The sequence below is a fragment of the Brassica napus genome, chromosome C7 (assembly GCF_020379485.1).
Source record: "Brassica napus cultivar Da-Ae chromosome C7, Da-Ae, whole genome shotgun sequence".
NCBI classification, from domain to species: Eukaryota; Viridiplantae; Streptophyta; class Magnoliopsida; order Brassicales; family Brassicaceae; genus Brassica; species Brassica napus.
In genome coordinates, this window is record NC_063450.1 from 40,299,334 (window position 1) to 40,359,819 (window position 60,486).

The window sequence follows — 60,486 nt, forward strand, 5'->3', positions numbered from 1 at the left end:
AAAGAATTTAGTTAAAAAAATATCTAAGATTATAATTTTAAATATATGCATATCTGTTTTAAAATATAATTTAAAATCAACAAAATTGTTTATTTTATCTTAATTTTATGTTCAATTAAATCAAAATTTATATTAAATATTGGAAAAAAATTATAAAATCTTAAAATAATAAAATTTATTTTTAGATATAATTTAAATTTAAAAAATTTATTAATGCACATGGTACATGAAAACACCTAGTTTACATATATTTTTTCAGCAACTCATAGTTCGGACATGAACAAGCCATTTTCCGTACCACAGATGGTACTAGGTTTAAAACTTGTCTAAAAGAGATATCTTAATATTCTTGGGTTGTGTTTGTCTCTCTTGGATTCCTATGTATATATAATCATATGATGTAAGAATCCGATTGTCATCTAAGGGCATCTCTAACCCTACTTTATTTTATATTCTAAACATCATTTGAAATAAAATATGCTTGAACCCTACTCTATTTTCAACTTCAAAATGAAGTAATGGCTAGGGATACTCTATTTATGGAGTAATCCTACATATTAAATGATGTTGAATTTTATTTATTTATAGAATGGTCCTTTAAATTTTGGAAGTTTTTATTTTGTACTTAAAAAAGATTTAAAAATAATTATAATATTTCATAAGAGATTATTTAATAATTTTACATAAAATTGGCATAAACTAATAAAAATACCAAACTTAAACATAAAAATATAAAATAAATATAACATAAATATAACATAGAATAAGTGATTTAATAATGGGGAATTTGTCAAATATGACTCAAAACTTGACTTTGATTGCAAAAGTATACTCAAACTTGAATCAAATGCAAAAGTAACTCAAAAGCCTTGTGAAATTACAGTCATCCCCTTGTGACGAAAGAAAAAAACATAACTCATTTTTACGAATATAGCCCCAGAAAGTCTTCTGAATCTTCTGAGATATTGTACGTCGTCTAGACGACATACATTGAAGTCTTCAGGTATAGTTGAACTTAAAAATAATTTTTAAATTTTTTTAAAAATATTTTGACAAGTGAAAATTTAAAATTATGTAATTATAAACAATTTTAAGTGATATAAATTAAGATATAATAAAATTGAATAGATTTCAACATAGATGAGTGGAAGTAGTTAATCATGATATTCTTTGGCTTAGGATTTGACAACTTATGTTGTAGTATTGTATGTATTCTTAGGGTTAGATTTTGGAAAGCTTAAATGTTTTTTTGAAAAATTAAAATTTTACCTATATGTGTTTATTTCTGTGTATAGCAAACACTTTTTAAGTTTAATTTGATTTTATGAAGTGTTTAGTTAGTTAATTTAATTTAGGTGTTATGTTTAGGGCTAGACGACTAACATGTAAGTCGTCTGGTGATTAGAAGACTTCTCTGAAAGTCTTCTAATTCCAGACAAAAATATTTTAGTTTCCCGCTAAAAATATTGAAGTCTTCTAGGCGACTTACAAGTAAGTCGTCTAGGAATTCTTCTATTAGAAGACTTACTTGAAAGTATTTTGAATCGAAAATATTTAACTTTATTAGAATTTTTGTCTCTGTATATAAAGAAAAATTTACACATTCTCTCACCTCCTCTCAAATGGCTGCAACAAAAATGTTATGTTCCTTGTTCTAAAACTCTCCAACCTCTTTCTAATCTTTTTGAACTTATAAACACCAAACTTTCTATCAATTTATTGTTTTTGTCTCATGTCTTTCTCACTAGTTTATCTTGTTTCGCAGGTTTTTCATCACATGGTTCTCATCTTTCACTCATTTAAAGGTAGATGTATTAATTTTAGATATATATTTTTGTGTGTTCTATAAAGGTAGATCTATCTAATCTATCCACTCTTTTTTTTGTTTTTAAGCCATTTGAACGTTTTTTGATATGCAGGTTTTTCAGATCTGGGTTTGATATACTTGTTTTTCAGATCTGGAGCAGACTTTGGAAGACTTATGGGAAGTCTTCTAGGAAGTCTTCTAAAATATAATGCGCTAGAAGACTTTCGTGTAAGTCGTCTAGAAAAAAATATTTTTTTATGTTTTATTTTTCAATTGGAAAACTAACCTGAGACGACTTACGTGGAAGTCGTCTAAATATAATAAAATATTGATTTTTTAATTTTTTATTGGACGTCCAGGAAAAGTCAAATTTCTGACACAATCCGGTCAAATGCAAAACTAACCCGTGTAAGTCGTCTCGGATTTTTTTTAACAAACAAAGGCGGACGACTTCCATGTAAGTCTTCTATAAAAACACATTTAAAAGTCAATTTCAAAACTAACTTCTGCATTGACCATAAGACTTCCATGTAAGTCGTCTACATCTATAAGACTTACCCAGAAGTCGTCTGGGCGAACAGATCTGGAAAAAAAATTGATTTCATAGTTTCAACCAGTGAGATAACTTGTTTAGCACACATAAGTCTTTTCCAAGCACCCAGAATCTCAAACAAAAGTGACCCACCAAGAATCGTAAGCTTCAATGGCTCTATGAACCATAAAAAAATTTAGAATAAAAATCTTGGGTTTTTTTGGATGAATATGGAGAGAAAGTGAAAGAGATGTTGTTTTTAGTTCATAAGAATTGAGAAAGAAGAAGTGTAAATCGATTTGAGGTCTATTAAGAGCTTCAAATTGGTTGTTCATGGTGGTTGGTGTATTGATAGCAATGACAATCTTGTAGATACTTGAAGATGATGAGGTTGAGAGAGTAAAAATATCATTTTCGAAAAAAAAATTAATGGTATTTTCGTGAATAATCTAAACTTGTGGGGTGAATATGGCAAAGGAAATGTCCAAAAAAAACATATGTTAGTTTTGTGGTTGACTTTGAGTTTTGGGTCAATTTTGCAAAAAGCCCTTTAATAATCTGGTAAATCATTTTTGGAATTGCCATGAATGGTGAAGTATTGCCCAAATGGTGAAAATATTCGATTTAAATATTTCTTTCCCAATTTGAAAAAATCATGGATAAAAAACTCATTATTCATTCTGAGATGCATTAGTTGAACATTTGTGAGAAAAATATATTTTAATACTCACTATTGAACCAAAATATTTTATCTTATATATATTATGATTTATTGTACTTTTAATAATAAATGTTTAATTTAAATAAATTATATTTTGTGGATGTTTTATAAACATATAAGATATTTGGAGTTAATTGATAAGTTTTTGTAAGTAGAAGGTGTTAATAACAATTTTTAATTAAATAAAAATAGATTTTTTTGAATATTTATTTTGGAGTAAAAATAGAGTAATATATTGGAGTAAAACTCTACTTTATTTTAGTGTTGCACGATTTTAGCATAAAATATAGAGTAATACATTGGAGATGATCTAAGCCTTAGATAATACACATTAGATGATATACTTATAAAAGAAATAATAATATATGTTATTGTCCAATTTGAAAATCTTTCCCTTAAAGAAAGTTGGATATCAATGTTTTTAGTCCTCCACTACAGGTCACTTTATCAGACAAACAATGATGTACACTTTAGACTCTTTTTGGCGTTTACTGGTATACTAGTTTTTATGGACACTACTTTTAATTGAATTACATATATTAAATAACTTTCTAATGAAATTGAAAGGAACCATGGAATTTCCTTCTCTTTTCAGTCTTTGTTTAGTTATTTTCTTCATTTTTCCAACAAAAATTGTAAATAATTAGTCGTTAGGTAGTTTCCAAGTGTGATCAAAATTGATAGAGACTTCTCAAGTAAAATTTTGTTATAAATGTCATAAGCTCTTGTATCCCAGAACCACTATCTTCTTCCCCAACATTAACCTTCCTTTCTGATCAAAATCTCAGCTTAATCTCATCTCAGAAACCTTCCTTCTAGTTCAAGAAATCATGAGTCAAACCAGTGTGAGAAAAGATCAGAAGCTTCTTCTTCTTCAGACAAAGAAAAGCAAAAGAAACCTAATTGAAATCTTGATGGGATCGATCGTGAAGCCAATGTTTGGAGATAACATAACAACTATTGGATCAAACATTGCTGGTCTGCTCTTCATCATTGAAACTCTTCGGAGATACTTCCCTGTACATCTCAAGATCACGATCCAAGAGCTTCTCGTCAACGCAATCCAGCGGTTACCCTTTTTCAAGAAGTGTTCTGACAAGACTCTTGCCTTCTTCTCGCCTTACACTCGGATAAGGTTCATAGAAATCGAGGAGAATAAATATAACTACGCTTACTCAGCCATCAAGACCTACCTTGGTGCACAAGTTAACCCTCAAGTGAAGAATCTCAAGGGTAGCCAGGGGAGGGGGAGAGAGTCTTTGGATTTTAAACGCGATGATGATAAATTTGAGGATGAGTATGATGGTGTGAAGATGTGGTGGGAGGTTCTAAAATCCACAGACGGTGTTAAAATGTGTAGGCTTACTTTCCATAGAAGTAACTGGGAGGTAGTGACTGGTTCTTACTTGAGGTACGTTGGGGAAGAAGGCAAGTCCATTGAAGAAAAGAAGAAGAAGGTTAAGCTCTTTATGAACAATCCAAGTTCTAACTGGAAGATGCAGATGAAAAATCTATGGAGTAGCATTGACTTCGAGCATCCAGCAACATTTGACACAATGGCTATGGATCCAAAGAAGAAAGATGAGATTATGAGAGACCTTTTAGCGTTTAGAGACAGCGAAGAGTATTATAAAAAGATTGGGAAAGCTTGGAAGAGGGGCTACTTGTTGCATGGACCTCCAGGGACAGGCAAGTCCACGACGATTGCAGCTATGGCGAATCTAATGAGTTATAGTATCTTTGATCTTGAGCTAACTTCGATAGAAAACAACTGGGAACTCAAGAAGCTGGTGCTAGCTACGACTAGTAAGTCCATCATTGTGATTGAGGATATAGACTGTTCCTTGGACCTCACGGGAGAGAGGGGAGTTAAAGAAGATCAGAGCAATGCAGAAATTAAGAAAGTGAAGAAGAAGAATGCAGTTACACTCTCTGGCTTGTTGAACTTTATAGATGGGATTTGGTCGGCTTGTGGACAAGAGAGGATACTTGTGTTTACAACGAACCACTTGGGGAAACTTGACCAGGCTTTGATCAGAAGAGGTCGGATGGATATGCATATAGAGTTGTCTTATTGCAGATTTGAAGCGTTCAAGATTCTTGCCAAGAACTATCTGAATCTTGATTCGCATCTCTTGTTTGGTGAGATTGAGACGTTGCTTGAAGAAACGAATATGACACCGGCTGATGTTGCGGAGAATTTGATGGTGAAAGATGGTGAATCGTCTGGTGGTGATGGATCACTCAAGGGTTTGATCCGAGCTTTGGAACAGATGAAGTTGAACCAACATTCAGATGAACAACAGAAGGAGATTAACAAATAAATAATGTTAGCTGTTTTATCATCTGCTTTGGTATCATCAGTGTTTCATTATGTTTTTAGCACCAATTGTAGCTAGTAAAATCGAATTTAATAGCCGTTTTGAAACTAGTGTTTATTATTATTAGTACTTCACATCTTACATTTTACAGATCATATATAGAGATCGATTGCAAAAAAATTAACACAGAAAAAACACAATGTTTTGACGTGTAAAGAAAGTAATGTCTCAAGTGAATTTGTGAGTTCCATGTGTTCTTGTCTCTGTTTTCAATTTTCATTCTTTGTTGTGTGTTTAGTAAAGATTATCTTTGAGCTTTCGTCAGGAGTTGAGACAAAAAAACTTTAAGCAAATGTAATCTCATAAGTATAAACACAGCCTCCAAAATCTCATTCCCAAGCGGAGAAACCCTATTTCAAATTAATACCGAAGTCCAAGTTTCAATATATTTAGCACTAGGCCCAGCCAATAATGAGAGTCAAATCGATCTGCCCTTACGAGTTTGGTATTTTTAGATTTTCAGAAAGAAACTGCATCTAAGAGGAAACGTCCAAGCACAGACGGTCTCGTTCTTGGTTCAGTTGAGGAGTGGTAATAAGTATCTAACCACTCCTTACTTTTATCTGTCCGTACTTATAATAACAATAGCTGTCTTCCTACCATAAAAAAGACTCCTTCCACGAAACTTACACACACAAGATGACATGAATCACCAGAAATCAGCAAATTTGTACATTTTTAGGGTTTTGTTGTTTTGTTTCTCTTGCCAAAGTTCATTAGATAGAATCTCCCGCGATTCTACAATAATATATATATATTCCGAGTACTGGTTGGAGACGTGACTAGGCGCTATCGAATTACATTCCGATACTGGTTAAGAAAAATATATACCTTACTATATCCAATTTGAAAACCTTTTCTTTTAAGATAGTTGGATAACAATGTGTATACACTACAGACTCTTTTTGGCATCTACTTGTACACTAATCTACTTGTAAAATAGTTATGGACCTGTGGTACATGTTACTATATGAGTTGAGCAATATTGATGTACACTTCAGATTCTTTTTAGCATCTACTGGTACACTAGTTATGTTGTCTATTTTTTATGGACCCTTTTAATTAAAATATATATACTTGAGACTGATGGTGGAAGCGTGCAATTGCCTTCTCTTTTCAGTTTTTGTTTGGTTATGATCTTTTTCCACAAATGTTTTTTTGTTATTAAAATAGTGGTTAGGTAGTGGCCAAGTGATCTCATATTCTCATATGCGCAGACATAATATAATATTGATACACGCTTTTCAAGTAAATTTTATTTTATAATAGAGTATTGTTCGCGCGGAATATTGTTTTATTGTTGTTAAATATGAATTTTTGAATGATGTACTTATGTGTTTGTGTTTATTTGTTAAGAGCATTATTTGCTATTTTATTGTGCTATGTATTAGATAGGTGATATGTTAATATATTATGTGTTTGTTTTTTCAATAATGTTTTGTTGTGTGTATAGTAGCTTGTTAGTGGTGAAGTGAATATCTGATGTAAAACATATTGAATTTCAATGAGTTTGCATTTATGAATTTTTTTTATCTAAGATTAAAGGTTTTAACATGAATTTGTATTTTATTTTTCATATTTTGGAACATTATTCTTATAAGATGTTTTGTGCCATCTCCTCATAGTTTGACCTTGAGTCATCACCATCTATGTTTTCGTTTACCTTTCTGGTTTAAATGGTGTGCAGTGTTCTCACTATCACCGGAAAAAGACTCACATTCGTGCTTTTGTTCTTCCTCGTTTTTTTCTCACGTGAGATTATCTGAAATTTGTTGTAAATCGGGTTTATGAGTTCCCACTTGTGCAGCTGTTTCTCACGGTGTTGTACGTTGTTCCGGTCAACATTGGTGCTCCTCTTCTTCCTTAAATTTTGGCTTATGTTAAGAGCTGCATCCCCTTAGGTTGGGTCAGAGTTTAGTCGTCTTTGATGTTGTCTTCCTCGTCGTTGGTCTGCCGTCGATAGTCCCTACTCGTCTTGGTTTTCAAGATCAGGTTTTTGGTGATCTCACTTCTATGCTCTCTTTCATAGCTCGGGGACGATTCCATGGTTTGCTGATTTTGTTTCATCTCCCTCTTCCCTCTCCGTTTTCTCATCTCGTTGCAGCTTTCATCAGTGCTCACATCTCTGGTGGCTCTTTCTTTCGCCATGTTTGCCAGTCTTAGGTTTGGATAGTGATTTCCTCTGTGTATGCTTTGTGGGCTTAGAAGGTTGTTTCTGGTCTCAATCTTAGGCTTTGGTTTCTCGGTTCTTGCCTCCCCTTCTCCCTCTCCTCAGGTTGTTTCTCTTCTTCATCTCCTTCCCTTGGTATAGGTGTGCGGATCAGAGTTAATCTTTTGGAGTTTTGGTCCCTTCTATCCAGAGCTTTGTGGTTCTTTGATGGCATGCGCAACTTGTCTATGTTTGTTTAGTTTGTGAGGTGTTTCTTACCTCTTAGCTGGCGGTTGTGCTTTCGGTAACTTAGGCATGTGTCTTGCTGCTTCATGGTGACTTTGATATTCCAGTGATTATTCTTCTTCTGACTTTTTTCTTGGTTCTTTCGTTGGTGCTTGATCGCGATGTTTTGTGTTTGGAGATTGTTTTGTCTCAGATTTTATCTTTCTACCACTTTTTAACCTCTGTTTGTTGTGGTCAAGATACTCTATTGTCATGTGAAGTAATTTAGTTTTCGTTCTTGATCTCATTTTAGCTCTAGACCTTTATTAAATTAGTGTTACTATGACATTTTAGTTTTCTTTGTGACTGTAGAGGTTTTAGGTTTAAATTATGTGTTTTGCTCTACTTTCTTCTTCTTAGTTTGGTTATTTTATAATTTTTAATAATAAAATAAATATATAATTTGTAAATAAAATATTATTAAATAGTAAAAAAGAATATATTAATGAAAGTTTATGTTATAGTTTTGATTAAATTGCAGTAATCTAAAAGAAGAAAAACTTAAAATGTAAAAAAAAATACATTTTACTTATTTTTATTCATCTTGAATTTTAGTGATTAATAAAATAGATTATTAGATTTTATGTGATGATGGTTAGTGTAAGAAGGTTTAGATAATTCACAATTAAAAAATGACAGACTAAATTGCAGTAATCTAAACGAAGGACTTAAAATGTAAAAAACAAATATGAGGACACATGTCATCAAAACCCCTTTCCATGTGTTAAAAAGAAAAAAATCTTCTATATATAGATAGATGTCATAAGCTCTTGTGTCAGAACCACTATAACATTCCTCTCTGATCAAAAGCTCATCTCATAAAACCTTACTTTTTTTTTTTTTTGTAACTTGTCATAAAACCTTACTTATAACTCAAAAAACCTAAATAAACCTATTCCAAATGGCGACGATGGGTCAACTATGGGCTAACACAGGCTCTACTTTAGCAACCTTGATGTTTACATACACAATCTTTAGACGATGGTTCCCTCACGTGGGAGACCACTTGGAACCATTCTTTCAAAGACTCTTCAGCCGTTTCTACCCTTACATCCAAATCAAGTTCCACGAATACAGCGGAGAGCATTTCAAACGAAGCGAGGTCTACTCAGGAATCCAAAGCTACCTCAGCAAAGACTCCTCTCTTCGAGCCAAGAAGCTCAAAGCCAACACAACCAAAGGAAGCAAGTCTCTCGTCCTTAGCATGGACGATAGAGAAGAGATAACCGACGAGTTCGAGAGCGTCACGGTTTGGTGGCAGTCCAAGAAAGTGAGGAACACTAGACAATCCTTCTCTTTCTACCCTGCAGCCGATGAGAAGAGGTATTACACGTTGAAGTTCCATAGACGTGACAGAGAAGTAATCATAGAGAGGTATCTTGAGCATGTTGTGAAGGAAGGGAAGAGGATAAAGATGAAGAACAGAGAGAGGAAGCTTTACTCGAACACTCCGGGACAGAACCATAGGAACCAGACGAAGTGGAGTCATGTAACGTTTGAGCATCCTGCGAGTTTTGATACTTTGGCTATGGAGGAGGAGAAGAAGGAAGAGATCAAGAACGATCTTGTTAAGTTCAGTAAGAGCAAAGATTATTACAAGAAGATAGGGAAGGCGTGGAAGAGAGGGTATCTTTTGTTTGGTCCACCAGGGACTGGGAAGTCTACCATGATAGCTGCCATGGCGAACTTCTTGGAGTATGATGTATATGATCTTGAGTTAACAACGGTTATGGATAACACACAGCTGAGGAGTTTGTTGATAGAGACTTCGACTAAGTCCATTATTGTGATTGAAGATATTGATTGTTCTCTCAACCTAACGGGACAGAGAAAGAAGAAGGAGGAGGAGGACGATGGAGATGAGAAGAAGATGATGACAAGTGAAGGTGAGAAGAAAGAAAGCAAGGTTACATTGTCAGGGCTATTGAACTTCATTGATGGGTTATGGTCAGCTTGTGGTGGAGAGAGGATCATTGTTTTTACTACAAACTTTGTGGACAAGCTAGATCCTGCTTTGATTAGGAAAGGAAGAATGGATAAGCATATAGAGATGTCTTATTGCGGGTTTGAAGCTTTCAAGGTGTTGGCCAAGAACTACTTGGATGTGGAGGAGAGTGAGATATTTGATGAGATAAAGAGATTGCTTGAGGTTGAAGAAATCAAGATGACACCAGCGGATGTTGGGGAGAATCTGTTGCCGAAGTCAGAAGGGAAGGAAGGGGAGACATGTTTGAAGCGTTTGGTGGAAGCGTTGAAAGAGGCAAAAGAGGAAGCAAAGAAGAAGGTTGAGGAAGAGGAGAAGCGAAAGAAGGAAGAAGAGGAAGAGAAGAAGAGAATAAAGGAAAAGAAAGCAGAGATGAAGGGAAAGAAGGATGAGAAGAAGAAAAAGATTGAAGAAAATGGCGAAGAAGAGGACTGAATTTTGAAGGAAATCTATATATGTTGCTTTTATATAGAAGAGAATCTACTGTAATGTATAATCACTCTTATAAAGCATTTTAGTCTCTTCCATCTTAAGCATATTCAGAACTTTGTTCAGCCATGTCTATCCAAGACTAATCTATTACAGGGTTGGGGACAACGATGGGAATGTAGATATGAGAGAGCGAAGGAGGAGCTTTTCTGTTTCAAGGGAATGGGACCAGAAGAGCTGAAACAGAAGCTTGAAGAAGAGACGGCTCTGAATTATATATCAATCTGTTCCAAGAACCCTTTAAACGGCATCCTTCGGTTGCATCTCCCTCCCAATAACACAAAGATGAACGTTGTCTTGTTCCCTTCGTCTTCTTCAAAAGGTTAGTTTTCTTTTCCTGATTTTATATTTTCTAACTATCCAAAACCGCACACAATGAAGAACCAGGACATAAATTAGACGCTGATGTCAACGACAAAAAGAAGCATTTTACGTGACTACAGTGATGTTCGTTTGGTCGACGCAGTTTTCGGCGTCAGCGTCGGCGTCGGCGTCGGCGTCGGCGTCGGCGTCAATGAAAATAGTTGTTGTTCGTTTCGTAGACGCTGACGCCGACGCCGACGCCGACGCTGACACCAACTATTGTTCGTTTAGAAGACGCAGGAAATTGACGCCGACGCCGACGCCGACGCAGGAAACAGATTTTTGGGTTGTTCGTTTGATAGACGCTGCGGTTATTTTTATTTCTTCATATTTTATTTTAAAAAATTTGTAAAATTGTATTTTAAATAAACAAATGTAATTTAAATATATTTACATCCATTAAAATATTATGTTTACTTGGTATATAAATTTTTGGTCAAATATACGAGTATAAAAATATTTTTTGATCATAAATTATAAGCTAAGTTAAAACAAAAATAATACTTCAAAATATTTATCACTAAACAAAAGCTAAATAATACATTAAGTTGATTATAAAAGAAAAAACATTAAGTCTTAAATAAATATCACATATAAATGATCATCAAAGTTATAAGCAAAAAAAAAACATTTAAAACGGTAAACGACCTCTACCATATTCATTTGTGATGTTATCACGCAAAGCTTCCATCGCTTTATCACCGGTTGGCTCATATACAATATGTCCACCACCACCACCATCATCATCATCATCTTCTTCTTCTTCTTCTTCTTCTTCTTCTTCATCACCGTCACTATCAGCTTCTTCTCCTTCTCCACCATCGCCACTTTGCCACTGTACAAAATCATGATCTTCCCGATGTGAATCACGTATGAAGTTGTGTAGCGCCATTGTCGCTGTCACCAGCTTAATCCACTTGACCAGACCATACTTTGGATGCTTACGATCCAAAATCCTCCATTTTGCTTTCCATACTCCAAATGTCCTCTCAATCACTGATCGAAGACCTGAATGCTTTCGGTTAAACAACTCTCGTGCACTAACTGGTGGTCCTCCTGTAGCAAATTGACCAAGATGATATCGCATATTACGATGCGGACCAAGATAACCTGTCCTCGTCGGATATCCGGAGTCAACTAGATAATACTTTCCAGGAGGAGGATGTGGGAAAGAAGCCTCATTCCTCGCACAATGAGTCAAGACCTTTGTATCATGTGCTCTACCAGGTACACCGACATATGCATATATGAACTTCATATCGAAGTTACATATAGCAAGAACATTCATTGTAGGATCTTGCTTCCTGCCTCTGTATGCTTCTGCATTTTGACTTGGAGGGCGAACTGGGACATGCGTTCCGTCAAGTGCTCCGATACAATCTCTGAAATGAGGCCAATACCGATCATCATTTCTCAAAACAGGACTTACTCTTCCAAACTCGCCTTCCTGTGGTCTTAGTGTATCCTCCGCAAACTTGAGAAGAGCACTCAAAACTTCATCAAGCTTCCTTTGGACCGTATCCACTGATCTTTGATACCTTGCAGCAATATCCCGCTTCGTCTTATCTTGACCAACAGTCTCGAGAAACATCGCAACAGATTCCTCAAGGTAGACATGGTGAGTCTCTTTCAATCCATATCGCTCACCTAGCATCTTGCACAAAGCTTCAAACGTCCTTTGATTCATGCGAAGAATGTCATAACACTGCTGATCAGATTCATACATAAGTTGTTGAACATGTCGCCATCCTGCTCCTCTATCTGTTCTATGACTCAATCTCTCAGTAATAGGCGCATCAAACAAACCAAGTTCATCATCATAATCTCCATCTTCATCTTGCAATATCCATCTTTCAAGCATCTACAAAACAATGTATAAGATTATTATCAGCACCAAAACAATATGTAGAGATCAATGAAAGCAGTACAAGACACAGCCTAATATAAATGACACATATTAAAATGCACACACGGCAAGTATATATAATTATCGTCAGAAACATGACCAACCTAAATATTAAAATGCACACAGCCTAAGACCAACCTGTTTTACACATTTATAAATATTTGGATACAGCAAGTAAAGAAACATAAAAATACCATATATATAAAGCCACAAAAGGCAGAGTTCATACAAGGATCAAACCAACAAAATCACAAAAGACTCATACAAAGACCAGACCAGTCCTAAGCTCCATACTAGTTCCATCAAGATCACAAAAGAAGACCAGTCCTAAGCTCCATACTAGTTCCATCAAGATCACAAAAGAAGACTAATCCTAGATTCCATATTAGTCATCATCGCGTTTTATCTTAGTCCTAAGCTCCAGAAACCTAATCTTAGCTTCATCTGTCTTCATTGTTACAAAGGCTCTTCGGTTCCCTTCATTATCTATGAGAGTTTCCATTGCTGCTTCATATAGTGGAGACCACTCTCTCACTTCAGGCAAAGCATACAAAATCTCCAACACATTCTCAATACTAAAAGCTTCTTGACGCTCCAACATCCGTTCCGCTATCTTGTTCTTTACCTCGAGAGCTTCAGTTCGTTTCACACAAGCTTCTACAACCATGTCTTTCTCCTTACGCCTTCTTTTTGCTCTTGAATTTCCAGAATGAGTCTGAGTCGATGGCTGAGTTTGGCGTGGGGCTTGAGGCTGTGTTTCTGCTGCTGGCTGAGAATCAACTTCATCATCACCAACATCTTCATCCACTCTAGAGTTTAAACTGGCTTCTCCATGTTGAGCACTCCATCCTTCAGCTCCCGTTACTACTATACCACCAAATTCCGCTTCAAACATATCCATGTTACTAATCTCTTTGCAAACAGATCTTCTAATCCCTGGACACTCCTATACAGCAAAAAAAAAGAAGCGTAAGTTAGTGATAGCAATGTCATTAATGGAGAAAAAAAATGTAATATAAGCTGCTTATCATCATTATGCTATATACTAAAATGTGAAACTGAAGAGAGAATAATGTACTGACCCTTTCGCGTTCACTCCACCAATCATCTGACATGTCAATCCTTCCCATCTCATCAAACCCAAGTCCTGTCCTGTTTTGAGTCAGCGTCTTAATCTTGATGTATTTCTTCCTACTAGTGTCGTACTTGCTCTTGTAGGGTCTCCAATCAGGTAAATTCTTCTTAAACCGCTGTTCAAACGCCTCCATAATGTTTGCTTTCCCCGCTTTATTCATTGATATACCAGCCTTATTTCCTTTTCTTCTCTCTTCCGCATAGAGTTCGAAAAAATACCTAGTTTCCTCAGGTGTCCAAGTCTAAAGCAAAACACATACAGCAAGTTCCATTTATAAACTCATAAACTCAAGTTCCATACACCTAAAGACATTTCTATACACAAACTCAAGTTCCATACACCTAAAGACATTTCTATACACAAACTCAAGTTCCATACAATGCAAACAAGAAAGGATCTGAACTTACATCTTTTGCCATCGAGAGAGTGAGCCTGAGAGAGGGTTTGAGCAGCTTGCGAGTCTGAGACCTGCAAAAAAAAGCAGAAAGAATAAGCAATGAGAAAGAATAAACTTATAACTCAGCCCTGTTTCAATGCACTGTCAGAACCAGTAAATGATGCTGTTCAAGAGTCTTTAACTGATACAAGTCACACACAAATATAACTCGTATGCTTTAAGCTATTTTAATTTGTTTATAGTATCTTTTCTAGTTTTCCTATTTATCTGTTAGCCTCCTATCGCCCTTAAACTATCAATTAAGAAACGTGATAATTATTAATATATCAACTGAAAGCAACATTTATAAAATATACACATGTGGTATAAACATAAACAAATAAACGATTTTTCATTGTAATATGCTTTGCTTGCAACCCTCTTAATCATTCACTAAGCAAACATAAAATTAAAAAAAAAATCTCAAGGGTCTCCTGCACGTTCCCAAAACCTTAGCTTGTAAAACTAACTTTGTTCATCTAAGCCAACTTGTAACTGGAAGTAATCTAGTCTTATAATTTTACAAAGTCTCCTAACAAAAAGCTAACCAAAGACGGAGAAGGCACTCATTCTTCATCAAAAATCTAACAACGCAAACACAACACACAAACACAAACATACAAACACAAATGTACAAACACAAATGTACAAAGCAAACACACAGCGAAAAAGCAAACACAAATTCTATACGGATGATAGCTAGAGTGAGTGACGAACCTTACGATAGAGTGAGAGATGAAGAAGCTTCGGAGAACTTGAGACAAGGCTGAACACGGACCACACTTAAGTGCTTTAGAACAGAGACAATTACCTCATGGAGAAAAGGAAGAGATGGGTTTGGCCGAGCTCGAGATGCTATGGAGAAGAGAGCTTCGAGATGCTATGGAGAAGAGAGAGCTTCGAGATGAGATGCCATGGAGAAGAGAGCTTCGAGATCGAGATGGACCGAGAGAGAGAGAGCTGGGTTCGAGATCGAGAGATCGAGAGAGAGAGAGCTGGGTTTGAGATCGAGATATATGGAGAAGAGAGAGCTTCGAGAGAGAGAGCTTGAGATGTCGGGATCGAGACAGAGAGCTTGAGAGGCGTCTGAGATCGAGAGAAGAGGGCTGCGTCGATGGGGAGAAAGGCTGCGTCTGCGGCTATTAGACTTTAGGTATATTTGTAAATAATAAATTAGGTTAGGGGTAAAACTGTAATTAGCTTAAGTTGACGCAAAAAACAGACGCAGACGCAGGATTTTACGGCGTTAGAAACATGACGCAGCGTTCGGCCGCAGACGCAGACGCAGGTACCCGCGTCAATTAAACGAACAAGCCGGAACGGAAAACATTGACGCAGACGCAGACGCAGGTGGCTGCGTCGACCAAACGAACAGCTCTTACACCAACTCGATGCTAAAAGAATCTAGCATCAGGCTGTATATGAAATCCGACCTAAGCAACCAAAATCCAATACTACACCGAACATTCAATAAGATATTGTGTTTGGGTTTCCGTAAGGCTTACCATCAATTTCTTTTCTGTAAGCTTCTTTTATTATCAGATGAGATGCTAAATGAAACCAAATCATATTGAGTGAATTGTTAAACATTACGTTTTTTACAAGTCGAGACAAGTTTCTTAAGGAGCACAACATAACTCAAAGCAGCAGCTTGTTAAGAAAGACGAGAGGGTACCTGGTCAAACTAATGTTCCTGTGCGAAGACTAGACAAATGCCCTTATCAGTCCCCGTTTGCCTGCAGTAACAGTTTTGGTTACCTAGTACATAGAAATAATAGAATGGAAAATATCTTTTGAGCTTATATGTCTTACATCATGTATTCAGCTTTTTCACATTCAAGAGTCTCAAATCTCTCTCTACTCCAGGTGTGCCCAAATGCCATAATTTTCAACTGAAGCTTCTGTTTTGTTCTCTTTTTCGCTGATGCACTTCTCTTCCACTCTCCAGATACCATTAAGTCCGAATCAAACAATTCTTTATAACGCTCTCAGAGGCTCTTGTGAAAGATTCAGTTATTCATTTTTTAAGGCCTTGCTTAAGTTTCCAGCTCCTACTTCGAGGAGTCCAATGACTCCCTTTACTATGATATAGAACTGCAGCATGTTCAGAAACTCTTCTCGTTCAATACGCTTAAAAGATAGTCTGTAGAAACAAGAGAACCCAAGAGCGTCCACTGATAAGAGTTGCAGCTTATTGAGTGAGTGCTACAGAATCTGCAAGGCATCAACCGATAGAAGATGAATCAATGTGTGTATTTGCAGCAGATTCGGGTGTGACGCATCTCCCGAGACAAATTTCGTAATATTTCCATCCACCTCTAACACACTGCATCCCGGCACCTTTCTTATTCCCCTCTGACCAATCATCTGACGAATCTTAGACGCCTCGCCGTTTCTCTGAGCAGTCATGTAAATACTAGAGAGCTGAACAAGAGCTGCTTCCTCTTCATCAGCATTACCTTTCTCTAACTCAAGAAGATTCTTAACAGCTAGTTCTCCTAGCTCAACATTCTTGTGCGTTCGGCAACCATTCAGTAAAGCCCCCCAAACAGATGCAAGTGGTTTCATGGGCATTTCTTCAATAAGTTCAACCGCCTCATCTAATCTCCCAGCTCTGCACATCAGATCAACTATACAGCTGTAATGCTCATGCTTTGGAGAGATATCGTATCGACCTTCCATATTATCTAAAATTCCTCTGCCTTCTTGAAGAAACCCTCCGTGAGCACAAGCGGCTAAGACCGCGAGAAGCACTACACTATCAGGCTTAACACCGTCCTCTCGCTCCATCTTCTCCAAACACGTGATAGCTTCCTTACCATAACCATAACCCGCGTATCCACCAATCAAAGCCGCCCATGAGAACACATTCCTCTTACTCATCTTCTCAAAGACTTCCAAAGCCGTCTCTAAGCAACCACACTTACAATACATGTCAACAAGCGCCGTCCCTACAAACACATCATGCTCAATCCATTTCCTCTTCTCCAAAAGCTCATGAATCCATTTCCCCTGAGAAAGAGCCCCAGCTTGTGCACAAGCAGTTAACGCCGTGGTAACTAAGAATCTATCCGGCTCTATCCCTCTACTCAACATCTCCCTGAACACACTCAAACCGTCTGATCCCAAACCGCATTTAACATACCCGTTAATCAAAACATCCCACTTCACAACATCCGGGTGAGGAATTTCATCGAACACCTTCCGTGCATCTGACAAACGAACTCCATCTTCCACATAAAGCCTCAAGATTCCAGTCTGTACGTGACCGTCCGACGCAAAGACACCATTTTTAACCACCAAGGAATGGACTTGCTTACACATAGAGAGCAACGAAGCGTTCAAACAAGCGACGAGCAAGAAATGAAACGTGAGGTAACTTGGAGCTATGTCATCTTCATCGTCCTCTTCAGTTAGCATTAGTTTGAAATAGCGTACGCCCAAGTGAGGCTGAGAGCTTCGAGAGCAGATTCTTATCATCGTGTCGTAGACGAAGGCGTTGGGGGATTGGATAGAGTCGAAGATGAGGGAAGCGTAGGGGAAGTGTTTGTTTGGATTTGGAAGAGGGAGAAGAGAGGTGAGGAGTTTGCTGACGGCGTAGGTGTTGCGGTGGAGGTTGTGGATGATGAATGACGCGTGTGTTGATTTGATTTGTCGCAATGTTTTGCAGCGCTGGCTCGCGAGGATTAGAGTCTTCCATGAGTGATGATGGAAGAAGGTAGAGAGAAGAACACTCATCGTCGTGTTGTTGACGTCAGATGAAAGGTTTTTGATTTAACGGCCAGTCTCGGAAATAGAAAAACGGCACGATGTTTGACGTACTAAAACAACAAGATGTGTACACGTGTAGACATAAAAACTCAGTTTCTGAATGTGGTGTGATGGCGAGGAAGACAGTCAACCTTTCAACATCTTCACCATTGTATCTCAATCTCTGAAATCCAAAGAGGGAGGAGGAGGTAAGATCTTACGAAACCCTTTTGAATGCTGTAACCTTCTGTCTCGTTAGCGATAAGGCTTTCTCTACGTCGTTTAGGGATTCAATTTCCGTTTCTGGGTTTTGCAAATCTCCGTTTCGTTTGAAGTTTTGTGTTGATGGGTTTATGGAATTCGACATGGGATTTTGTAATTTAGCGGAAAGTTTCGATCTTTGGGTTTTGTTGAATCTGGGATTTCAAGTTTTTCTTTTCTTCTACTTGTTGCAGAGATATTTCTTCATCAAACAATGGTGAAAGCAGTAGTTGGAGAAGAGGCTAGGCTCACATCTGCTGAAGATCGTCTCTCTCGCTCAGCTATTCCTGCTGAGGTAGTCACTGATTCATGTTATTTTAAAAAGTGCATCTTTTGATATTGTTGCGGTTCTAAGTGTGGTTTTTGATTTGATGATTTGGTGCACAGGTGGGTCTTGTGATAGGAAAGCTTAGCTCTGTTCTGGATCGTGGATTTGTGTTTGATTTGATCCCAACGCCGAGCAACGATGCTGGAGAGCCAGCATGCTCGGTTCTCGAAACCAGAGATGATAAAAAGAAGCCATCCAAGTCGAAATCTCAGTCTTCAGAGTCATCTTCTCTGTCGATTGATTCTGATTGGGTAGCAGAACATGCCAGACAGGTTTGATATTATGCATTTTGTGAATATGATTCTACCACTCTCATTTTTTGTTTGTCTTGTGAATGTTAAATGAAGGTGATTGACATTGTAATGGTTGTTTCTTCGTCAGGTATCGAGAATGCTTCTGGGTGGAGTGAAGGTGGTTGGTATCTATGTATGGGCTAGTGACAGTGCTTTTAAGAATTCAACTATGATCCTTTGCCAGGTTAGTTTTGTGTGAGACTAATATTCCAATGGACATGCTTGATTGTACTTTGGTTAATGAGGAATCTTTTGGATGCTACTGCAACTGTAATGCATGTCGATGAATCTTAATTATCAGGCTATTAAGGCAGTTTCAGATGCAATACGGCATTTGGACCCTGCCTTGGATGAAGCTCTTCTTATTCACATATGCTACAGTCCAAGGAGGTACATTCACTTACTAAGGTTATGAGAACAATCTCTGGTAATTAAACTAAGAGTGGAATGTTTGTATGTAGATGGAATTGTCGAACTTGTTTGTTGAACTCAAGTATAACATCAAGTAGCCTTCGACCTTGTGACTTTAAGCTGGGGAGGGTGTTAAGTTCTTTGCAAAGGTTTAAGTGCAACTACAGCTTTAATTTCAGGTATATGTCAATGCATCTACATTTTGATCTCTTCTTTGCTGGTGTTGGTTACAGCTATTCTTTTTTATATTTATTCCTGAATCTCTCTGTTGGTTTTTTTTTCTTCACTTTTTTCGCTGGTAGATTACCTATCTACTCCAAGGGTGAATCAAGTAGGCAAACATTTACTGAGATTCTCCGTCAGGAACTTGCAGTTCATGAAAAAGAGCTGAAGAGTGCAAATGCAATGATTGATGGGTACTTGGTGAGGAGAAAGTTAACGCTATGATTTTCATGTTTCTGTGTTGATTGTTGAATAGTATTGGATATTGAAATCTTGAATCGTCTTGTCTGGAAATACCCTGCCCCTGTTTGTAATATCTTGTTTAACTTTTGTTGGAGTGAAGGTGCACAACGATGAGCCTTGTAACACGGAGGGCGAGCATGAAATTGAATTGTTATTCCCATTCATGAAAGATATTAGAGCTGAGGGTATGTTTTTTTTTTATCACTCTTAACTTAAACACGGACTTTGGTTCGTTCAGTGGACATGTTTTGTAGATAATCTAATCTAATATCACTGTGTAATGTTTTGAAGCTACGAAGAATGTTACTGGAATCCTACACTTTGGTGGTTCTATACACTCTTATGCCTACTTGAACGTGAAAGAACCAGTTTCACAAGCTGTTACTGATATAAAGGTACTGCACCTGCGCCTCTTCCCAGTTTTATTGGACTTATTGAAGTTTTACAAAATTAATGATGGCTGTATTATTTTCTTTTCAGGCTGACATTACTAGGAGTCTGCAAAGTAGATTGGACATCATCTGTGACGAGGCTGAGCAGGATCTCAATCCAACTGATGTTGGAGACGATGAAGAACTGAGATATTGACAATTCCCATTTCTAAATCCATATTAAACTCATCTACGTGAGTCAACTTCTAAACATAACCGTTACTCTTTTGTCTGGTTATGTTAATGCTTAAAGTCTCTAATGTTTTAAAAAAAAAACAGAAAAGCATGCCATCTTCCTCTTCCTAGGAGAGTTCTTGTCCCGTGGCTGGCTGGTACACACATCTGTGATTATCTACAGCCATTTGAATCACTGGAGGTAGATGATCAACTTTGCAATGTATCAGTTACACTCTTCTTCTTCTCCAAATGTTTATACATGTTTTTTTTCTCCCAATGTTAGGTGGTAAAAGAACGTTGCATGGAGTTAATGTCCATGGAACATTCTTCTCTTGACACATCGAAGATTTCAGAAGTGGAAACCGAGACGTCTTTAATGGTTGCGGAGTCTATGTGGGACGTGATAACCCCTGCGTCTTCTGCTGCCAGCTGTCGCTTGGAAGGGAATGTCGAAAGGACAAGCCGTGAAGATGGTAACAAGGGAATGGATAACGCCAGTTATGCATCCAATGTCCCAATGATGGTAGCGATCTTCGTGCTTTTACTCTCGGTTATACTAGGATTCATGCTTTACCGGAAGGATTAGCAAAAGTTCACAGGTCTTTGTTTTTCATCAAACCACAAAATGAGTTGTTTTTGTTTCTTTGGGTTGGAGTTATAGATAGCGAAGTTACAAGTGTGACCTTTCTTCTTGTTGGAAACTATAACATAAGCTTTTTCATTTACTTATCTTTTTGAGATTACCTTGAAACATGGCCTGAAACACATTTAAAAGTTTAATGATATATAGAATTTTTGTTTAGTACATTTACTTGAAAAGCCATAAAATCTGCATCTTCAAAGTGGAGGTCCAGCAAAAGACGTAAATTATTGAATGGTTACAATATAAAAAACAGACAAATGGGGATGTAGCTCAGATGGTAGAGCGCTCGCTTAGCATGCGAGAGGTACCGGGATCGATAGCCCGCATCTCCATTCTATTTTTATTATTTTGCATGAAAGACTCCTCTAACGTTTGATAACTTATCCCTCAATCCACGCAAAAGGGAAAATCTAACTGAAATTTAATTGTCATTAACTTTTCATTTATCCATCAAAACTAAACACAGTTATCTTTGCATCTAATTAACCAGTAAACATACATAAATGTTAGGTTCAGAAAAAACATACATAAATGTATTATACAAGAGAAAGTACGAGGACTAATTAAAACGATATTACATATTGTACTAGTTATAAGCTGTTTAAGAAGATAAGTTTCATCATACCAACATACTTAAAGTAGCATAACACATGGACTCTTTTGACTTTTTGTTAGTAGTTTCCATCCACTAATGATATTCATAATTCATATCATCGTCCTAAGATTCGAATCCAACACATTATGCGATATAAGATTGTAAATGTTAGATTTTTCTTTGATGATTAAAACTCTCCATAACATAACATGTAAAGACATAGTCTTCCACTGAAAGCTTCAAAAGGTGCTCAGAAAGCCACACAAATAGCGGCACAATGCCTTAGCAGAGACTGCAAAGCTAGACCAAAGATGAGTGAAGTTGTCAAAGTGTTGAAGCCGTTACCAAGTCTTAAAGACTTTGCTTGCTCCTCTACTTCTTTTCAGACGATGCAGCCTGTTGTTGCTAAGAACGGTGTCAGAACACAAGGAGGAGGGTTTGTGTCGAGAAATGGACCGCCTTTGAGGAGTTTGTCTAGTTTGAACCTGCCGCAAGCTTCGCCTTATCGATATCCTCGTCAATCACCAAAGCTTAAAGGAAAAGAGCCATAATTCAAATGTAGGAGTTAGCTCTTCATGTCTGACCGAGGTTTCACAGATTGGGGCTGGATTGTGTTATCTTTGGTCGTGAAGGTCTAAAGATTTTGATATGTGATTTTTAATGCGTAGAAATGTAATGGTTGTTTAATCAAAAAAAAATGTAATGGTTGAGACTGTAAAGTTCTTTATATGTCTTGAATAAACTTCTGTTTACATTATACATGGTCTGGTATGAATTGATTTTTTTTTTATCTTTTGACCATCTGAGCATAAGGTAAAAAAGTGGAGATGCGGGGTATCGATCCCCGTACCTCTCGCATGCTAAGCGAGCGCTCTACCATCTGAGCTACATCCCCTTTGTTGGTACAGTTTAAACTTAGTTTTATTTATACGAAGTTATGTTTCTCTTCTATACCCCTCCTGAGTCGTCACGAACTTGGGTCTGTCAGAGATTTTTGAACTGCGAAGATGTTGAGAAGATTACTGACGCAAACATCCTCTCGCCGTCTTCTCTCTTCCAAGACACCCTTCTTCTCAAAACCCTCTCTTTCACCGTTTTCCTCATTGCCCTCTTCACCGGATCCACCTTCCTCGGCGAGTAGTCATGTCGAGGAGTCAGGTTCCTCCGCCGCCGCCGGAACAACTATCTCCGTCGACCGCTCCGGTCTCTTCAATCCCCCCGGTAACTTATTCCACCTCCACATTCTATAGTGTGATTCAATTTGACAGCTTTGGAGAATCTGATTTGTTGTTTGTAAAACTTAGACCACTCTCATGAACCCACACCGGACTCCGAGCTCGTCAAGCACCTCAAGAGCGTCATCAAGGTAACTTAGACCGATTCTTAGTAGAAAGATTGAAACTTTTTGTATGTAAGTTTGATCAAATTTATGCATCATCACAGTTTCGTGGTGGGCCAATCTCAGTGGCGGAGTATATGGAGGAGGTGTTGACTAATCCTAGATCAGGTTATTACATGAACCGTGATGTGTTTGGAGCTCAAGGTGATTTCATTACTTCTCCTGAAGTTAGCCAGATGTTTGGCGAGGTAACATTACTTTGAAATAGTGAATTTGTGTGTTTGAGATTTGTTTATTTTCTTACTAGGTGTGTTGTGATGTTAGATGATTGGTGTTTGGACTGTTTGTCTTTGGGAGCAAATGGGAAAGCCTGAGAGGGTTAATCTCATTGAGCTAGGTCCAGGTCGTGGAACGCTCATGGTCGATCTCCTCCGTGTATGTATTTTTAATGCTCTTGTGTTATGTCTCCAGAACGGCGAAAACTATCTCACTGATCTCTCTGTTTTTGGGGACTGTCCACGTTTAGGGTACATCAAAGTTTAGGAATTTCACGGAGTCATTGCATATACACTTGGTGGAGTGCAGTCCCGCGTTGCAGAAGCTTCAGCACCAGAACCTGAAGTGCACAGATGAAAGTAGTTCTGAGAAGAAAGCTATAAGTTCACCAGCTGGGACACCTGTGCATTGGCACGCTACTCTTGAAGAGGTACCATCAGGAGGTAAGCATGTTTTGTTACATTTACTTGGAATTTGCGACTCTCTTATGAGACTCTTGTCTTAGTATAGCACGATATGTCGTATGCAATGAAAACGATGATGCTCTGGATCGTTTTCTCATGGTATCTCTTGTTCTGTTTTGCTTCCATGGCAGTACCAACAATAATCATCGCTCATGAGTTTTATGATGCTCTTCCTGTTCATCAGTTTCAGGTTGGTGTGAGTGTAACTTTCAATATAGTCTTCCCCTTTTAGTTTGGTATGTTTATCTTATATGGACTCAATCTCTGCAGAAATCTCCACGTGGCTGGTGTGAGAAAATGGTTGATGTGGGAGAAGATTCACAGTAAGTAAATTTCATTAGTGGTATCAGCAAAGAAAACTCCAGAGCTGATCGATGAGTTGTTGGTTTTAGGTTCCGCTTTGTTCTATCCCCACAGCCTACACCTGCAGCCTTATATCTCGTGAAACGTTGCACATGGGCTACACCTGAGGAAAAGGAGAAGCTCGAGCATGTCGAGATCAGCCCGAAGTCAATGGATCTGACTCAAGAAATAGCCAAAAGAATAGGCTCTGATGGAGGTGGAGCACTTATAATCGATTACGGGAAGGATGGAATCATTTCAGACAGTCTCCAGGTTTGTGTCCTAAAAAATTGCTCTGACCAATGCTTTTAAAGTCTTTTGTGTCTGAATCTATGGATATGATATGTCTTAAGGCTATTAGAGAACACAAGTTTGTCAACATACTGGATGATCCTGGATCTGCGGATCTAAGTGCTTATGTTGATTTTCCTTCGATAAAACACTCTGCTGAGGAAGCTTCAGGTTCGTTCCTATACTCACTGCTCGTTCCCTCATTGTTATAACTTACTTAAAAGCAAATGAAAACGTGTTTGTGTGTTGTGCAGAAAATGTGTCAGTCCATGGACCTATGACTCAGTCTCAGTTCTTGGGTTCGCTTGGAATAAACTTCAGAGTTGATGCGCTGCTACAGAACTGCGACGATGAGCAAGCCGAGTCTTTGAGGTCAGGATACTGGAGGCTTGTTGGAGATGGTGAAGCACCTTTCTGGGAAGGACCTGATGAACAGACGCCGATTGGAATGGGGGAGAGGTATCTTGCAATGGCTATTGTCAACCGAAACCAAGGCACTCCGGCTCCTTTCCAGTAACAAAGATTTAAACTTTCAGACAAGGACACACCACTCTTTTGTTTCTTTTTTCCTTTGAACTTGGCTTATCATCAATCTCAGGCTAAATGAAATAAAAAGCTTTGCTATATGGTTTAAATCAAATGTTTTGTGACATATAGCAATAATAAATGTTTTATAACATGTTACAAATCAAAAGTTTTATAACATAACATATGTAGCAGTCAGGTTGACATATTTTGGCTAGAGAGAACATAAAATGGCTACTTCCCAAGAAAAATTGAAGTACACTACTACAACATTTTGTATTCATTATTAGGGATATGAATTTAATATCCAGGTTTTAAGAAGTATTTATAATCTAATTCTTTTTGTCTGAATAATCAATTATCCGATTCGATTTGATACGTAGCTATTTGGATATTCGGTTTTTGATGTCCGAATATCAAAACAGTTTTATATTTTAATTGGATATCCGATTCGATCCGTACAAATAAAAAAAATTCAAGAATTCAAAGATAATAGAATAAAAAAATTATGTACCTTTTCATACTTCAATAACTAGAATAATCAATTTTATGAATAAAATTATGTAAAATTTACACAAAATGTAATAAAAAATATAATTTTTATGTATATAATTGTTTATAACAAATAACGAATGGATCGGATATCAGTTTCTAGTTTTTTAGTATTTGTGATTATTTGTTTCCTACATATTATTTTGTTTTGCTTTGTAGAGAGTTAGGAATATTGGGATTTTTTGGTTCGAATAGAGTATTTTGCTCAACCTTCATTGGGTATAATAAACCGATCAACTGAACCAAAACTAATGTCCAGATGTTCACGGTACGTTGTTCGGTTTAGTTATTGGGTATAATAAACCGATCAACTGAACCTTCATTGCGTTGGCCTTTCTTTGTCTCTTTGATTTAGCAGACCGGAATAAGGGTAGTATCGTAATTTCAAACGTGCAAACAGAAATCAATCAAAACTTCAAAGGTGTCTCTATCTTCTTCGCGTCGATCTCTCTCTGCTTGGATATTTATTTTTCTCCAGATCTCTCCCGTGTTTGAGATCTGAATATCTCCTGAAGGGAAGGATGTACGGATTCGAGGCGCTTACGTTCAACATCCATGGCGGATACTTGGAGGCGATCGTGAGGGGCCACCGAGCTGGGCTTCTAACCACGGCGGATTACAACAATCTGTGCCAATGTGAGAACCTAGACGACATCAAAATGCACCTCTCCGCCACCAAATACGGCTCTTACCTCCAGAACGGTGCGTCTTCCACATATCTTATGAATCTGATTGGTTGACTTTGGATTCTTGGGTTTAAAGCTTACGAAATGATTTCAATCCCCAATTTGTTTTCAATGTCATTCATCTGCACAATTGTTTGATTCTTATAGTATCTGAATCTCTGTGATCATTTATCTATGGGCTGCAGAACCGTCACCTCTGCATACCACCACAATCGTGGAGAAGTGTACACTCAAGCTTGTTGATGATTACAAGCATATGCTTTGCCAAGCTACTGAGCCTATGTCCACCTTCTTAGAGTACATCAGGTGAGAGTCGTTCTTGATCAACAGATTATCGTGTCTTGTAGTTTTGTTGATATCGTGTCTTGATCAACACCTCTCAGCGTTCATCATGGTGTGGAAGGTTTGGTAATTTCATGAAGCTCCAGTTTTTGTAAGAGATTGCAGTGAAATGGATTTTTTTAGGATGTTGACAGAGCAAAGATTCCGATTGTTTTGTCGTAGTTAGCGTGTATTGTTTACCTTGCTTATTTTTCCCTGAGTTTAGTTTAGTGTATGGTCTATCAATAAAAGATGAGGCGTTTGAGATATTGGGTTTTGTGTTCTTAATATCATAATGCAGATACGGCCACATGATTGACAATGTCGTGCTGATTGTTACTGGAACTTTGCACGAGAGAGATGTTCAAGAGTTGATCGAGAAATGTCACCCTTTAGGCATGTTTGACAGGTAACCCCTCATTGACCTTTTCGGATCTTCTATACAGCTTCCTTGTTTATGTTTTTTGCTCATGATTTTTCTTTTCCAGCATTGCCACACTGGCAGTTGCTCAGAACATGAGGGAGCTCTATAGGTTGGTGCTTGTTGATACTCCTCTGGCTCCATATTTTTCTGAATGCTTGACATCCGAGGTACATAGCTTAGACATTCACTGTTTGTTATTTTCTCTTCTGACCTTGTGCCATTGTTTTACCGTTAGCGGATACATTGGTAAATTATGAATTTAGATGCACGTTTCTATCATTTTCAGGATTTGGATGACATGAACATTGAGATTATGAGGAACACCCTCTACAAAGCATACCTTGAGGACTTTTACAAGTTCTGTCAGGTGCTAGTCCGCTCCTAAATGTTTTTTTACAAAAAAATAGAATCTACCTATTACTAGCTAACCCGTTTTTGTTGTATATCTGGAATAGAAACTTGGTGGGGCAACATCAGAGATAATGTCTGACCTTCTGGCCTTCGAAGCTGACAGAAGAGCTGTGAACATCACCATCAATAGGTAATTAATTACTCTGTGTCTCTTTTCATCACACTACAAGGGATGTTACCGTCGTTGTGTTGCTTTGTTTATTCAGGCACTGAAACTGATTTTCCTTGTTATGCAGCATTGGCACTGAGCTCACAAGAGAAGACAGGAAGAAATTGTACTCCAACTTTGGCCTCCTGTAAGCATTCTAGAGCCAAACGATATATTCATTTCAGTGGTTTCATAAAACTCTAACAAGTTTTTCGCACTATTTTTCTTTAAACAGCTATCCATATGGTCACGAGGAGCTTGCGATCTGCGAAGACATAGATCAGGTAAGCTATAATATATTAGGAATCTACCAAGTTTACAAATATTGGCTCAGCTAAAACAATGATCTTCTGTTAGGTTCGTGGTGTTATGGAGAAGTATCCCCCGTACCAAGCAATATTCTCCAAGATGTCTTATGGAGAGAGCCAGATGCTTGACAAGGCATTTTATGAAGAAGAAGTCAGAAGGCTTTGCTTAGCCTTTGAGCAGCAGGTTTTGTTTGTTTCCATAGAAATTCCAAAAGTTGAGAGTCTAATACAATAGAGCCTGGTTGCATAATGCGTCGTGAGTTTTTTGCAGTTCCATTACGGGGTGTTCTTTGCGTATATGAGGTTGAGAGAGCAGGAAATCAGGAACCTGATGTGGATATCCGAATGTGTTGCACAGAACCAGAAGTCGAGGATCCACGACAGTGTCGTCTACATGTTCTGAGTCAGGTAAGAAGTGAGAAACACATTAAAATGTGCTCTAAAATTGGAGAATAAGAAGAAAGAACATGTTTGGTCGTTGTTGGTTACAATCTTCAATCCTCCGATTTACCAGAGAAATCTGCTGTACAATCTGCATTTTTTTTACATTTACTGTTTGCCCAAACCAGAATCTCTCCGATTTGTTTGTTTTGGCCATACTTTGGTTGGTTCTCTATTGCCAATAAAATTCTTGTAATAATATAATCAAACTATTTATCTGTCATGCGGTTTTATAACATTTTGTTATTTAATAAGTTACGATTTTATAGGTCCACTGCTGAAATAAAAAGTATTCAGTCATATTCAAAAATATTACAATTAACAAAAAATATTTAAATGTTATAAACGTGAAGAAATAGAAAGTCAATATTACACACACTATGCCTGGGACTTTTATCTTCGATCCGGATTCGATCCGAGATTCGATATGGATCTAATCCGGAGGGCCGAATCCGGATCCGGATAGTAAAATGTTGTATCCGGCTTTGATGGATCTGGATTCGGATATCTTAATTTTTAAGTCCGGATATCCGAATCCGTAAGTTTTATTAATAAATATTTCAAAAATAGTAATATCTATATATAAAAATTAATTTTATTTAATATATTTTCATTTTTATAATAGTATATATAAATTTTATGTAAATTTTGTAATATTATACATAGAAATAATTAAAGACATTATATATATTTTTATTTTTTAATTATTGTTAATATTTTATATATATATATATTAATATTATTTTTTATTTATTTAAAGATCCAAATCCGGATCCGGATATCCGCAGGATATTACCATTTTTAGAAGGATATCCGACACCCAGATATCCGAGAACACCGGATCCGGATAAGGATAGTAAAATTATGGATCTGCCGGATAAGGATCTGAATCCGGATACCTTAAAATTGTCCGGATATCCGATCCGTCTCAGGCGTAACACACACACCGAATTTTGACAAACTTACGTGAATGAAAATTACGAGGACCCACCATCACTCTGCACATATAGTAACTTCTACTTTTTATCTTTGTATAAACGTACTACTTTTTATCTCTATATCACACCATTTATTCTTTCTCTTATAACATATTCTCTCTTTATCATCTTTTATCAGTATTATTTCCCTTATAAAATTTCGCTCTTCTTTAAATTTCTCTAAACTATAAAATTATAAGTTATTTTATAACACGTTATCAGCACGATCACTCTGCAATTCGGTAAAGTTTATATGTATCATATATACCCTACTATAACAGCCGATATACCGCATATATTATTATTTAGTATTTCGTAGTAATTGTTTTAATTTATTATCATTTATCTACATTAATGCGGATGGTATGTCGCCTCGTTAATAAACCTTGATTATTAAATATACTATAATTTTTGGCTTGCCTGTGCCGCCGCATAATTTATTTAATATAATTTTTCTATCATTATAATATGATTGATATTTATTTGTTTATTATATTACGGTTATTATATAAATTTTGGTCACATATATAAAATATTATGAAATTTACGGAATTTGGTTACTTATTATTACAATATTTTCATATTGATTTTCGGTTCATACGATTTAATCCCAACAGTCACAAAGAAAATTTTAAAAAATTTACTCTTTTTTCAAACGGCTATGAACAATGTTTTCATCTATAAATATATTTATTCTTCACTCATTTACTTCATCCAAAACATTTCATCTTCTCTCATATATTTTCAAATCGCTTCATTCCGGTTCGCATATTTTTGGTTTTATGTGCAATTCTAATTTTTGCTTCTATGTATGGTCTTTTTATTGGAGAATTTTACTCCTTGAGAATTTACGCTTAATGTCGATTTACTTTTCTATGCGCTGTTTTTCCTTGTGATTGTGTGTATCATTAATTTGTGACTCATCCGACGTAATTTGCTCCAGTTATTTTTAGAGCCAGGAACTGAAATTTCTCGATGTTTGCTATTTGTATTTCTAAAACACAAAATAATATATTTTATTAGAATTTCATAATTTTAAAATGAATCATTTACATTAATGATACACGCAATTACAAGGAAAAAGCGCTTAGAAAAGTAAACCGACATTAAGCGTAAATTCTTCGGGAGTAAATTCTCCAATAAAAAGACCATACATATAAGAAAAAATTAGAATTGCACATAAAACAAAAAATATGTGAATCATCTTTCTTGCAATGAAAAACCCGGAATGGAGCGATTTGGCAAAAGACTCTTATACCTTTCTTTTCTATATATATAATAAATCATTATTTAAATAAATATAAAATAAACAAAATATATAAAAAAATAAAAAAAATTTAGGTTTTCAAATTTGAACTTTTTTATAAATTTTTTTTTATTTTCTTCAATTTTTTTTCAAAATTTCGTTTTGAAAATCAAAAATTATGTTTGAAACAATTTTTTTATATTTTTTAAGTATTTATTTATATATTTATTAGAATCATAAATTTCACATTCCAAAAACCTACCCCACCCATCAACTCTAAACCTAAATCTAGATTAGTTAACCCTAGGGGTATAAGTGTCTTTTACCCTTCATTAAAATTGATGGTAAAAATGATTAGTGTAAACATAATCTAGACTTATGGTTTAGAGTTGAGTGGTAGAGTAGGGTTTTTGGAATACAAAATTTAGGATTCTAATAAATATATAAATAAATACTTACAAAAATATTTAAAAAAAAATTAAAAATAGTTTCAAACATAATTTTCGATTTTCAAAAAGAAATTTTCAAAAAAAAAATTCGAAAAAAATTCAGAAAAAATTTTTATAAAAAAGTTCGAATTTGAAAAAGTATAATTCAAAAACATTATTTTTTATTTATTTATTTAAATAATAATTTATTATATATAGAGAGAACAATGGTATAAAAGTTTTTTGCCACTTAATGAATAATATATTTTTGAAAATGTACGTTTAGTGTTGGTAAAAATGAAAAGTGGTACTATGTTGAAATCAGTCATGTCGGCAACCCTGACATATTCTATGTCATGTTCATGTTTCCTTCTTCCGATAGGACTATGCGATCAGATCCAATCTGCTCTGACCCGTTTCTTCTGGGATAACGACCCATCGGCTAGAAAGATATGCTGGGTCTCTTGGGACTCACTCTCTCAGCATAAGAGTCTTGGAGGGTTAGGCTTCCGAGATATTCAATCTTTCAACATAGCCATGCTTGCAAAAAATGCCTGGCGGATCTTAACCTCACCGAGCTGCCTACTTGCGAGACTACTCACCGGAAAGTACTGCTATAACTCCAACTTCCTCTCTGCTCCCTGCCCCCAGTCAGCCTCGCACGGTTGGAAGGGAGTTGTGGACGGCTGTAAGCTACTCAAACTGCAAACGGGAAAAGTTATTGGCAATGGCAGTTCGACAAAAGTCTGGTATGATTCATGGACCTGCTCAACATCCAAGACTGTTCCCTTTGGACCACCAACAGAGGCTAGCAGAGACCTTGTAGTCGCATACCTGCTTACACGCGGTTCCGGAAACTGGAACCGACCTTTGATCGAATCCATTCTCCCTAACTTGGCTCAGGAGATATACCTAATCAAGCCGAGCTCTCTCAACGCAGAGGATGCATTCGTCTGGCTCAAAACAAATCAGGGATCTATAGTGTTAAATCCGGCTACTACGCCCTACGGGAAGAAAGCTCAGCCCGAAGCCCTCTACCCCCCCCCCCCCTCCCCCCCCGCGGTTACGTCGTTTGAGTGGCAAAATTTTGTCTGGAAGGGAGAAACATCGCAAAAACTAAAGCTATTCTTGTGGAAGCTCTGTCGCGGTGCGCTCCCACTGGGTACACTCCTACAGGGGCGTGGAATCAACACTAACGAACTATGCCCGCACTGCAACGAACCTGAGACAGCACTCCACATGTTCTTCAGATGCCCTTTCGCCCAACAAGCATGGAATCTGGCTCCTCTTCCCGCAACACCGGACTTCTCCAATGCCTCATCACTCCATGACTGCTTCATGGTTATGTCGACCTTCGTGTGCTTACCACCTACTGGGATTACCAGCAACCTTCTGTCCTAGGTGCTTTGGGGTATTTGGACTACACGGAACTTGCTCATTTTTGAAAACAGAACAGTCTCGGTGTCTACATTGATGGATAAGGCGATTACACTAGCCAAGGAATGGCTTCTGGCCCAAGCAACAAGCGCAACCCCCCATACTCGCATATCGTACGACTTTGATTTACCCACCATGCCTACTGATGTGATTAGGTGTAATATGGATGCGGCTTGGTATGTTGCGAAAAGAGCAGGTATTGGCTGGGTCTTTGAGAATTCAGATCGCCAGGTCTACTCGGAAGACTCCAAAGTAATCGACCATGTATCTTCCCCTCTGATGGCGAAAGCACTTGCCATGAGGAACGCTATGCAGGAGGCACTGCACAAATCCTTTTCCAACGTCTGGTTCAGAACCGATTCTCAAGAGCTCGCTAGAGCTATTGACTCGAAGACATATTCGGTGGAGCTTTTCGGAGTTCTCATGGATATCGAGTTGTTATCTTCTTCCTTTGATTTTATTGTTGTGTCCTATGTTACTGGTACGTTCAATGGAGTTGCAGATTCTCTTGCGAAGGCTGCTCTCCATAGCTCTATCCCACTCTTGTAGTAAACTCTCCATTTGAATTTATAATTGAGTTTGTTGCCAAAAAAAAATGTGGTACCATAAAAGTGGTAAACATGAAATATAAATATATGAATTTTAAACCCAACACGTAAATATAAATTATAAATCAATACTTTTTCTACAATATTAATAAATGAATTTTATGTAAAATGTATAAATTAAAGAAAACATATTTTGAAAGAGATTTTTTGTTATTTGTTGTATGTAGCTCGAAAATATATATGTAAGTAATAAAAGTTAATAACAAAGTGAAATGTATTAACAATTACTATATATTAATAATGTCGAATAGAAAAATCTAAAGAATAATATATATTTAAAAAATTTATAATAATATTAAAATTATATATTTATAGAATGAAAAAATATATGCACGGATGTAAAATCTAGTTATAAGTTATTATAACATTAAATTATTATTCAGAAAATCGGATGAAAATTTTAGTCAATCAACGTAAAGGTAAAACGTATTCGAAATAATAATATTACATTTTCACTATTTTGTTAGAAACATGAACATACGGCAATTTTGATAGTAAAACCCCTAAATGCACGCCCAAATTCAATTTGACAATTAGCCTTGGGAAGAGATCAGATCGAGTCTTCTCTCTCTCTCTTCACACTTCCATCAGAGGAGCTCCGTTATCGCATGATGCACCGCCGCATCAATGGCGGATCCGCCGCAATCTTCACCCTCCTCTCACTCCTCCTACTCACCACCACCACCGCCTCAACAACTCTCCCGATCCCAGGACTAGACACCTTCTTAACCAACCAATTCCGCCGCGACCCCAAAGCCACCAACGACTCCTTCGGATCCCTCTCCTCCTCTCTCAAACGCTCCCTCTCCTCCTCCGCTCTCCACTTCACCTCCCTCTCCCAGCCCCTCCTCTCCCTCTCGGTCCCCGTCTCCCTCCACGTCCGCTTCGTCGGCGACTCCTTCCCTTCCTCCTCCGCCTCCACTCTCTCCTCCTTCATCACATCCGCCGTCACCTCCGACAACTTCCACGTCATCTCCCCTCCCGACTCCTCCCCCGATCACAACCTCGCCGTCTCCCACTCCCTAAACCTCGACGCCTCCCTCTCCCCCACCTCCCTCTCCTCGCGCCTCGACGCCGCCTTGAAATCCCTAATCTCCTCCACGACCTCCTCCCTCCGATCCAACCTCCTCTCCCTCCCTTACGCCTCCGTCGACGAGATCGTGAGGCAGGAGTACGAGAAGGAGAAGCACGGAGACGGAGGAGTCTACATCTACTTGCTATCCCTCGGCCCTCAGTCGAAGCCCTACGCGTACAGCTACTCCCACGGAGACTCCTCCGCCGGGTTCACGAAGTGCCTCGGGAGCATCTGGACTGGGAAGGAGCGTTACCTCTGGATCGATCTCTCCGCGGGACCTGTCGATTACGGCCCCGCGCTATCAGGCGACGGCGTGCTGCCACGTGGCGAGTTTCACCCTCTCGCGGCTTTCCACGGCCGTCCCAAGTCGGAGAAAGCTCTCCTTGCTGACGTGGCTTCTTTGGTGTACAACGCGTATCAGGTACTGCTCGTTCCTTCTCTGAGGATCCCTGTCTACTTCGAGGAGTCTTTGGTTGTTCAGTTGATTCATGTGTACGGGTCGGAGCATAAGGACCCGGTTGGGTTGGACTGGGAAGCTGTTAAAGGAACGTTCTTGGAGGAAGCTAATAACGGCGGGTTGTTGTTGGGAGAGCAGAAGCTGAGTTTCAAGAGTTTTAGTGTGAATTACAGAGAGTGTCCGATTTGTTCGTTCGCTGTCTCTCGAGGGATGAACTCGTACACGTCTAGGTTCTTGTTTGATAACTACACGTTGATTGTGAGTGAGTATCTGGATTCCAAGCATATGCATCGGACGTTGACTGAATCGGGAGATGAGTTGAGGAGAGTCGCGGGGATTCATGAGGAAGAGGAATTCGCTAGGGTGTTGCCTGTTTACGTGTTTGATTTGGATGTCAACACGCCGTTGTTGTTGGATAGGTATCATCAGTCTGTTGCGTTTAAAGACATGGTGATTGCGGTTAGAACTAGAGGAACTCAGTCGGTGAGTGATTATACTTGCAATGGTCGTCATGTGTTTGTTCATACGAGAGACCTTGAAAGACCTCTCGTTGGTTCGATTCTTCAGAGCATGTGGGGTGTGTCCTCGACTCATTTGACGTGGAGCCCGAGACATAACTCGACGTTAGTTGACTACACGTGGAGCGTGGGGCAGACGCCGTTTGGACCGTTCTCTGATATCTCGTCTCTATCGTTTGTTCAGAAAGACGCTGCTAAGAGGAACGTTATTCTGACGTCGCTGAACACAACTATCTCGAGCGCGATCGATGTTATGGACTCCGCGGTTGCTTATGGAGGAGAGGCGATCCTTGTGAAACAGCACCGGCACTCTGAGTTCATGCAGAGGTGGAATCTTTTGAAGTACAAGATGGAGAAATCTGTTTCTGCTCTTTCGCATAATGACTTCGAGATGGCTTTGTATTACCTGAGATCAGCTTCGCATGACTTGTACTCGATGCATTCGGTGGTGTACTTGGCGTCACAAGAGGTGGAAGCGAGTCTCAACTGTTTTAAAGATCCTCCGTTCCCGTGGGGAGCTGTTTCAGTGTCTGGAGTAGGGTTAGTGGCTTTGAGTTACGTTTACGCCAAAAGAGATAGGCTCTTCAAGAGCAAAAGAAAACAGTTCTGAAGAATCCAGGCCACTCCCTCGGATAAAGACTTAGCTTGGTTTTTGGGGTTGATACAACATGTACCATTATGAGCTTGTTTCAATGTTGAACAAAAGGAAAACAAATGTTGGATCTTTTCTTCTTCTGGTTGTCTATTTATTTTTGAATAGTTAAGACAGAAACTTGAAATTGGTTTTCTTGTTAACTAAATCACTTGAGAGAGCTAAGAGGATGTTATTAACCTATGTTTTTAGTTGGTTTGAAAATCTAAGTTGAACAAAAAAAAAAAAGTTGGTTTGAAAATCGTTTCATTTTTTTATCGTTTTAAAATGCTTCATTTTTTTAGTAAAATGAATTTTTAAAAATAAATTTTAATTTTAATGTATTTTATTATATAATAATGTAAATTATAAATTTTGAAAAAATTAATTGTGTTTACTAAAAATTTTGATAGAATAAAATGATGGAATCACAAATAATATATTTATAATCAAAGTAATACTTCCTCTGTTTCTTTCTGTATAATTTTAGAGGATAAATTTGTTTCAATTTGTATGATGATTTGAAACTTTCTATGTAAAACTATTAAAATAATTGACTAAAATATTAAAAGTTAATGTATAGTTTTTATAATATTTGTTCGGAATAGCAATGATTAGTATTTTTTGATTACTTTATAATTATAATTGAATGCTTTTTAAAAAAGTATATTTTTCTTAATTTATGTAATTGTACTAAAACATTATATAAAAAGAATAATTTTGATATTGGTTAAATTGAGTATCTTTTTGGAATCAAGTAATTAACCCCTCATGAACTGATTTTATATTTTAATTATTACAAGAAGGCTGAGAGACGCACTCCACCGCCCAAGTATCCTATAAAACACACTCTCTTCTTCCCCTTCAGCTCTCGCGTCTCACGTCTCATCGAAGAAGCCATGGCGGACGGACATTCCTTCAATAACATCTCTCTCTGTGGTCGCGGCGGAACGGTACTTTCCTCTCTCTCTCTCTCTCTCTATCTCTAATGACGTCATCAGTTTTGCTTTCTGAGGAATTTTCACTTCATTTCGCCCTTTTCCTTTTGCTCCGAAACCCTAATTTCTTATTCTTGTAGCCGCCGCTGATTGATTACTCAATTACGAGATGAATGTGTCGTTTTCGATTCAGTAATGTATACAATTGTGTTTCTTTGGATCTTCCAAGTGTGGAAATGATTACATCTCGTCGTTGCGGTTCTTGCATCCTACGATTGATGGAAACATTCTTCATCGACGTTTAATGTTGTTTAATTGGGGTACTGTAGAACCCAGGCCTCCTGAAAATAAACTCTGGAGGGATTCAATGGAAGAAGCAAGGCGGTGGGAAAGCTGTGGAAGTCGATGAGTCTGATATCGTTGGCCTCAGCTGGATGAAGGTTCCAAGGACCAACCAGCTTGGTGTCAAAACCAAAGACGGGTTGTACTATAAGTTCATTGGCTTTCGTGATCAGGTTTTTGCGCTTAGCTTCTTCAATATTAATTGAAACTTATTATCATTTACTTATGTGTTTTGTTTGGTGGGATAGGATGTTGCAAGTCTGACGAGCTTTTTCCAAAGTGCGTTTGGGAAAACACCTGAGGAGAAACAACTCTCTGTCAGTGGTCGCAATTGGGGTGAGGTGGATTTGAATGGTGAGTTCTTTATCACCTTGTGGTGTGTTCTCGTCCTCATAAGTCACTATTTTTCTAGCCTTGTCAGATTTTTTTAGTGGGAAAGAATCATACTTTGGTTGGTTTAAGCTTCTTTAGTGAAAAAAAGCTCTTAGCTTTATGCCTTTTTCTTTGTGCAGGGAACAATCTAACCTTTTTGGTTGGTGGAAAGCAAGCTTTTGAAGTGTCACTCGCTGATGTTTCACAGACTCAGCTTCAAGGGAAAAATGATGTCTTGTTGGAGTTTCATGTTGATGATACTGCTGGTGCCAATGAGGTATATACTGCAATTTGGTTTCTCCTTAGAAATGTGATCTCTGGATTAATAAGTATGCTAGCTGTGTTACTGATTCTGTTATATGTATTTTACAGAAAGACTCGTTGACGGAGATAAGTTTTCACATTCCTAATTCCAACACCCAGTTTGTTGGTGATGAAACTCGTCCGCCTGCTCAAGTAAGTTGCCAAGCCTTTTTTTAATTATATGGGTTTTATCTCGAGTATTTTCCTGCTGATACCAATAGCATGTTTCAGGTTCTCCATGACAGAATCATGGCGGTGGCTGATGTTGGTGCTGGAATTGAAGAGGCGGTCGTCACATTTGATGGTATCGCAATCCTCACACCCAGGTGAAAGATTTTTCCTTCATCTATTCTCTACAAGTAGAGTATTAAGTTGATCTTTCTATCATATGTTGCTTGCACTACTGTATGTCTGCATCATCTCATGAAAAACATGAATGGTCTTTCTTACACAGGGGTCGGTACAGTGTGGAGCTTCACCTTTCCTTCTTACGATTGCAAGGACAAGCTAATGACTTCAAAATCCAATACAGTAGTGTTGTCCGCTTGTTTTTGCTTCCAAAGGTATTCTCTTTTTTCTAATCATATCCTGGGGAACTTTATTTATGTTAGCAGTTATCAGATCAGAGGGATTATCATATTATGGTCGCTGAATCTTATTAATAATGAACTCTTGTTATCTGTTTTCTGCGTGAGCAGTCGAACCAGCCACATACGTTTGTTGTTATCTCTCTAGACCCACCAATCCGGAAAGGTCAGACGATGTACCCCCATATTGTGATGCAGGTAAGCATTAGTTATATTTTCCTTTCTTATCAGTTTTCTTCATGTAAGTGTGTTTCTTTACATCTGTTTTTCCCACCTTCTCTAGTTTGAGACTGACTCCGTCGTCGAAAGCGAACTGTCAATTAGTGATGATCTTTTGACTACAAAGTTCAAGGACAAGTTGGAGCCATCATACAAGGTCTCTTTCTTGACTTCGCTTATGTCATCATTCATTAATAAAATAATATCTACGCACTGATTGGTAAGGATATGGCTATGAATCCTCAGGGCCTCATTCATGAAGTCTTCACCACAGTGTTGCGTGGGGTGTCTGGTGCAAAGATCACCAAACCAGGGAAGTTCCGCAGTTCCCAAGATGGGTTTGCAGTGAAATCATCTCTTAAGGCAGAAGATGGTGTCCTTTATCCACTTGAGAAGGGCTTCTTCTTTTTACCTAAACCTCCAACGCTTATACTTCACGACGAGGTATGTTGTGATTATTTTATGATTGGGAATTTAAGTTGGTTTGTTCAAACCGTTTGCTTTTTCATTTTGTAGATTGACAATGTGGAGTTCGAAAGGCATGTTGCTGGTGGTGCTAACATGCATTACTTCGATCTTTCCATAAGACTGAAAACTGATCATGAACATCTGTTCCGGAATATTCAGAGGAATGAGTATAATAATCTCTACTCCTTCATAAGGTTAGAACGGGGTATTTCAGTATCTACTGTGAGTGGATTGAATTGTTGCGAGTAAAACATTTGTATTCTCTTACTGCAGCTCTAAGGGTTTGAAGATTACGAACCTTGGAGGTGCGGCTACCGCAGAGGGTGTTGCTGCCGTTCTTCAGGAGGATGATGATGCTGTTGACCCTCATCTTGAGCGTATCAGAAACCAAGCTGCTGATGAGAGTGACGAGGAGGCAAGTGGTTTTATGTCTGCCCGAATTACTTCAACGTTCTGATGACCATGTTTTTTTGACAATCTCAATACTTTTTTAATTTATGAAGGACGAAGACTTTGTTGGGGGTGAGGATGACGACGGTGGTTCACCAACTGATGATTCTGGCGGAGACGACGACGACTCTGATGCTAGTGACGATGGCGAAGGAGAGAAAGAGGTAGAACTGTTTTCATATAAATCAATCTCTGTCACCAGCGAAACCATATCTTATCTTATTCCTATCGTTGATTCGTTTTCAGAAATCTATCACGAAGGAACCAAAGAAAGAGACGAAAAGCTTGCCCCCGAAGAAGAAAGCAGTAGCCACAGAGGAAGGCAGTAGCAAGAAGAGGAAGGTGAAAAGGAAGAAGGATCCTAATGCACCAAAGAAGGCAATGTCTGGTTTCATGTACTTCTCCCAAATGGAAAGAGATGTGAGTTCCTTCTCTCGTCTTTGTTCTACATTCAACTCTTAATACATTTTAGTATTCTTGTTTATCCCACAGACTTAGCATTCCTATCAAACATTTTGTGGCGACCAAAAGACTAATATATATCATTTTTTACTGGTGAATTGAACAGAACATAAAGAAGACTCGCCCAGGACTAGGATTTGGAGATGTGGCGAAGGTGCTTGGAGATAAGTGGCGTCAGATGTCTGGTAAAATTCAAAATCTTCCCTCGTTCTTGGTCTTAGCCTAGCATGCGATCTTTATTGTGCGTGTGTTTTCATGTGACCATAGCCGAGGAAAAAGAGCCGTATGAAGCTAAGGCACAAGTCGACAAGAAGCGATACGAGGATCAGATTAGTGATTACAAGAACCCTCAGCCAATGCTTGTAGACTCAGAAAATGATTCCGACAGTAACTAAACTCTGATAGTAGTACCCCAAAGACTAGCATTTGAGATTTTACATGCTATCTTGTCTGCTGCTTCATCTTTAGTTCGTGTGCTTTTCTCAATGTAGTGAATCTTACAAGCTCTTTAGTATCGTACTTTAGCTGGCTGAAGTTCACAAAGATCCATTTGTTTTTGCTCTTTAGGACAATTACTCATCTTCAAATTACACAATTATTTTCAGTAAATCAAACTTCAAATCATAAAATAATCGATTATAATTCTTCTCTTATTAAAGTGCACATGTGATGATGAAACTTATGAACAAGAAGAAGCATCTAAAATCATATCGACAATGGGACGAGGTCTACACATAGCTTCCAATAACGTAGCCCTGCGCAACGTAATTCCCTTTTCATCTTCGCTCATGTCCACATATTCTTCTCCCGCTCTCTCCCACTCGAAACATTGGACCAACGATCCCAAAGCTAACGTCACTAGCCGCAGAGCTAGCCCTAAACCAGGACAAGCTCGTCGTCCCATCCCAAATGGCATCAGCTTTTTATCCTCCCCTTCCTTCTCAAACCTCTCTGGCTTGAACTTCTCTGGCTCTTCCCACATCTTTGGGTCTCTATGTATGGCCCATACGTTCACCAGTAAGGTTGTTCCACGCGGGACATCGTAGCCTGCCACCATGCAATCTTCTGATGCCATGTGAGGAACAAGCATTGGTACAACAGGATAAAGCCGTAAAGTCTCCGACACGATGCTCTGGAGATACGGAAGTTTTACAATGTCTTGTTCCTCTATTAACCGGTCTGAACCGATTTGCTCGTCGATTTCGGTTTTTGCCTTCTTTAATACATCTGGATGGTTCAACAAATTCGACATCGCCCAATCTAACGTTGCTGCTGATGTGTCTGTCCCGGCAAGTATCATAACCTATCCAAAATATATATTGAAATCACTTAACTTCCCAAAAATAGAAACTTAGCCACAAATGTTATTATTTAATGTTTCTACTATTTTGGTATTTCGTTACTTACGACTATGATCCCTTTAATGATATCATCAGTGTAGTAATCAGGCTGAGTTTCTTGTAGAGCAAGCAAGCGATCGATCACTGTGTTGCCCTTTTCTTTCTCTGCACGTTTTTCATCAACCAGACTTTGCAAAAACTTGTCAACCCGACCGGCTAACTTCTTCACCCGTTTCTCATAATCAGTTATCCAACAAAGGATCGGGAAGTAGTCAGCAGCATTGCCTGCATCTGCGGAATAAACAGCATCGGCGATCAAGTGTCTAACGTATCTTGCCTCATCGTCATCCTCCGTTCCATCGCCGTAAAATCTCTTTCCAGACAACATCCTAATGATGTTGTTTAGAGTCAAGCTCATAAACAACGATCCCATCTCCACCTTCGCAGATTCCTGAATTTCAGTTATTAACCAAATGGATATAGTTCAAAAGTTCATTTTCTGATTTGAAGCTAGTGTACTCTGTCAAAAATGAGTGATTTATAAATTTTACTCTCTGTTCATAAATAGTATCATTTGTACACTTTTTATACAGATTAAAAAATGAATAAGATTCATTTATGTCTTTAGTTATTACATCTGTTTAACCAATATTGTTTAAGATACATAATTTTATTATAAGGTCAAACCATTTTGTAATTAATATTAATGTTGAAATAGATATAAATTATATCAGAATTCTAAAAGGCATTTTTGTATGATAAAAAATCAAAATAACATCTTTTGTAAAACATAGAGAGTAAATCTAACTATTTGTTTATATTTTGTATTTTCTTTAGCTCATATATATTCACCTGTTTAAGACAGAATTTATATGTTTCCAAAAGAAGCAATTTTGTATTTTCATTAGAAATATTCACTTGTATCCCAATCATTTCAATATATTAAAATACAGAAAATTGTAGAATGTATAAATAATATGTATAATAAAATTATTAAGAGACTTTTTGTGATTTTTTTTTTTTTGGCAAAATATGTTCTGGAAAGACAAAAAGTTGTACTGAAAAGTAAAATAATCACGACCGTAACAACATATGCTAGTAAAACCTAGGGATGTTAACTACAGGGTTAGGGCCCAGCCTTCTTTTGTTTATTATAAGCTCAGCCCTATTTTAATCTAACCCTATTTTAACCCTATTATAATCAAGGATTAGGGCTGGTACCAGGGTTAACTCATTTAATTCAAAAAAATATCTCATTTATTTTTGTTCTTAAATTTTAAAGATAAAACTAGAAAAATTAAGATATGATATGATTCTTTCTTCCAATTTGTTGAGCATCAAAATCAAAAGTTTTCCTCCCAAAATCGCAAAATCGAGTTTTTGCTCCACAACTAAGAATAAATTTTTTCCGTCAAAAAAAAATTGTGTTTTTTTCCGCCAAAACCTAATTTGAGTTTTTCCACCAAAACCACAAAATCAAGTTTTCCCGCCAAAACCGCAAAATCGAGTTTTCCCGCAAAAACCGCAAAAACCGCAAAATCGAGTTTTACTGTCAAAATCGGCAAATCGAGTTTTCCCGCCAAAACTGTAAAATCGCGTTTTCCCGCCAAAACAGCAAAATAAAGTTTTCCGCCGAAACCGGCAAATCGGGTTTTCCCGCCGAAACCATAAAATCTAGTTTTTCCGCCAAAACCGCAAAATCGAGTTTTCCCGCCAAAAACGCAAAATCGAGTTTTCCCGCCAAAACCACAAAAACGAGTTTTTCCGCCGAAACCGGCAAATCAAGTTTTTCCGCCGAAACCGGCAAATCGAGTTTTCCCGCCGAAAACTACAAAATCGCGCTTTCCCGCCGAAACAGCAAAAACGAGTTTTCCGCCGAAACCGGCAAATCGGGTTTTCTCGCCAAAACTGCAAAATCGAGTTTTTCCGCTGAAACCGCAAAATCGAGTTTTCCGCCAAAACTAAAACCGCAATATCGAGTTTTCCCTACAAAACCGGCAAATCGAGTTTTCCAGCCAAAACCGTAAAATTGAGTTTTACGGGTTTTCCAGAAAAACTTAATTTTACGTTTTCACGGGAAAATTCGATTTTGAGGTTTTGGCGAAAAACTCGATTTTGATTTTTTGGCGGGAAAACTCGATTTCGAAGTTTTGACGAAAAACTCGATTTTGCGTTTTTGGAAGGAAAACTCGATTTTGTTGTTTTAGTTGAAAACTCGATTTTGCGGTTTCGACGGAAAATTTCGTTGTTCAGTTTTTGGCGAGAAAACTCGACTTTAAGTTTTTTTATGAAAAACATTATTAAATATTGTATAATAGTTGTGTGAATCAAAATAAAAGGGTTAGAATTTAAACCCTGGTCCTATTAGGACCAATCCTATTTGAACTCTGTTTAAAAAATGAGGGTTAGGGTTACAAATGGTTTCCGGGGTTAGGGCTAACCCTGTTAGGTTGAGCCCATTTTAACATCCCTAGTAAAACCACACTTACGTGCGGAGAGTTTTTCGATAAACAGAAGATGAGCCGTCGGATCTCGTCTTGACGGATGGATAAGAAGCTATCGAGCCTAAGAGACGAGAAGATCTCAATGGCGCCAATACGACGGAGGTTGCGCCAGTTGTCACCATAAGGCGAATTGACCATGGTGGTACAGTTGTAACCTATGTGTTTCGCGAAAATAAACTCCGGCCGGTTGGCGAAAACGATGTCGTTCTTGGTGAAACATTCCTCGGCGACCGAGTGAGAAGAAACGACAAAAACGAGACGATAGCCGAGGCGGAGTGAGAATATCGAGGCGCCGCCTAGTGATTTGGAGAGAGATAGAAAACTCCGTTGGAGCGGCATCTTTAGGAGGTGGAGGTGTCCGATAACCGGAAATGACCAAGCTGGACTCGGCGGAAGGTTTAATTTGCGCCTACGTGTTCCGAACAATAATGTTAGAGAGAGAAAGAGAGATAGTATCAGGTAGTAGAAAGTTTCCATTATTGAGTTGTGTAGTTTTCTTTTCTTTTTTTTTGTCACTGAGTTGTGTAGTTTTCTAATTCCTATTTGCTAAGGCTAACTTTATAACGACACACACACACTGAAGCTAGTAGTGACTCAATTATTGAGTAAATCAGGTACATGCGTGTGTGGTTGAGAATACAAGCGGGTAATAGTTTTGCTGACGTCACTGCTTACCATAAATAGATACTCATCATGCATGCATAACACGTGCTAACCACTACGATTTGCGTTTGTTGTATTGTTTGTCTGAATTGCGTCAGTGAGTTCTCTTCAGGTTAACAAGTCGAACACCATCGTCCATCAACTTGAGGAACGTAGTAATTGTCAGGGAAATTTAGACTTGACCTTCGATCAACCAAACATCTATCACTTGTTATTTTTGATCCCTATTCGGAAACGCGCTAGACGCTAGTCGGACGGTCGGGTTGGGCTTAGCGCCTAAATAGAAAATCGGAGATTAATTGGAAATTATGCGGGGCGGAATTTTTAGATGGTTTACTATATTATAAAACATGTTAATCTTTAATGTGTATAACATTAGTACATTTTCATGTTTAAGATTGTATAAAACACACAAATAGAATATATAAACTTAATATAGTGCAATTTTCATCAAAATTATGAATATAGATGATATTTATAAAATTTTAGATCAAATAAACAAATAAAAAAATTATTAAAAATTAAAAAATAAAAAAAAATAAAAAAATAGATTATGCGGCTAAGCAGTCATTTAGGCGATCTAAGCGGCCGATTTTTAGAACAAGGTTTTTGATACTACTTGTTAGGTTTACCCATACACCTAACTTTTATATCATTTGAGTGTTAAAGCTTTGGATCTTTGTGATGAACAACAGAAACTTAAATACACAAGATTTTTCACCTAGTTTCCTTGCGTGTGTGGTTCAGAATACAAGCGGGTAATAGTTTTGCTGACGTCACTGCTTACCATAAATAGATACTCATCATGCATGCATAACACGTGCTAACCACTACGATTTGTGTTTGTTGTATTGTTTGTCTGAATTGCGTCAGTGAGTTCTCTTCAGGTTAACAAGTCGAACACCGTCGTCCATACACTTGAGGAACGTAGTAATTGTCAGGGAAATTTAGACTTAGACCTTCGATCAACCAAACAGCTATCACTAGTTATTTTTGATCCATGTTCGGAAACGCGCTAGGCGCTAGTCGGGCGGTCGGGTTGGGCTTAGCGCCTAGAGAGAAAATCAAAGATTAATCGGAAATTATGCGGGGCGGAATTTTTAGATGGTTTACTATATTATAAAACATGCTAATCTTTAATGTGTATAACATTAATACATTTTCATGTTTAAGATTGTATAAAATACACAAATAGAATATATAAACTTAATATAGTGTAATTTTCATCAAAATTATGAATATAAATGATATTTATAAAATTTTAGATCAAATAAACAAATAAAAAAATTATTAAAAATAAAAAATAATAAATAATAAAAAAAATAAAAAAATAGATTAGGCAGCTAGACGGTCATTTAGACGGTCTAGGCGGCCGATTTTTAGAACATGATTTTTGATACTACTTGTTAGGTTTACCCATACACCTAACTTTTCTATCCTTTGAGTGTTAAAGCTTTGGATCTTTGTGATGAACAACAGAAACTTAAAGACATAAGATTTTTCTCCTAGTTCCCTTGCGGTACCTCTGGGGTGGGATCTCTCTCCCACAACTTCCACTACAAACAAAGCTTACAAGTTCCAGTCACTTCTCACTTCCTTGAGAATGACAAAGGAGGTTACAGAAGAAGAGTACAATACCAAAACACTCTAAGAATACAAAGATTCGAATTTTGTTTCTTCTCTTGTCTTTGGTAGCTTCTCACTCTCTGACTACTTCTCTCTTATCTCCTTCTTGCTCTTTGCTCAGCTGCAGATCCCTCTTGACTGCCTTTGAGCCTTTTGTTTGCCTCTGTCTCTAGATCTTGTGGAGTTCCTCTTGAAACACATACCAAATGCTTATAACCAACAATCTCCACCTTGAGCGTTTGGTCACTTGTGTTTGTGCTCCCTTGCGCTTCCAACCTACATCTAACCTACCATGCCTTGTAGGTACTTGCCCCGCTTCTTGGGGGTCCTCCGTTTCCTGAGACGGAATCATCCTCGTCTTCTCATATCTCAATTACTCCACCTGAGTCGAACCACTTGCTTCAACTTCTTCTGAAGCTTTCCCTCAACTGCTCCACCTGGAACCTGTGGCTCTACTTACACATTTCCAGAAACTCCACCATGTAACTCTCCACACTGCAACTTAACTTTCCATCTCCAGGCTTTAGACAAATTAACTCTACCATGTCAATTCGATCCTGGAAGATCCACCATAAGCCAGCTTAGTTACATGGAGCTGTTTCCCCTTTTAGTGAGCGTTGAGAAGTATGCAGCCTTGCTGCAACTCCTGAGTCGGTATCTTATTATCCAAGAAGCCTCCTTGCTTACTCCTAGCATGCTTCTGATCTTGGGTAGACTCTCCTGCTCTTATGACAGACTCACATTCTGTTTCACTCACATTGAACATAAATCCTATGGCTGCTTCAATCTCATCTAAGCCTGTTGCATTCTCTGAGCCTGAGATACTACTAATGCAACACTCAGAATCCTTCTCGAATCCATGAAGCTTTTGATTCCTCCTTCTTGAAGACTGTTTTTTGGTTTTCTCTTTGTCCACTTGAGCTACTTTCGGTTCTGCCCCTGATTCCTCTCTGCTCCACTTAGACTCATTCTCTCCTGACATTGATGTCATAGAAGAGCCTCCACCTTGAGCTAATGACCCCTGCCACTTATAGCCATAAGGAGTTGGTCCTTGAATCACATCCTTACTGAAAGTCGCATTCCTTAACTTCTTCTTTCCAGCTCCCTTAACCGATTTTTCTGCTCCTTTCCCGGACTTCCTTGCTTCTATACTCACATTCTCTTCTCTTGGCACATTCACTTCAGCCTTAGTGACCTTGCCTTGAAGGTAGTAGAGCCCTTCGTGATACTCTCTTGATATCACCTTCCTTCCAGCTTTGTAGAACTGAACCTTGAAGCCTTCTTCTCTGTACTTGTAACCTGACTTCTCCAACATCCCATAGGAAATCAGATTTCTACTCACCTCTGGCATGTATTTAACATCCTTGAGTATCACTTCTGAACCATCCGGATTCTCAATCCAAACCTTTCCTATCCCCTTGATGTTACCATATGTGTTGTTAGCCATTAACACTTTACCACCATCAAGCTCTTTGAAGTCAAACAAGACTTCCTTGTCTGGTGTGTTGTGGTATGAACAACCAGAGTCCATAATCCACCCTTTCTTTGTGTCATGAGTGCTAACACTTAAAATCATTGGTTCCCTATATTCAGTTGCAGTATTTGCAGAGCCTTTATCCCTCCTCTTCGGGCATTCTATTTTCCAGTGCCCTTCATCTCCACAGATAAAACAACCTTTGTTGTTCTTATCAGGCCGTGGCTTAGACTAATACTTTCCTCTGCTCTTAGACCTTTCTCTTCCATGTTGGTTGTTTCCTCTTGAATCAACATAGAGACCTTCAGCACTTGGTCTGGACTGGCTTCCACTTTCAGTTAACTCTCTCTCTCCTTGGACCTTGCAGCTCCTGTAACTTCATTCAAGCTAAGACTGTCCCTTCCATACTTGAGAGTTTCCTTTAGCTGGTCATACCTTTGGGGCAATGAGCTTAACAGCAGAATAGCTTGGACTTCATCTGACACATCTACACCCAGATTGTTCAGATCCGCTACCAGCTTGAGAAAGTCATCAACATTCTCATCTATACTCTTCGCATCATTCATCTTGAAAGTATAGAACTTCAGATGTAGATATATGCGATTTGGTAATGAAGTCTCCATGTACAACCTGTCCAATGTTGACCATATGGCTGCTGCTGTTTCACAGTGCTTGGTCTTCCTTAGCACTTGATTCCCCACATTCAAGACAATCAAATCTTTAGTCTTTTCTGATTTCTCGAGCTTTACTGGATCTATACTTGGACCAGCATCTGAGACCCCTGCTAACCCCTTCTGTGGATCCTTCATAGCAGCTTCCAACTCTTCCCGTTCACTAGGTGCATCCTTCAATAGTTTCTCATCTGTGAGAATCCCTTTCAAACCTAGAACACCAAAGTGAGCTAGCATACGAACCTTCCATAAGGAGAAATCCCCTGTTCCATCAAACCTATCCACTTTAATCCTTGTATTCAACATTGAATCTTCAAGGAGCATCTACTAACACTCTTTCTCTGAACCTTGAACTCTGATACCACTTGTCAGGGAAATTTAGACTTGACCTTCTATCAACCAAACAACTATCACTTGCTAGTTTTGATACTACTTGTTAGGTTTACCCATACACCTAACTTCTCTTCCCTTTGAGTGTTAAAGCTTTGGATCTTTGTGGTGAACAACAAAAACTTAAAGACACAAGATTTTTCACCCAGTTCCCTTGTGGTACCTCTGGGGTGGGATCTCTCTCCCAAATTCCACTACAAACAAAGCTTACAAGTTCCAGTCACTTCTCACTTCCTTGAGAATGACAAAGGAGGTTACAGAAGAAGAGTACAATACCAAAACACTCTAAGAACACAAAGATTCGAACTTTGTTTCTTCTCTTGTCTTTGGTAGCTTCTCACTCTCTGACTACTTCTCTTTTGTCTCCTTCTTGCTCTTTGTTCAGCTGCAGATCCCTCTTGACTGCCTTTGAGCCTTTTGTTTGCCTCTGTCTCTAGATCTTGTGGAGTTCTTCTTGTCTTGTCTTTTCTTGGTTTCTGGCTTAGCTTAGCTTTTTTTTAACTTCTTAGGTTTAGAGGAGGCTCAAGATATATATATAGTGGTATCTTGTGTCCCCAAAACCCTAGCTCTAATGGGCTTCGAGGCCCAAACATAACATCTTTCCTAGAGCATCAAAGTGCAAGATGCAGCTTTTCTAAAGTGGTCACTTCAGTGCTTTAGGTAACTTCGCCGATTTCTCTATAGAAACAAAGTGCTGAAGACAGGTTTCCGAAGTCGGCACTTCAGAGCCGTAGGTGAAACACGTACCAAATGCTGATAACCAACAGTAATAAATAAAACATGCGATATTTTATTAATAGAATAAGAAATATCGATATTTTGTTAATGGTTTCAAATAGAGATTAAAATATCGCATGGCGTTTCCCTCCTTCATATTTAGTTAAAAAAACAATATTATTTTAGATGAACTCATGGCTCCCTCCTTCATCTGTTGTTGTTAACTTGCGTCTCACTCAGTCTAAGTGTTTGTTGCTAGTGTGGCTCAATGGCCTGAAGGCGCTTCCTCCGCCCAAATGTGCCTTACCAGCGGCATCGTACTGAACTCCTCCTCCGAAACCCATGGATCCCCCGAAGAATCCTCCGGCATTACCTCCGACGTTAGCTCCGACATTAGCTCCGACGTTTCCTCCTGCATTACCTCCTACCTTGGCTCCGGTCGTAGGTCCACACCCGGCTTTGGCATTACCTCCAACCTTGGCTCCTAATTCGACTCCGGCTTGACCTCCGACTTTAACTTCGCCTTGAGCTCCGAAGTTGCCTCCGACCTTGCCTCTGCCTTTGCCTCCAACCTTGCCTCTGCCTTTGCCTCCAACCTTGCCTCCGGCTTCAGCTTGACCTCCGACTTTAACTTCGCCTTGAGCTCCAAAGTTGCCTCCCACACGACCTCCGACCTTGCCTTTGCCACGGCCTCCGACCTTGCCTCTGCCACGACCTCCGACCTTGCCTCCAACAAGTCCTCCGACTCCAGCACCAGCATTGCCTCCGACTCCGACTCCGGCTCCGACATTACCTCCGGTATTACCTCCGATGGCTCCTCCGACATTACCTCTGATGGCTCCGAAAAAGTTACCGCCAAGTTGGACACCCTTCTTGAGGAAACCATCGAAAAGGCTACCGGGAACAACGGGGTTCCCCATCGGCTTCCCGGCGAATTTGGCACTGCACTTAGTGATCACCTTCACGAAAACATTAATGTAACCCTTCAACTTAATCAAACACTTCTCAATCTTGAACCTATCAGCCTTGCTTATCTGAGCATTAGCATCGAAATTATACTTGGCCGAGATCTCAGCAATCATCTGCTCAAGCTCAACAAACCCATCAGCCATCACCTTGTAGCTCTTCCGCACCCTAGACGCAAGCTCACCTTCAACACCAACAGCTGCTTGAGCCGCAAACATCGCCTCAGTCATCATAACGAATTTGGTATGGATAGAACCAAACGCACTCTTGACGGCTTTAACCTTGAAAACAGCGAGGTAGTCGCTGTAGCCTTTGCAGATGGCGAACAAAGTGCTGAACTGAGGTGTGTTGGGTGCGGATTTGATCTTCTTTTCGATGAGTTTAGAGATTTCGATGGAGGGGAAAGTTTGGAGTTGGGACAATGTAGGTGGACATAAGTTCTTTTTGGTTTTCTTATTAGGTGGGTGAGCTGAGACGGAGCCAATGGCTAGAACCACGGCTATAAATAACAACAAAGAGATCCTTGCCATGGTTGTTTTGATGGCAAGGTAAAAAAAAAAATTGAAAAAAAAAAAACTAAAAAGAAATGAATATGAAGGAAGTGCGAGTTTTGATTGAGGATTTTGAAGGGTATATATACATTTTTCACAAAACCTAAAAATCGGCCAAGGAAGGTTACATGAACAGAAAATAACCAACACAACGTACAAAAGAGAGATTCATGGTCGTTCACTTGAATTTTTCTGTCTAAACTAATTTGGTGGATCACAAAAAAAAATTGAGAAGTGAGAACAAGTCATTTCTGGTTTATTTAGACAACCACTGGTCTAGCTACTGTAAATAGAATATGTACAAGTTTAGTTTTGATCATATTCGTTTGTGTTTGCATTCAGTCTAACTGATGCTTTCAAAACTTTATTAACTTTTTAAGTTGTTAGGCTTTTGTGACTGTTTGTATTCTGCAGTATAATTTAGTTTTAGTTGATGATGTTTTCATATAAAGATATAAACTAAATAAATTTTTGTTTCTTCTTAATTAGTGTGGCAAAACCTTAAAAATCAAATAAAATGAAACAAAGAAAGTATATGTTATTTCTATTGAAGAAATCTTGTTATGATATTCATTTTAGATTTAGAAATAAACAATTTATGGAAAAGGGAAATTAAAATTTTGAGGATTATTTATGCGCACATAGAATTGTAAGTTAATTATTCACATCCCTAAATAAAAACTCAAAAACATGTGTTTTGTCTCAATCAAATTCTCCCTGTTGTTTTTTTTCTTGGAATGTAATTTGCGGCGCTTCATAACACTATGAATACATTTTATTTGATGTCTGAGTGTTAGCCGAAAGTCTGAATCAATTCTCGACTATGAATTCTTGAATCTCTATGCCAGTATGGCGTGCGCCGCCCTGTAACCTAATCAAAACTTGATCCCCAAGTTTCAGCGAGGTCACAGGAACAGCAGTATTCCCAGATGATTTTACTGCAAGAAAGTAGTAAAACACATTCATCAGAAAGCCATTTGATGTAAAACAAGTAGCAAACTGCAATAAAGAATCTCAAAGACAAGAAACCTTGATGAGGAGTGACTAGTGCTACTGTTTCCGCATTTTGTAGGATGATGCTATAACTCGTTTCATCCTCCTCTCCACTAAGCTGCAAGAGATGAAACAGCTTCAAGTCTAAAGCACAGAGAACTATATAAGAATGTAATATACAAACCTTAGCCTCCACGAGGATAAGAGGGCGCTTCTCTATTTTAACTCTCCCGACAACTGCTGTCCGCTGTTTTCCTTTCAGATCAACAACGATCACCTCTCTCCCCGTCCTTAACTCGGAGAGGTAACAAGTCTTCCCTCCTGGAACAGCGACATAAGCATGAACTGGTCCCTGTAAAATTCAAGATTTTGAGTGAATAGTATCTTCAACTTATAAGATGAAAAGAGACAAAAAAAACTCACAGCGTTGACTCTAAATGGTCTGCTTGCAATGTAATTAGACTCCAAGCACTCTGAGTGAACCAAGAAGAGTCCTCTAGCAAAGGATCCAACCTTGTCACAAAAGAAAGAAGAAGACGGATTCATAAGATAAAAATGGTTTTAAGGTTTAGTAAACGTTAATGTTGGAGAAAAAGAGTGTATATACAGGCAAACATACAAGAAGACCTTCACCGGGTCTCATGAGGCTGCAAAGATCAACACAGACTCTGTCTCCCATACCGACCATTTCAATCCGAGTTATAGTTGCTTCAGTCAAGCTTAACGTATCACTTTCTTCGCTCCTTTTGTCAAAGTAATCCTAAATAGAAACAGAAACAATTTAACAAAATAAAGAAGGTGGTGGCTATGCTTTAATGAGATGATGATTGATAACCTTTAGGTCAAGAACAGCTTTGACATCTTCTGTTTTAAGTATGATTCCGCCGAGACCGTGCTCTAAAGCCTTAAAGCCAAGCACAAATTGATGAACTCAACAGAAAACGTAATGTCAACAACTCAACAACAGAAACTAGAAGCTACCTCAAGGTATAGTTTTGCTTCAGAGGGAGTACTTGAAATGGCAAACACCGTCTTCTCACTTCCTTGGAGAGCCGCCACTAGATTCTCTGCTGGGATTGACTACAAAACTAAACACTCTGAGTTATCAAAAGGTAGAACATTGTCAGTGTGTGTGTGTGTTCAAGTTACCTTCCAGTCTAAAAGACCAAGAACAATATTCTCCGTCTGCTCATTCTCAATCTTAAGCATCTGTAGCTCCTCAGGTGTTGAAACCTCAAAGACAGCAGCCACAACTTTCCCCGTTCCGTCAGTAACTTGCCTCTCATCAATAAACAATGTATCCACCAGAGCAACCGCTGCAAAAAAAAAAAAAAAAACAATACATCGAATCAAAACCGAGTAAAACCTCAAAAAGGAAGTTCTTTTAAGTTTGTTTGTGATTCTGCAATGTACATGACCAGTCATCAGAAAGTTGAAGATTATCTGATGAGAAGACAAAAGTGTTCCACCCTCGTTCCACTGCAGTAGTCATCACTTCTTTGCACTCAGTCCATATCCAAACCTTCTTTGTTCGGTGAAGATTCATAGGCAAAGTTGATGCAGACATTCTCACAGCCAATCTCTGAGGAAACGTTCTTTTGCTAATAAGTCTAATCGAACTGTGATGAGAGCTCCACGATGGTAATCTATAAAGTCCCAATCTTTCTGCATTATCAACATAACCCAGATGAAATTAAACTTAAATTTAAGGCAAGGACTTAGCATCTGAAGCTGTTCTGCAATAAACCCAATCCATACACTTTTTTAATGCCGTTATGAAATTTGTAATTTTTCGATCCTGAGAAACGATTAAAGAGAAAAAAGACTTAACCTTTTCGTAGTGGGAAACAATGGAGTTGGGTTGAAGAAGATTGGATGTAAGAAACAGAGGAGACCAAAGGCAAAGCCATTAACCCTTGTCTGTTCCGATCTTTTACTTCACTTTCTCTCGTGAAGGGTTTGTGTTGGATAGGCCCAGGCTTTCCGTGGACCGTTCGGTTTGGTCCGGTTGATTCGGATTTTAGGATTTTCGATGTTATGTTCAGAAGTACCATTCGGGTTTTACTAATTATCGGATCGGATTCGATTCGGTTACTTCCGGGTTCGGTTCGGATCGGATGTAACCAAAGTTTAAAATCGTCCAAAAATATATTTTTTAAACCTCAAAAATTGACAAATTTTTTTAAAAAAATATATAATTTTTTTACAAATCTAATTAAAATTAGTTAAGCTATCTAAATTAACTAAAAAGTATTCAAAATAATAATTAAAACAAACTAAAAAAATATTTTGAATATTCTAAAATATCTAAATCTTCTTAAAATATATAAAAACATTAACATATTTAACTAATTTCGGATATCTTCGGATCCTAGTTCAGATTTCGGTTCGGCTCGGGTTATACTAAGCTCATAAGTCTCGTTCGGATATTTTGTATAACAATTCGGATTCGGTTTCGGTTTTTTCGGTTCGGATTTAGGTAGATACTTCGGGTTGAGTAAAAATGCCCAGCCTAGTGTTGGATCATTCCGGTTTGTCCCCGATCCAACCGGGTTTCTCAAATTTATCTTTTTCCAGCCGAAACCACCGAAACCAAATCCGGTTCGGTTTAATACATCTCACTTTAAAAGAAAACTAGATTCCGGGTATATTTTTTGCTTTAATTTTTTGTGGAAATTTAATTTTTATATTTTGTGTTTTTTTTTGTAATCATATTGTATTCAATATATTTACCAAAAATTATATTAAATATGTCAAATTGCATAACTATACACTTGTGTCATATGCATTTCAGAAATTATTTATAAATTTTATTCCTAAAGTTTGCAACATATTATATTTTCTTAATAGTTACCTAAAATAATTAGTCAATAATATTTATACCCAAAAAACCGACACAGAATTGACCCAAAAATCGAAAGTCTCATACTATTTTAGACTTGGTATATATACTCAAACGGTTCTTATAGTGTTATATTCGAATACCAATATCAAACCCAATCCGTACCGAAAACCGAATAAAAATTTTGATTTTTTTTGAAAAAAAAATAATTTTTAATATTTTCTGTTATATTTAAATATATATATATATATATATATATATATATATGTAAATGCGTTAATATTGTCTTCACTAACTTTAAGTTAAATCACATTTAATAAATATTTTTTAATCGAATAACCTATTTGAAACCCACTAAACTAAATGAGTTTATATGAATATTTATTTCTATTAAAAGTCCACTTATAAAAATTAAATGTCACTAATAACCCGTTTCACCACTAATTAATATTAATATTAGTTAACTATATTTTTCTTTTTGAAAAAATATTAGTTAAGTTTTAAAGTTTCATTTTATAGTAAACAAACTTAAAGAAATATATTTCCATCGGTTTATATATATTCTTGTTTTAGTATTATATATACATATATCAATTTATGATTTAGTTGTATATGTATTATTATATAGAATAAACAGATTGGGTATAAAATGAACTTACGCATAAATTATGATGTAATCATAGTATCAAGTAATATATTAGATGCTTTGTTGTTGCGTCAAAAGCAATAAAGCATTATATAGAGAAGTTGGTCCCGAATATTCTGGAAGGAGTTGTTTCAAAATACGTATTAACCGTGTATAATTAGTTATTATTGTTATATAATTAGATTTATATTTTATATTTCAGAAAAAAATGTTGGACACAACCTTTATCAACCGGTCATTTTGTTATTTTAAAAGAATATAGAAAAAAAAAATAAGAGAAAGAATTACAAAAATATCTAATTTCAGCAACTATGAAAAACTCCTAAGAACCTATAGTGTCATGTGTCTTCTAGTCAACAACTCAATTTTCTAAAAATAATTAAAATTTAAGTATCTAACTAAACAATGTTACAATATTATTATTTTAGAGATAAGAGACTTCATTTAAGATACTAAAGAATAGGGCTGCTCTTTTTTTTTTTTGTCACCAACTAACATTCATTCATAACTCTAGTTTGGTAAGGGCATTAAAGCCACAGCCACCTCTTGTTCATACAATCTTAAGGCATTTATGGCCAGTAAATCAGCCTCCTCATTCCTCTCTCTCAAGATCCAACCAAATACAACATCATCAAAAGCACTAGCAATAATGCGGATATCTTCCACAATTCCATACAATTCCAAGGGGGGGTTATCACCATTGACAGCCGAAATCAGCTGGCTCGAATCCGATTCAAACACTGCTTCCTTCACTCCATGGGAGCTGCAAGTAGCTACCGCTTCCTTCAGCGCTAAGCCTTCTGCAACTAGGGCTGAGGGAGTAAAACCAATCCCTTTCTTTAGCATGGTCCTCTGTTCTCGCGATGTTACCGTCCACCCTAGCCCTGCATTCTTTGTGGTCTCTGACCACGCAGCGTCTGACCGAGCTATCGTACCAAGCGCACGAGACGTCTACTCCGGGCTCTTTTGGCTACATTTAGCTTTCTTCTCCTGCGTTGAGGCCCACTCTTTTGCTGCAACTATTGCCTGCGATAGTATGTCTGCCGGAGTCCCAGCGAAGTTCTCAAAGACATACCTGTTCCGTGCTTTCCACAAGCCCCATATAATCCAAGGAACAATCGGGGAGGAAGATAAACCTGTTGGGGGGAGGCACTTCTGCCCCTGGAACTCAGTCCAGTCAGCTCTCAAATCTGTCAATCCGCTATTTCCAAACCGTCCGTCAAGAGGAGCGAGATCCCACACTTCCCGAGCAAACGGACAATGGAAAATAAGATGATTGATAGATTCTGAGTTCCCGCACCGCTTACAGGCGGGGTTGATGTTTATATGTCGGGCCAGCAGTCTCTCTCCTACCGGGAGGATTCCCCTCAGACACTTCCACATAAACATCTTCACCTTCGGGGCCACTGCCAAATTCCAAACCGTCTTCTTCCAATCAAACTCCGGGGTAGGCTCTCCTTCTAGGATCTCATCTGTTACTTCTGCCATGGCAGTAAAATATCCTGACTTGACCGAATACTCCCCTGTTCTTGTTCCTAACCATTTTAACGCATCAGGTGCTCCTTTAGTACTAGGTTGTAGATTGAGAATTTTTTCTTCTTCAAACGGTAGGATAATCTGGATCAGACCTCTGTTCCACTCGCCGGTCTCCTCTAGGATGAGATCTTTGACCGTTAACTCAGCTGATTCTCTAGTTGCTGGGCCCATTGGTCGGCACGGAGCATCAAACGTTAGCCATGCATCATCCCAGACCTTGATTGAATCCCCATTCCCTACTATCCATCCCAGATTTTTAGCCAATAAGTCCCTCCCCACCAGAATGCTTTGCCAACCATGAGAGGCTGCACTCGGCGCGGAACATGTGAGGAGGTTCCCATCGGGACAGTACATGCTTAAGAGTATTCTCCCTAGGAGGCAGTCTGGGTTTTCCTTCAGTCGCCCGCTTATCTTGGCCAGGTAAGCATCGTTAAATGCCTGTATATCCCTGATGCCCAAACCGCCATTGCTCTTTGGAAGTGTCATTTTGTTCCAAGCGATCCAAACCATCTTCTTCTTCCCCGCCTTATCGTCCCACCAGAACCGGGTGACCGCTGATTGGATACGGTTACATAAGGATACTGGAAGTTTAAAACAGGGCATGGAGAAGGATGGTATAGGTGAAAGGACACTTTGAAGCATCACCATCTTTCCTGCTGCTGATAGATATCTGTTCAACCAACTACTTGCTTTTTGTTTAATCCGCTCCACAATAGACGAGAACAAGTCTTTCTTCTTTCTTCCGAAGTGCTCCGGCAGACCAAGATACTTCCCAACTCCGCCTTCCTTTTGGATTTACAGTTCATTATGCACCATTCTTTTCAAAGTAGCTGGGGCTTTGCGTGAGAACGTTACCGAAGACTTTGCCAGGTTAATCGACTAGCCCGATGCTTTCCAGTAGCTATGCAAGATTTCTTTTAGCGCCAGCGTCGATTCTTTGTTTGCCTTGAGGAAGAACATAGTGTCATCCGCAAACAACAGGTGGTTAATCCGGGGACTCCCCCTTGCCACCTTAATGCCCTCAATACGACCTTCCGCTTGTGCTTTGTTACAAAGACCCGAGAGTACCTCCCTACAAAGAATGAATATGTAGGGAGAGAGGGGGTCGCCTTGGCGAATCCCTTGGCTCGGTTTAACCTTTCCTCTAGGCGAACCGTTAATGAGGAAGGAGTATGTAACTGTCGAGATACACTGCATGATTAGACCAATCCACTGGTGGTGAAATCCGAGTCTCTCTAGCACCGCCGCGATGAAGTCCCATTCTAGTCGATCGTACGTTTTACTCATGTCCGTTTTTACTGCCATCGCCACTCTTTTTTCTGCTTTAGATGTCTTCAAGGTGTGTAAAACCTCATGAGTAATTAGGACGTTGTCTCCTATCAGTCTCCCTGGGACGAAAGCTGATTGGTTCTCCGATATAATCTTCCCCAACAGCGGCTGCAGCCTTCTTTGGAGTATCTTGGAATAGACCTTGTAATAAACATTACATAGCGCAATAGGCCGATAATCAGATACTCATTGCGGGCCTTTGATCTTCGGGATCATGCACACGTGAGTGTCGTTAACTCCGAGGGGAAGGGTTCCTGATCTGAACACCGCTTGAACCTCTTCTACAAGGTCTGGCCCGATCACACTCCAATGGGTGTGGTAGAAGCTCGCCGAAAACCCGTCGGGTCCTGGTGCTTTTTCTCCATTTATAGCAAACATTGCTTCTTTCACCTCCAGGGCCGACGGTATTGCTATCAGGCCCGCATTATCTTCATCCGAGATCAGGGGTTGGAGGGCGTCTGTCACCGTACTAGTTCGCTCTCCCTGTTCCGAGGTGAACAGCTCTTTGAAGTACTCCTCTACTGTCTTCGCTATCTCAGCCTCTTTATATACCATCACCCCTGCGCTATCTTCCAGTACTGTTAGAGCATTAGCCCTTTTCCGATTCTTTGTTGTGGCATGAAAAAACCCAGAATTTCTATCTCCTAAACTGAGCCACAACAGCCGGCTTCTTTGCTTCCAGAAAGCCTCCTCCGCCAGATAGGCCTCATTAAGTTTATCACCAATTTCCTTGATAAGGGCAGTGTCATTTAGCGGGCTAGTCAGGGCTGTCTCCAGTTCTTGCTTTCTTTGCTCAATAAGGACCTTGCTGTTCTGTTGTTGGAGCTTATTCCACTCTGATAATGCTCTTCTTGTAGCCGCTAGTCTCTCAGATACCTTTGGCCGGTCTAAGCTAGCCCATGACTCCAGAACCACTTTGATTGCCTCTTCATTCGTGTTGAGCCTTCTGTCATACCGAAAGAGGCCTTTCCTTTTCATAATAGTTGGGTCAAGGCAAGAGACGAGTGGCTTGTGATCTGAGCCTTCATACTCCAGGTAATGGCAGCGAGCCGATGGGTAGTTCTCCGCCCAAGAGCTGTTGGCCACAGCTCTATCCAGTCTACATCGCACCAAATGAGTACCACTTTGGCCTCGCCAAGACAATGGGTCGCCTGAATGGTGGAGATCATACAAGTCGCCTTCAGAAAAGAAGGTTCGCAAGTCTGAAAAGGAGCCCTCTGGCCTGTCCGGTCCCCCTACCTTCTCTTCACTACGCAGTAAGTCATTAAAATCCCCCGTAAGGAACCACAGTGCATCTCGTGATTCTGCTGATGCCACAACAGGTTCCTTTGGCCTCTGTCCGTACTGCCATATACAAAACTTGCAAAGAATAATTTTCCTTCGTATTCAATACTCGTATCGATTACATCAGCATTATGATAGAGCACTTGTAACTTTATTTCTTGCTTCCAAAGTAACGCAAGACCCCCCGCTCCGTGGCCTGTGGGAGTTACCAAGAAATGCTCATCATACCCAAGCTGATCACATTTTTGAAGTACGAAGTCATCGGGATTTTTAGTCTCAATAAGGAAACAGATGTCGGGTCGGTAGGTCTTCATTATTTCCTTGAGACGACGAACTGTCTTGGGATTTCCTAACCCTTGACAGTTCCAGCTCACCATCTTTAAGGACCGGGAGCGGATGGGATCCGAAAATCCATCCTCTTCCTCGAAGTGCTTGGGATCATGTTACAGAGTGGCCTATTTTCTGAGCTTGTCGTTGAACCTCCTGGTTGATTCTTCCCTTTAGACGGACCAGCCCCAGATTTGGCTTTCGCAGCTTTAGTAGACCGCCTTATTGGGGATGGTTTGCCAGCAGGCACCCTTCTTATTTTACTACTAGCAGCTGCAGCTAATGGGGGCTTTGCCCCTGATGACTCGTTTCCTTTTCTTGGTCCTGGAGGTCGTCCCGGCTTCCTTTTAACTGTCGAACCCGTGGTTGTGGGTGGTAGTACAGTCTCAGGGGGGTAATCTAGCCTCAACGAGGCTGGTAATCTCTCTGCATTAACTATATCTCCATTAGGAGGAATGGTCGTCTGAACTGGTTCCTGGACTAGGGGGCACGGTCCCAGTCTTGCAGATGTGGGGATGTGCTCATGAGATTCCGGAAGTGAAAGACATTGAACTGCCGGAATTCTTTCTGGAGTATCAGTTATTTGTATCCGACCATGCTTTTCTGCACTCAGATGCATGGCTGCTTGGACCATATTGGTCGCTGTTTCCTCCATTTCGCCTAGGTCCTCCGCAAGTCTCATTCTTTCCTCCCGCGCTTCCCTTTCAGATGGGTCAGCCACTCTAGTATACTGTAGCATAGCATCATGAACCTCTTTTCGTGCCTGCTGTAGAGCTTCAGTTGGGAGAGAGGGCACATGTTCAGGTAAGGGAATCCCCTTTTCAAAATTTCTAGATTGGGACCTCACAGAGCTCAGCCCATTGTCAATATCAGCCCCTGGGTTTCTTACTACTGCTCTGTAATAGCTTCTACTTTGAGATGACGCTTGTCTTTTTTGTAGAACAGAGGTGCACCTGCGTGCATTGTAGCACTCCTCAAGGTAGCGAGAGCGTTCCCTAGCCTGACTGGCTCTCATGTACTCTTCCTTCTCCTTCCATGT

At 38.6% G+C, this 60,486-nt stretch overlaps 12 protein-coding genes and 1 non-coding gene across 15 annotated transcripts; 7 read left to right on the top strand and 6 right to left on the bottom strand.

The window, feature by feature from the left end:
• The first annotated feature begins 2,833 nt into the window (after window positions 1–2,833).
• LOC106394825 (AAA-ATPase At3g28570, mitochondrial-like) lies at window positions 2,834–5,504 on the top strand. The gene has a single exon (XM_013835384.3). It carries the CDS (start codon window positions 3,891–3,893, stop codon window positions 5,382–5,384), a length of 1,494 nt encoding a protein of 497 aa, XP_013690838.1. The 5' UTR covers window positions 2,834–3,890; the 3' UTR covers window positions 5,385–5,504.
• Window positions 5,505–7,165: 1,661 nt separating this feature from the next.
• On the top strand, window positions 7,166–11,062 carry LOC106394044 (AAA-ATPase At3g28580-like). Its single transcript, XM_013834662.3, has one exon. It carries the CDS (start codon window positions 8,777–8,779, stop codon window positions 10,292–10,294), a length of 1,518 nt encoding a protein of 505 aa, XP_013690116.1. The 5' UTR covers window positions 7,166–8,776; the 3' UTR covers window positions 10,295–11,062.
• Window positions 11,063–11,209: 147 nt separating this feature from the next.
• LOC106376406 (protein ANTAGONIST OF LIKE HETEROCHROMATIN PROTEIN 1) lies at window positions 11,210–15,851 on the bottom strand. 2 transcript variants are annotated; one of them, XM_048762155.1, is made up of 4 exons: window positions 14,906–15,628; window positions 14,160–14,220; window positions 13,700–13,993; window positions 12,793–13,563 (listed from the first exon to the last, which is right to left on the bottom strand). In XM_048762155.1, exons 2-4 carry the CDS (start codon window positions 14,169–14,171, stop codon window positions 13,003–13,005), a joined length of 867 nt encoding a protein of 288 aa, XP_048618112.1. In that variant the 5' UTR covers window positions 14,172–14,220; window positions 14,906–15,628; the 3' UTR covers window positions 12,793–13,002. The 2 variants fall into 2 exon arrangements, with proteins under 2 accessions (XP_013671935.2, XP_048618112.1); XM_013816481.3 differs by lacking the exons at window positions 12,793–13,563; window positions 13,700–13,993 and adding an exon at window positions 11,210–12,572 and having other exon boundaries at window positions 14,906–15,851.
• A 7-nt stretch (window positions 15,852–15,858) lies between these two features.
• LOC125574829 (putative pentatricopeptide repeat-containing protein At3g28640) lies at window positions 15,859–17,978 on the bottom strand. Its single transcript, XM_048762154.1, has 2 exons — window positions 16,001–17,978; window positions 15,859–15,924 (listed from the first exon to the last, which is right to left on the bottom strand). The coding sequence occupies exon 1, from the start codon at window positions 17,924–17,926 to the stop codon at window positions 16,394–16,396; it is 1,533 nt and encodes a 510-aa protein (XP_048618111.1). The 5' UTR covers window positions 17,927–17,978; the 3' UTR covers window positions 15,859–15,924; window positions 16,001–16,393.
• On the top strand, window positions 17,937–21,109 carry LOC106391417 (protein odr-4 homolog). Its single transcript, XM_013832053.3, is given in 13 exon segments — window positions 17,937–18,147; window positions 18,394–18,494; window positions 18,587–18,799; window positions 18,909–19,004; window positions 19,122–19,210; window positions 19,282–19,410; window positions 19,534–19,654; window positions 19,797–19,881; window positions 19,988–20,091; window positions 20,177–20,273; window positions 20,276–20,321; window positions 20,407–20,503; window positions 20,588–21,109. Coding segments are annotated over 13 exon segments (1,569 nt in total). The 5' UTR covers window positions 17,937–18,059; the 3' UTR covers window positions 20,891–21,109.
• A 1,255-nt stretch (window positions 21,110–22,364) lies between these two features.
• On the bottom strand, window positions 22,365–22,437 carry TRNAA-AGC. Its single transcript has one exon. It is a non-coding gene; the product is annotated as a tRNA-Ala (tRNA).
• Window positions 22,438–22,498: 61 nt separating this feature from the next.
• Window positions 22,499–24,942, top strand: LOC106391415 (protein arginine methyltransferase NDUFAF7 homolog, mitochondrial). Its single transcript, XM_013832050.3, has 10 exons — window positions 22,499–22,763; window positions 22,847–22,908; window positions 22,986–23,129; window positions 23,206–23,316; window positions 23,408–23,600; window positions 23,753–23,811; window positions 23,892–23,944; window positions 24,014–24,236; window positions 24,317–24,425; window positions 24,509–24,942. Exons 1-10 carry the CDS (start codon window positions 22,550–22,552, stop codon window positions 24,769–24,771), a joined length of 1,431 nt encoding a protein of 476 aa, XP_013687504.1. The 5' UTR covers window positions 22,499–22,549; the 3' UTR covers window positions 24,772–24,942.
• An 805-nt stretch (window positions 24,943–25,747) lies between these two features.
• Window positions 25,748–28,324, top strand: LOC106391414 (V-type proton ATPase subunit d1-like). The gene is made up of 10 exons (XM_013832049.3): window positions 25,748–26,033; window positions 26,203–26,323; window positions 26,640–26,747; window positions 26,827–26,929; window positions 27,049–27,129; window positions 27,218–27,303; window positions 27,410–27,469; window positions 27,557–27,605; window positions 27,679–27,813; window positions 27,901–28,324. Exons 1-10 carry the CDS (start codon window positions 25,853–25,855, stop codon window positions 28,030–28,032), a joined length of 1,056 nt encoding a protein of 351 aa, XP_013687503.1. The 5' UTR covers window positions 25,748–25,852; the 3' UTR covers window positions 28,033–28,324.
• A 4,935-nt stretch (window positions 28,325–33,259) lies between these two features.
• On the top strand, window positions 33,260–35,595 carry LOC106391412. Its single transcript, XM_013832046.3, has one exon. The coding sequence runs from the start codon at window positions 33,375–33,377 to the stop codon at window positions 35,424–35,426; it is 2,052 nt and encodes a 683-aa protein (XP_013687500.2). The 5' UTR covers window positions 33,260–33,374; the 3' UTR covers window positions 35,427–35,595.
• Window positions 35,596–36,236: 641 nt separating this feature from the next.
• Window positions 36,237–40,131, top strand: LOC111209879 (FACT complex subunit SSRP1-like). The gene is made up of 16 exons (XM_022709910.2): window positions 36,237–36,400; window positions 36,715–36,900; window positions 36,976–37,081; window positions 37,240–37,376; window positions 37,472–37,555; window positions 37,634–37,728; window positions 37,857–37,965; window positions 38,101–38,187; window positions 38,273–38,365; window positions 38,455–38,652; window positions 38,725–38,870; window positions 38,950–39,091; window positions 39,180–39,290; window positions 39,373–39,546; window positions 39,695–39,773; window positions 39,856–40,131. Exons 1-16 carry the CDS (start codon window positions 36,347–36,349, stop codon window positions 39,981–39,983), a joined length of 1,929 nt encoding a protein of 642 aa, XP_022565631.1. The 5' UTR covers window positions 36,237–36,346; the 3' UTR covers window positions 39,984–40,131.
• A 72-nt stretch (window positions 40,132–40,203) lies between these two features.
• LOC106391411 (cytochrome P450 81D11-like) lies at window positions 40,204–43,979 on the bottom strand. Its single transcript, XM_013832045.3, has 3 exons — window positions 43,418–43,979; window positions 40,996–41,379; window positions 40,204–40,891 (listed from the first exon to the last, which is right to left on the bottom strand). Exons 1-3 carry the CDS (start codon window positions 43,907–43,909, stop codon window positions 40,268–40,270), a joined length of 1,500 nt encoding a protein of 499 aa, XP_013687499.1. The 5' UTR covers window positions 43,910–43,979; the 3' UTR covers window positions 40,204–40,267.
• Window positions 43,980–49,023: 5,044 nt separating this feature from the next.
• On the bottom strand, window positions 49,024–50,553 carry LOC106394042 (glycine-rich cell wall structural protein-like). Its single transcript, XM_013834660.3, has one exon. The coding sequence runs from the start codon at window positions 50,467–50,469 to the stop codon at window positions 49,210–49,212; it is 1,260 nt and encodes a 419-aa protein (XP_013690114.2). The 5' UTR covers window positions 50,470–50,553; the 3' UTR covers window positions 49,024–49,209.
• Window positions 50,554–51,085: 532 nt separating this feature from the next.
• LOC106391410 (3-dehydroquinate synthase homolog) lies at window positions 51,086–53,470 on the bottom strand. 2 transcript variants are annotated; one of them, XM_013832044.3, is made up of 10 exons: window positions 53,315–53,470; window positions 52,897–53,148; window positions 52,633–52,799; window positions 52,465–52,563; window positions 52,319–52,387; window positions 52,103–52,243; window positions 51,907–51,996; window positions 51,668–51,835; window positions 51,520–51,601; window positions 51,086–51,428 (listed from the first exon to the last, which is right to left on the bottom strand). In XM_013832044.3, exons 1-10 carry the CDS (start codon window positions 53,391–53,393, stop codon window positions 51,301–51,303), a joined length of 1,275 nt encoding a protein of 424 aa, XP_013687498.1. In that variant the 5' UTR covers window positions 53,394–53,470; the 3' UTR covers window positions 51,086–51,300. The 2 variants fall into 2 exon arrangements, with proteins under 2 accessions (XP_013687498.1, XP_013687497.1); XM_013832043.3 differs by having other exon boundaries at window positions 52,091–52,243.
• Between the last annotated feature and the right edge of the window lie 7,016 nt (window positions 53,471–60,486).

Excerpts from the sequence above, each read along its gene's own strand:
- LOC106391415 (XM_013832050.3), top strand. The coding sequence starts at position 22,550 with ATGTTGAGAAGATTACTGACGCAAACATCCTCTCGCCGTCTTCTCTCT. Across the intron at positions 23,945-24,013 it reads GATGTGGGAGAAGATTCACA|GTTCCGCTTTGTTCTATCCC; the intron begins GTAAGTAAATTT and ends TGTTGGTTTTAG. Across the intron at positions 24,237-24,316 it reads TCATTTCAGACAGTCTCCAG|GCTATTAGAGAACACAAGTT; the intron begins GTTTGTGTCCTA and ends ATATGTCTTAAG.
- LOC106394042 (XM_013834660.3), bottom strand. The coding sequence starts at position 50,469 with ATGGCAAGGATCTCTTTGTTGTTATTTATAGCCGTGGTTCTAGCCATT.
- LOC111209879 (XM_022709910.2), top strand. The coding sequence starts at position 36,347 with ATGGCGGACGGACATTCCTTCAATAACATCTCTCTCTGTGGTCGCGGC. Across the intron at positions 36,401-36,714 it reads TCTGTGGTCGCGGCGGAACG|AACCCAGGCCTCCTGAAAAT; the intron begins GTACTTTCCTCT and ends GGGGTACTGTAG. Across the intron at positions 39,547-39,694 it reads TCTCCCAAATGGAAAGAGAT|AACATAAAGAAGACTCGCCC; the intron begins GTGAGTTCCTTC and ends TGAATTGAACAG.
- LOC106391410 (XM_013832043.3), bottom strand. The coding sequence starts at position 53,393 with ATGGCTTTGCCTTTGGTCTCCTCTGTTTCTTACATCCAATCTTCTTCA. Across the intron at positions 52,800-52,896 it reads ACTTTCTGATGACTGGTCAT|CGGTTGCTCTGGTGGATACA; the intron begins GTACATTGCAGA and ends TTTTTTTTGCAG. Across the intron at positions 52,564-52,632 it reads TTGGTCTTTTAGACTGGAAG|TCAATCCCAGCAGAGAATCT; the intron begins GTAACTTGAACA and ends TTAGTTTTGTAG.
- LOC106391411 (XM_013832045.3), bottom strand. The coding sequence starts at position 43,909 with ATGGAAACTTTCTACTACCTGATACTATCTCTCTTTCTCTCTCTAACA. Across the intron at positions 41,380-43,417 it reads TATCGAAAAACTCTCCGCAC|GAATCTGCGAAGGTGGAGAT; the intron begins GTAAGTGTGGTT and ends ACTGAAATTCAG. Across the intron at positions 40,892-40,995 it reads TCATTAAAGGGATCATAGTC|GTTATGATACTTGCCGGGAC; the intron begins GTAAGTAACGAA and ends TATTTTGGATAG.
- LOC106394825 (XM_013835384.3), top strand. The coding sequence starts at position 3,891 with ATGAGTCAAACCAGTGTGAGAAAAGATCAGAAGCTTCTTCTTCTTCAG.
- LOC106391412 (XM_013832046.3), top strand. The coding sequence starts at position 33,375 with ATGATGCACCGCCGCATCAATGGCGGATCCGCCGCAATCTTCACCCTC.
- LOC106391414 (XM_013832049.3), top strand. The coding sequence starts at position 25,853 with ATGTACGGATTCGAGGCGCTTACGTTCAACATCCATGGCGGATACTTG. Across the intron at positions 26,034-26,202 it reads CGGCTCTTACCTCCAGAACG|AACCGTCACCTCTGCATACC; the intron begins GTGCGTCTTCCA and ends TATGGGCTGCAG. Across the intron at positions 27,130-27,217 it reads ACTTTTACAAGTTCTGTCAG|AAACTTGGTGGGGCAACATC; the intron begins GTGCTAGTCCGC and ends TATCTGGAATAG.
- LOC125574829 (XM_048762154.1), bottom strand. The coding sequence starts at position 17,926 with ATGAGTGTTCTTCTCTCTACCTTCTTCCATCATCACTCATGGAAGACT.
- LOC106394044 (XM_013834662.3), top strand. The coding sequence starts at position 8,777 with ATGGCGACGATGGGTCAACTATGGGCTAACACAGGCTCTACTTTAGCA.